This window comes from Lissotriton vulgaris, unplaced genomic scaffold, assembly GCF_964263255.1.
Source record: "Lissotriton vulgaris unplaced genomic scaffold, aLisVul1.2 SCAFFOLD_353, whole genome shotgun sequence".
NCBI lineage: Eukaryota > Metazoa > Chordata > Amphibia > Caudata > Salamandridae > Lissotriton > Lissotriton vulgaris.
In genome coordinates this window covers 1,428,090-1,500,178 of record NW_028244383.1, presented here as the reverse complement: position 1 = coordinate 1,500,178, position 72,089 = coordinate 1,428,090, and positions in this window count along the sequence as shown.

The window sequence follows — 72,089 nt, the reverse complement described above, 5'->3', positions numbered from 1 at the left end:
CACCTTGATCAAGGGTCCAGAGATTTCTTCTCAGGGGCGATGACCAATGATGCACCTACTCACCTTGATCAAGAGTCCAGAGATTCCTTCTCAGGGGTGATGACCAATGATGCAACTGCTGACCTTGATCAAGTCTCCAGAGGTTCTTCTCAAGGGCATTGATCAATGATGCCCCTGCTTACCTTCATCAAGGGCCCTGAGGTTCCTTCTCAAGGGCATTGACCAGTGATGTTCCTACTCACCTTGATCAAGGGTCCAGAGATTCCTTCTCAGGGGCGATGACCAATGATGCTCCTGCTCACCTTGGGCCCATTGGCTACATCTTCACTCCCAAGTTGCTGCATCTCCATCTCTGTCTTTCCTGGTCACCCTGAAGTCCTGTGAGGCTTCTTCACATCCTTGAGTAGTAAGAAACCCCACACCAAACCTCAGGCATCAGTGGCTGTACAGATCCAAGGCTTTCCTCGATCTGCATTGGGTTCTCACACAGACGTCTCTATGTGTGTGATGTCTTTGGATCTAATAAGCTCGGTATTTATTGACTCTTATACTATTGGAAGAGAACAAGCTTGTCATGCTGCAGGTAATCACTTCGACAGCAGCCTTTATGTTCATTTTCTATATATTTGTGCCCTTTCTCTCTTTTTCACGTGAGCACACATTGAACACTCCTTCCCCCTCCCGCTGGGGTTTTTCTCTATCTCCCTTTTCTTCCCTCTCTTATTTCACCTGCACCCTCTCTTCCTCAGCATTGCATCCATTGGATTTTCTATGTTTCTGCGTCTGTACATCTATCATTCCACGTTTTTGTTCCCTTTTTTGAGTCCTCATGATTGTTTGCATTCTATAAGCCCCTCTGTCTATTTTGCTTCCCTCCATTATCATTCTCCCTCACACTTTGCTCCTTCTCTTGTTTACCATCGCTTTTCTTGTCTCTTTCTCTCTCCCCTCGTCTCAGTTGGTTTGATGTTCCTTATTCTGACCACCCCAAGCTACTTTCCTCTCTCTCTTAATCTGTAAATTCCCTCCTCTTTCACTCCTCTGTCTGCCCCATATGCAGTTCTGGAAGGACCTCAAGCCCTGGCTCGTCGGATGAACTCAGCACTCAGTCTGATCCTCGGCGCCCCCCCACCCCCCACTCCCACGGCGCCTAGAGACCCTCACGGGTGAGTACCTACACTTTACAAACCCTGATTGATTGATTGATTGACTGATGCTCTATCCTTCATTGTTTTTCCATCTCCCCTGTCCTTTTCCCCACTCTTTGCCTTTTACTTTAGTTCTTTTTCGTGTCTTGAAGGTTCTCCCTTGCTTCAGACATGTTTCGTCATGCCAGTCCCCCTCTTTTCCTCTAGCCCTTCACCCTAATGATATATTTTGTTGCTGCGTCAGTCACTCCCTGTTGTAGCAAACCTTGACATTTGCAGATGATGAGTCTCTGTGGAGAATAAATAGGGCTCTATCCCTGTAAGTGGTTTCAATTTTGCACAGGTTCAAAGGTTATTGGGGGAAGTGGGTGGGCCTTGTGACACCTGTAGTAGAGGACAGAGAAAAAGTCTGATACTCCTTGAACGAGGAGCGCATTGGCTATGACGCAGACTCTGATACACGTAGGGCTCAGTTTATCACTCTGTACCTCAACAGCACATTCAGCACGTCCTGCTCTAATTTCATCTGGATGAAAGGCTTGGCTGAGCTGGAACAAGGGCACCAGAACAGCAGCTCTCACCCCCAGGACATATCGGACTGCATGTGCCAACTGAGGGCAGGGTGTGGCTTCAGGGCGTTGATTTTATCATTCCATGCTACACAGTGGGGGAGCAACCCCAGTAAACGGCCTATCCCTGCTGACGAGGGGTGATACCCCGAAACACGTGTCCAGGTATGGCGAAGACAGCGAAGATAGCAGAAGATCGAAAGATGATGCATCACGAACACTTTACTACATTGACCAGAGTCCTTAGGGGCGACACCGCTGGTGTGTGAGTAGAGTGTGACCCCACCCCCATTTGTAACTTTAAAGCTCCCTTGAGCAGCGGGCTGATGAGCCTGGGATCTTGCACCTACGCGCCAGAGTGGTACTATACCTGGCAGATATTGGCAGCCATCGGCAACCCCAATACCCGGCCTATCCCTGCTGACGAGGGGTGATACCCCGAAACACGTGTCCAGGGATGGCAAAGACAGCGAAGATAGCAGAAGATTGAAAGATGATGCATCACAAACACTTTACTACAATAACCAGAGTCCTTAGGGGAGACACCGCCGGTTTGTGAGTAGTGTGTGACCCCACCCCCATTTGTAACTTTAAAGCTCCCTTGAGCAGCGAGCTGACGAGCCTGGGATCCCGCACCTACGCACCTGCGTGGTACTAGACCTGGTAAATATTGGCAGCCATCGGCAACCCCAGTACACGGCCTATCCCTGCTGACGAGGGGTGATACCCCGAAACACGTGTCCAGGGATGGCGAAGACAGCGAAGATAGCAGTGTATACTATTTTCCTCTTGTGGTGATGTTTATTAATTTTCTTGACATTTGTGTGTTAATTTCTACATTTTTTCATACATGACCACTTACAGCCACTCTGCTTTTTTGGTCCTGTACAGCTGCGCCTGACGTTATAAACTCCGGCATTCACCTTTGTTTTTAACGACTCTTTCAACCACGGTACACGAACACCCATACATCTCAGACTCCGGGCAGTCTGTTTTCCACCCCCTTCCATCACATGACCGTACACGTCACACGACGTTCACGTAAAGATCTGAACGGAACTTCCGCATTCCATCCCGCCGACGCACATGGAGGGCGACATTGTTTCCAGTGCTCCGCACTGATATCGGTAAGCTACCCAATTTTAGTTTAAATTACAGCCGGTACCCTTCGGGTTCCTATTGTTAGAATCTATCTAACAGCCCTTTGCCAATTTCACTATCTCCCCACCCGGGTGAGAACTTTCCCATACACCAGGTGCCTGATGGTTCTAAGAATTTAGACGGGTTTCTTTGCTTACGTGTTCCTATTTGTCGAAACTCATCCCTTCCACTCGTTATTACTCACCTTCTACCGAACGGACCACAGTTAGTACCCAGACAATCTCACGGTCTCAGACATTTCAGCTCTTTTACTTAAACACACAGACACCCGCTCTTTGTGTTGTTTGACTTTCATTCACACCCGATAACAATTAGGGGTTAAATGTGTACTTTATTCATTTATTTAAACCGGGTGAATTTCAGATTTCATATGCCATTAACTAGATTCATGCTTAAGAGATAATTTTTGGATTTTTGAAATGTATTGATCTGCATTATGCATACTAGGTGGCGTATTAATATATGTGTATCATTTTTCTTTTTGTCAACAGTAAAATTAAATCCCCTGATGAAGGGCCCCGCGCCCGAAATGCATTGGGAATTCATGGGGAATCTTTTGAATCAATAAGAAATGAAGATTGATGTATTAATTTCATCATGTGAATACAACATTTTGAATGAAGATAAAATTTGATTCGCAATAAAATAACTTCAAACGTACAATCTACCTCGCTGGAAATTTTCTTTTCTGTGTGCATCCGGTGTCGCTACCCACGTTTGGGATAGCGCAAATCAGCATTGAAGACAGCGAAGACAGCAGAAGATTGAAAGATGATGCATCGCAAACACTTTACTACAATAACCAGAGTCCTTAGGGGAGACACCGCCGGTTTGTGAGTAGTGTGTGACCCCACCCCCATTTGTAACTTTAAAGCTCCCTTGAGCAGCGAGCTGACGAGCCTGGGATCCCGCACCTACGCACCTGCGTGGTACTAGACCTGGTAAATATTGGCAGCCATCGGCAACCCCAGTACACGGCCTATCCCTGCTGACGAGGGGTGATACCCCGAAACACGTGTCCAGGGATGGCGAAGACAGCGAAGATAGCAGTGTATACTATTTTCCTCTTGTGGTGATGTTTATTAATTTTCTTGACATTTGTGTGTTAATTTCTACATTTTTTCATACATGACCACTTACAGCCACTCTGCTTTTTTGGTCCTGTACAGCTGCGCCTGACGTTATAAACTCCGGCATTCACCTTTGTTTTTAACGACTCTTTCAACCACGGTACACGAACACCCATACATCTCAGACTCCGGGCAGTCTGTTTTCCACCCCCTTCCATCACATGACCGTACACGTCACACGACGTTCACGTAAAGATCTGAACGGAACTTCCGCATTCCATCCCGCCGACGCACATGGAGGGCGACATTGTTTCCAGTGCTCCGCACTGATATCGGTAAGCTACCCAATTTTAGTTTAAATTACAGCCGGTACCCTTCGGGTTCCTATTGTTAGAATCTATCTAACAGCCCTTTGCCAATTTCACTATCTCCCCACCCGGGTGAGAACTTTCCCATACACCAGGTGCCTGATGGTTCTAAGAATTTAGACGGGTTTCTTTGCTTACGTGTTCCTATTTGTCGAAACTCATCCCTTCCACTCGTTATTACTCACCTTCTACCGAACGGACCACAGTTAGTACCCAGACAATCTCACGGTCTCAGACATTTCAGCTCTTTTACTTAAACACACAGACACCCGCTCTTTGTGTTGTTTGACTTTCATTCACACCCGATAACAATTAGGGGTTAAATGTGTACTTTATTCATTTATTTAAACCGGGTGAATTTCAGATTTCATATGCCATTAACTAGATTCATGCTTAAGAGATAATTTTTGGATTTTTGAAATGTATTGATCTGCATTATGCATACTAGGTGGCGTATTAATATATGTGTATCATTTTTCTTTTTGTCAACAGTAAAATTAAATCCCCTGATGAAGGGCCCCGCGCCCGAAATGCATTGGGAATTCATGGGGAATCTTTTGAATCAATAAGAAATGAAGATTGATGTATTAATTTCATCATGTGAATACAACATTTTGAATGAAGATAAAATTTGATTCGCAATAAAATAACTTCAAACGTACAATCTACCTCGCTGGAAATTTTCTTTTCTGTGTGCATCCGGTGTCGCTACCCACGTTTGGGATAGCGCAAATCAGCATTGAAGACAGCGAAGACAGCAGAAGATCGAAAGATGATGCATCGCAAACACTTTACTACATTGACCAGAGTCCTTAGGGGCGACACCGCCAGTGTGTGAGTAGTGTGCGACCCCACCCCCATTTGTAATTTTAAAGCTCCCTTGAGCAGCGGGCTGACGACCCTGGGATCTCGCACCTACACGCCTGAGTGGTACTATAACTGACAGATATTTGCTGCCATCGGCAAACCCAGTACACGGCCTATCCCTGCTGACGAGGGGTGATACCCGGAAACACGTGTCCAGGGATGGCGAAGACAGCGAAGATAGCAGAAGTTCGAAAGATGATGCATCACGAACACTTTACTACAATAACCAGAGTCCTTAGGAGCGACACAGCCGGTGTGTGAGTAGTGTGCCACCCCACCCCCATTTGTAAAACTTAATGTATTCACCGATATTAACCAAATTGTTTGAAATGAATCAAAATCTTTGCCCACCCGCAATTTACATTAAAAGTATTTTCTTGAAGATTAAACCTGACCCTCTGCACCAATTTCCTGATTTACCTCAAAGCAAACAAGCAATGGCAAAGCCAATAGGCCTCATCTTTGGGTCCACTGGGTCTAGCCATGCTGTATAACATCCTGGATGTCGAGCAGTATGGTTTAAAAAAAAAAAAACACTATATTACACGATTCTACTACAGCCGGCCAAAATAAAATGAAGAGGAGGAATTTCATATGAATTCATGGAATGCTCCCTTTTCGGCACTCCATATCTTATACGCAGAGCTCTGCCTTTGGTGGATACTGGCCCCTGTCACCCCTGCCCCTGTCACCCCTGTCACCCTTGTCCCTGTCACCCCTGTCACCCTTGTACCTGTCACCTCTGCCCCTGTCACCCTTGTCCCTGTCCCTCTGTCACCCCTGTCACCCTTGTCCCTGTCCCCCTTGTTGCCCCTTTCACCCATGTTCCTGTCCCCCTGCCCCTGTCACTCTTGCCCCTGTCCCTGCCCCCCCTTTCCCTGTCACCTCTGCCCCTGTCACCCCTGTCCCTGTCACCCCTGTCCCTGTCACCCCTGCTCTGTCACCATTGCCCCTGTCACCTCTGTCACACTTGTCCCTGTCACCCCTGCCACCCTTGTACCTGTCACCCCTGCCCCTGTCACCCCTGCCCCTGTCACCCTTGTCCCTGTCACCCCTGTCACCCTTGTACATGTCATCCCTGCCCCTGTCACACTTGTCCCTGTCCCCCCTACCCCTGTCACCTTTCTCCCTGTCACCCCTGTCCCTGTCATCTCTGCCCCTGTCACCCCTGCCCCTGTCACCCCTGTCCCTGTCACCCCTGTTCCTGTCACCCCTGCCCCTGTCACCCCTGCCCCTGTCCCTGTCACACCTGCTCCTGTCTCCCCTGCCCCTGTCCCCCCTGCCCCTGTCCCCCCTGTCCCTGTCACCCCTGTCCCGGTTGCCCCTGTCACCCCTGTCCCTGTCACCACAGAGATTGGCTGAAGTCTGGCCGCTGGTTCCGTGAGGATTCATGTGGTAATCTGTGACAGTGTGCCGACTCAGGGTCACGTCATGTTGTTTCATCCAGACTTTCATCAACTGAGGTGGGTAAAATGTGTGTCATGATGATGATAATAGATCATTCATCATTAGTCTATAGCGCTGCGAAGACGCTTCTGTAGCAGAATGCGCTATATCCAAGCTGCTATTGTTAAACTTTGTTGTGGCATAAACTTGCAGCGCACCTGTCACAAGACAAGATGTTAAACACTATAAAAAGCTCAGATACTTGATATTGTGAATCTACAAGAGAGAAATAGCATTTATTCCTGTATAAAATGCACCGTTGCCTGCCTGCCAGAGGGTGGCAATGGTGAATCAGAGGGTGGCAGTGATGAACCAGAGGGTGGCAGTGGTGAACCAGAGGGTGCTGTGATGAACCAGAGGGTGGCAGTGATGAACCAGAGGGTGACGGTGATGAACCAGAGGGTGGCAGTGGTGAACCAGAGGGTGCTGTGATGAACCAGAGGGTGGCAGTGATGAACCAGAGGGTGACAGTGATGAACCAGAGGGTGACAGTGGTAAACCAGAGGGTGGCAGTGATGAACCAGAGGGTGGCGCTGCTAAACTGCCCGGGAGCCCTGTGGGTGTGAGCCCCCACGCTGCTGAGCTGCCCAGGGGTTTTGAGCCCACACGCTACTGAACTGCCCCCGGCCCAGTGGGTGTGAGCCCCCGTGCTGCTGAACTGCCCTGAAGCCCTCTCAGTGTGAAAATCATTCATGCTCAATTGCCTGTGAGCCCTCTGGGTGTGAGCACACATTGTGCTAAGTGCCCCCCTTCCCCCAGTACATATATACCCGTACCGCACAGCACCATTATGCTCTTGCACCATGAAATCTGGTGCCTGGATGCTCCTGATCGGTGTAGGTGGTACCACCATCTCGTGCAGTCAAAATGTAAAGTCATAACTTGCTACACGGCACCTATAAACACGTGTCCCCCCTGGCACCTGTATGCGCATGTACCAGGCGTGGAGCACCCGCATGCCACTGCACCCTACTGCCCAGCGCCAGCATATGCCTGTACGGGGCAATTTAGTATGAGATGGTACATTTTCCAGCAGCAGCAGCTGCATGCCCCTGAACCCACTGAGCAGGATCAGAATGGCTTCGTACCAACACGCGCAGCAGAACTATCTTGGACATCTGAAGGATTCTGGGGTTTTGTGCCAAACGTATTTTTGCATCCATGAGTTTCCCGAGTGCCATCCCCATGTAGCTCCTGTGACCAGGAGGCTGCTTTCTCCTCATCTGCTGCTCTGCTCGGTCTCTGACCCTTTATAAACAAGATGCATTTGGACTCGCATAGAAGCCCCGCCCATTTGGCCCTGTCCACCACACACTAGCGGTATGAAACGTCTTCCCTCCTTTCCGTACTATAATGGCCAGCTCACTCAAGGGACCTCGGCGCCTTTTGGAGTGCTGGCAAAGTTACAGGCATATCTTGTCACATATTTGTGCAAATGGCACAGAAATCCGCGAGTTCGGGGGAAAATTTGCGAACTCGCTGATTTTTTGGGCCATTTCTCACAAATTCGCGTACCGCGAATTTGCAAATTTCGCCCATACTTAGTTGGCACAGAGAAAAAGTGAAATCAACAGTCTACTCTGGAGTTCTGGACTTTTTGGTTCCGTCCAGAGGTGTCAGGGTACAACACCCAAAGACCCCGGAGTCCCACCTGCCTTGGTGCACAAATGAACAGAAACACGGGCTTCTCGATGGTGGCGTCAAAGACCAAAGGTTTATTACTGCAGGGACACAGAAGTCATAGATACTACACACGGGCAGTAACCAGGAGCCTGTTCCATTTGTACATTGAGGGTTGCTCCTTATATACTAAAAATTGTGCTCTAGGCAAATATTTCACATGTCGGTACATTCCCAAACCTTTGTGTCTCTAAACAATAAATATTTGGCGTACGCAGGAACTGTCGATAATATCTGATACCAAACATCACGAAGAGGGGTTCCCACCAGTCCATCACAATCCCTTGTCAATATTGTATTCAAGAGCCGGACCGCCTCATCGTAAAGTTCGTTACCTCCCCCTAATAAAGGCCCAGAAGGAAAGGAGCAGAGCCAGGTGCAGAAGATAGAAAAGCGGGATAAGAGATGTTTGTGGGTTGTAAATGGGCAAGGCTACCGGCTTCGGCCGCCTAATCATGATCAGGTACAATGGACACGAAGACCAGTTTGGCAGGACTGGCCTCGGGCAGAGGAGGCAGCCTTTGTCGAGTCATGCAGCTACAGCGTGATTTGGTTTAAGGTGCACGTGTCATGTACGAGGTGAATCTCCGGCTAAAGCTACGTGTCCTTAATCAAAGTGGAGTGAATGAAGTGATCAGAGGCTATTGCATATGTGAGGGCAAGGAAACACAAAATGGCGGCCATGATCTAAGATGGATGCCGTGGGTAGATCAGAAATGTGTCAGTGGAAGGAGTGCTCTTGCTCGTAGCGTAGCGAAAACACTAGGATATACTAAATGGATCATTTGCGGTTCACTGATACCAATTTTATGTATTTCCGACAAACTTGAAAACACGGGTTCAAGTCGTCACGGAACCGTCACGGAACCTCAGACCCTCCTTTTGCCCTTACATAGGCAATTACTCAATCTATGTCTGAATCTAGTTCTATGCTCATCAGGTCAGTGACATGCTGTTGTATCATCATCCTTTCTCGTGTCTTTTTTCCAAACGCAGGTGGTTTTCTGAGACAAGTTGCAGCACAAAGACTACACAGAGCAGGACCACACTGGATAATCAGACAACATGAGAATAGGAATACTAAGATGACACCAATGACCATTAGAACCTTCCATCCCCACGCTGAGATCAGAGTCCAAACCCACTCCATGAAGGACCAGTTTCCCTTGTCTACATGTATGGAGTCCGAAATCTTGTGCAACTTAGAGATCGCCTCGTAAACTGTTGGAGCATTATTAGGAATAAAGACACAGCAGCTCGATTGGATCATTCTGCATACCCCACCTCGATCTGCAAGTATAACATCTAGAACCATACGGTTCTGCAATGTCATGAGTCTATCCGCCTGAAGCTCAGCTGTCAGATTGCTAAGGGCACCAGCAGTTTCGGTAATAGTAGATTCAACTACCCGTGTTAGCTGACGTATGTTTCTACTATTGGCCATAGGCCCCCAGAACGGAAGGAAGCCTTTGAAGAAGTCTCCAGCTTCCTGACCAGCGGTATCTTCCTTGCTGAAAACACCTCTAGCTACTCTTGTTCTGTGGTAATCCGGTGAAGCAGTGTATGTCGGAGGCAACAATCGAGCAATATAACATGATCCTGAGAAGTCGGCAGGCAACCATGTATAAGCTCTGTCTCGACAAATGAAGTAGGTACCCCTAGCAGTGAGGAAGGCAGGGGAAGAGTTAGCCGGAAACACATAAGTCTCTACGCACTCACTCCTCCCTAGCTGAGCTCTCGGATTTCTCCCATTACCTTGCAAACAGACCTGACCTCGGTGAGGTACGACCCAGATTGGAGTTGAGCTTTTACCCTTGCTTTCTCCTAAACTAAGGCGATACTCTGAAGTATTCCAACTTAAATATACTCGCAATTCGTCTCTAGGGTAAGATGGAGTATTATTGACGTCCTTGACCATGTCAATAATTCCCTGGACTAAGGCTTTGTTGGCAGAGTTATATTTAGTGGAACGTGGTGGACGTGGAGGATAGGTTTCAAGGGCATAAGCAAAGATGGTTTGGAAGGCCTGAAATGATCCATTATAGCTGTAAGGCAAAACCAAATAGGGAATACCTTTATCCATAGTGTGAGGTATCAAGCCACACACCCAGCAGTTTGTAGTGTTAACTACCAGTTGGTGTTGGTGCAAGAGCTGTACAAAAGTGTTGTTGGTGAATTCTGAGCGTCGGGCTTGCTCATGTTCTGGAAATGAGTGAAAAGAGTGTATAGAAGAAACAGTAGAAATAGCTGGATCAAGGGGAGGCACTGTAGAAACTGGCACAAAAATCAAATTTATGCTAAAGACAATTCCACCCACCAATGTTGCTAAAACAATCAAAAATGTAACGGCACATTGCATCAAGAAACATTTGCTGTGAAGAATTCTATTAAGTCTGTTTCTGCGAACGTAAATCACATTTTCTCGTTGCAGCGCAGGAAGTTCCATCTTCTACAATCCGCTCGCGACCACTGATGATGTGTACGTAGATGAAAATGCCTCTGTCAGCCCTGGGAGTTCCCAGAACTAACAGAAAGATCGACCTTGTGTCAGACCCCTGCAAATTCAAACTAGGCACACAGCCACGACCCTACGGCTACCCAGACGGCAAGGCAATTTTTAAAAACAATAAACAATAGCAAACTTCCTGGCTGAAAAGCAAAAGTTCAATATATATATGTATATATCAAAATCACAATATGCAGTTGCCTGCTTTATTAGTCCTTTTTATGGCTTCTAAGGTTGTATCTTTTCTTTGCTGGTACTGTTTGATCGGAAAATAGTGTATCACTAGCAGCTGTTGCAGAGTTTAAGTTCGCAGATAGCAAAGTTTCTTCTGATGCTGGAGACAAATGTTCAGTGTTCAAAGCAGTCTTTTCAGGAGGAGAGTCACGTTTCAAAGTGTCAGTAATCAAATCGGCATCGCTGAAAGGGACAAATTTCGGAGTTATTTCAGATTCGGAGGCACCAATTCCCTTCTTCACCCAGTCGTCGTAGGGCAGCGGCAGTGGAACACGCTTTACGTGAGAAGCGTGGATCCAGTGCTTGCGACCAGCAACACGTACAGCTGTCCTCGTCGCCAGCAGGACCTGGAAGGGGCCGATGTAGCGAGGCTGAAGATTCTTTGTCCTCGCAAAATTTCTGACCACCACGTGGTCGCCGGGTTTCAGCTGATGCCCTGGACTCTCCGGAGGTTTTGGCAAAGCATCAAAGACCTGTTGATGAATAAGACTTAATTTAGCAGTCAAGTCGTAAAGGTAGTCTATTAACATAGGATATTCAATGGAGCAAAACTTTTTAGGCCTTGGCACACCCCAGATATTTGCTGGGCGGCCAAACACAATCTCATATGGAGAAAGCCCTATTCTAGAATGCACTGTTGCTCTCGTTGATAACAAAGCCAAAGGAAGTGCTTCTGGCCAAGCCAAACCTGTGGATGCTTGTATTTTGGCTATTTTAAGCTTGAGGGTGCCATTGTAACCCTCGACTAAACCAGCAGACTGGGGATGGTTTGCACTATGGAATTTTTGTTTCAATCCTAGACCAGCACACACACTCTGCATAACTTTCCCTATAAACTCACTTCCGTTATCTGACCATACAATCCGTGGCATTCCGTACCTAGGGAAAAATTCTTTTAGAAGAATTTTGGCAGTAGATAGAGCAGTGTTGTCCTTTAGTGGGTATGCTTCTATCCACCTGGAAAAAGCACAAACTACCACCAGGACGTATTTTAAATTGTTGCAGCGTTCCATGTGAATGAAGTCTAACTGAATCACTTCAAAGGGACAGGAAGGAGGAGCAAAATGACCAGCTGGAGTTGGAGTTCCCTTGCCAGGATTATGCATCAAGCACACCATACAATTTTTCACCACTCTCTCTGCACATTTACTGATTCCCTCATTCTTCCAGACCGGAGCCAACATCTTACATATCCCTTTAGAACTTATGTGCGCCACTCCATGCGCCATCGTCACTACTGCAAGCACATACGCATCAGGCAACATCCAACGCTGCTGTTCTGTCAAATCGATCCAACATCCATTCGAGTCCAATTTGCCCGTACTTTCTCTCCATACACGTTTCTCTTCCTCAGTCGCTTCTTTCTGAATCTCTTTCACACTTTCCATAGTGTCCTCACACATTCCAGACTCAGCAATCCATCTTGCAGACGTAGCAACATACATTCTACTCATCGTGTCTCTAGCTGTTTGTTTAGCGGTTTCATCAGCAAAGGCATTTCCCCGACCAACATCATCCGTGATTGCTTTATGAGCACTGCACTTCACAATCGCAACTTCAGTCGGTAAGGTTAGAGATTCCAACAAGTCGTTAACTAGCTGACCATGTTGAATCTTAGTCCCATGGGACGTAATGAAACCCCTTTCTCTCCACAACCGGCCAAAACTATGGGCCACGCCAAATGCGTACTGACTATCTGTAAACACATTCACTCTCTTTCCCTCAGCTAAAACACACGCTCTCGTAAGAGCTATTAATTCTGCAGCTTGGGCAGAATTCTGACTCACTCTTGCAGTCTCCACAATCGTCTTCAAAGTCGTTACCGCGTAGGCAGCAGTCACATCACCATTCTCCAATTTAAAACATGACCCGTCCACATACAGCGTACCATCCGGGTCGGATAGGGGAGTATCCCTCAAGTCGATGCGACCTTTTGTCTCTTCCTCCGTTTTGAAATAGCAGTCATGTGGCTCAGAATCACTCGACTCTTGATCAGTCGGCAACAATGTTGCTGGATTCAATACATTGCATCTTTTGATCTGAATATGACTCGCTAATAACGTCAGCTCGTAACCAGATAATCTCGCACTAGTAAGGTGTTGTGTCTTCGTTCGGTTCATGAGTGTATCCACTGCATGAGGAACCATGACCACTAGCATATTGTTCATCACCAAACCAGCAGATTGTCGAATGGAAGCTGCAGCTGCCGCTGTAGCCCTCAAACAACTAGGCAACGCTCTAGCTACCGGATCTAATGTTGATGAGAAATACGCACAAGGGCGTTGTTTATCACCAAACTTCTGTGTCAGAACACTCAACGCGCAACCTTCTCTTTCGTGAACGTAGAGCGTGAATGGCTTGCTATAATCAGGTGTACCCAATACAGGAGCTGAACACAGTGCTTTTCGTAATTCAGTAAAACTCTCTTGACATTCATCAGACCATGGCACCGGACTCGGAACATTTTTCCCAGTCAAGGCTACCAATGGTTTCGCTAAAAGTGAAAAATTTGGAATCCACTGCCTACAGTAGGAGGTAATACCTAGAAAGGCACGTACTTCTCTCTGTGTGCGTGGAACACTCATCTGCGTAATTGCTTTTATTCTTTCTGGGGTCAACTTCCTTCCCTCCTTTGATAAGAGGTGACCTAGGTAGGTTACTTCTTGGCAACAATATTGCATTTTGGAAGGGGACACCTTATGATTCAAATTAGACAAATGATGCAATAGTGAAATTGTAGCTGCTTTGCAAGTTTCCTTGTCATCGGCAGCCACTAAAAGATCGTCTACGTACTGTACTAGGGCAGAACCTGGAGGAAGGACAAAAGAATCTAGCTGACTTTTTAAAGCTTGACTGTAAATGGATGGACTTTCACAATAGCCTTGTGGAGCGCGTTTAAATCTGAAACTGCGACCTCCTAAACAGAAGCCGAAAATATCCCTACTTTCTTCAGCTATCGGAATGCTGAAAAAGGCATTCTTAAGGTCTATAACTGAGAACCACGTAGCTGTGGCAGGAATCAATGTTAACAAGGCAGTAATGTCTGGCACTACAGGAAACTGCGGAATTACAATCTTATTAACTTCTCTAAGGTCTATGACAAACCTATAAACTGGAGGCTTTGTAGGATCAGTTCGTTTCAAGATCGGCAATACAGGACTGTTACAGACATTTCCTCGCGTTTCTTCAACCACACCTTTCTTAATCAAATCTTGCACAATCAGTAAAAGTGCACGTTCTCCTTCACTCGAGATTTTATATTGAGGAATTCTTGGAAATTTTACATTCGCTTTCAAAGTTACTACATACGGTGGAATTTCTAGTAGACCTACATCGTTGGGACCAGTCGCCCAAAGAGAATCAGGGAGTGAACGTAGCTCCGGCGGGAGTGCGTCCATTGACAAGTACATCGGAGAGGTGATATTTTTGCCCAGTGTAAGCTGTACTCCTTCCGGAGAACAGTACAATGTCGCATATAGTCGTTTTAACAAATCTAAACCAAGCAGATTTTCATTACAACCTGTCGTCAAAATCAGGGGTGCTTTTAATTGACACGGTCCAACAGAAATAGACAAAGGACCAGATATCGGGTTGTACACAGGGGCGCCTGAAAAACCTACGGAAACATTTGTTGAGCCAGACAAAGGTGCGCCAGGGAGTTTCGCATGCATGATAGAACTTTTCGCGGCACCAGTATCCAACAGAAACGGTTCGACTACACCTGATGTTGCTACTGCGACATAAGGCCCACTCTGATCCACTGGAACTGATACTACTCCCTCTCTCTGTCCATGGCTGTCCTAGTACCCATTTTGTTGAAAACCCTCATCTACTTCACAATAGTCTTCAACAAGATATTGTTGAGATCTATTTTGCTGAACAGATTGTCCATTTCGTTGATCAAAGTGATTGGAGGGACGATCATTCGTTTGTGGAGGCATAGCACCTCGTCCTCGTCCTCTAGAATTCTGCACAAAACCACCACGACCTCTCTGAGCTGCTGCTGCATTATTTTGCGCTAAGATCGGACATTCATTTTTATAGTGACCCTCTTTCTTGCAGTACGCGCACTGATTCCATTGATATTGAGGCCTTGATGTACTATAATCTGTCCTTTGATATGAGTTTTGCTGCGTATTAGTCTGATTCGTACGAGGCGGATACGCCTGCTGCAAAAGAACTTTAGTTTTTAAATCTTTCGTTTTCTTCTCTGATTTCTCCTTTTCCTCTTTATCCCTATTTTCGTAGTACTGTGCAGTCGCAAGTATTTGCGCTGTCGTAGATACAGCCCACGCACTTTCTGAGTCTTTCAATTTATTGCATAATTCAGGTAACAAATTATGCACAAATTTATCGACAAAGAGTCTTTGTCCCCCTTCTGTGCTCATATCCTGACCACTATGATCTACAAAAGTCTCTTCGAATCTCGTGAAGAAGTCCGAGACGCTTTCGTCTTTCTTCTGTCTACACGCTGACAACTTGTCCCAATTAACACGCAATGCTGGCATCAGAGTCTTCATTAGATCAATTATTCTACCTGGCAGATTAGCAATTAGAGGTTCGGGTTTCGCACCACCTATTTGTTGAGCATCTGCTGCAGTGATAGCTGCCCAATCACCACCTAAAGCTACTTGATGATCCTCTCTACGAATTTTGGCCCACACTGGTTGCGGAACTACATTACCAAACAACATATCAATGTTGGCTAAGTTCATTATACAAGCCTCAACTGTCTGTGTTAATTCCTTGTAATATCCGGCTGGATTCTTACGTGGATCTGGCAAGGCCTGTTTCACTGCTAACACTTCTGCTCGCTTCCATGGAATATGTATCCATACTCTTTGGAACTGTGCTGGAGCAGCCGCAATTCCTGCATTATCATCACGTTGTATTGCTTCGCGCCAAATTGGAGGAACCTCCCTCATAGGATATTGGCGACTTGGCTTCACTTTACCTTTTTCTAAATCTCTCGGTGAACGAAGAGATGGATCACTCCTAAAACTTAAAATGAGTTCCACCGCTTGCTTTATATTCTCACCCACTATCATACCAGCAGCAAACTCTTTTTGAACCTTAATTAAATCTTCCAAATCTGATTCGACATCGTCTTCTTCTATCTCTTCACGTAACAACGAGCACATCTCATCAAAGACGTACCGTTGCGTTGGCTCTCCCCATTGCATAAATGTCTCTAACACATCTCTCGTACTATATCTTCTACCCTTCGAAATCCATCTGAGAGCCGTGGAGTCTAAAACTCCCCGTTCCTCAGTACTTGGAAGCTGACTCCGTCTCTGAACAGAGTCAGGAGTAGGAGTCTTAATCAAGGTTTTATATATAGGAGACAGCATATTAGTAACAGAATCAGTGATTCTTCGACGAACAGAAAGTGGAGTTAGTACACTCGCAGACATAGAGAATGCAGTAGAGGTAGGAATAGATGACGAAACAGTAGGAGTATCGAGGAAAATAGTTTGAGGAACAGTAGGTACAGAGATAGGTATAGGAGCTGGCAGTGTGGGAAGAGGAGGAGCTGTAGGAACATTTACATTCACCACAGGAAGTATAGGAACTTGATTCTGAGGAACAGGAGCAGGAACACCAGGTTGTCCAGCAACCGGCAATTGAACATTCGGGATGAGTGGAGCCGTAGCACCTTGTGCATACGGTGGAGGTGACCGTAACAGATAAGATAGCAGAGGATCGTTTTCGGAATCCTCCAGTATCTTAGCCATTTTCGATGGCAAGGCAGGATAGCACTTGTCAATCGCTAAGTTATGCTCTCTAATGGCTACATCTATGGCCTTCTCACACTCGTTAGCCTGCAACTGTTTAGTCGCTTGCTCTAGAGTTAATTCTTCTTGTTCTTTTTGCTCTTTCTTCAACCTTTTCATTTCTCTCTGTTTGGATTCTTTCCGCCAATAACGAAAAGAGTCAAACATTGCCGGCCGGGCTTTCTTCCTAAACAATTTCGCTTCTAAGTTGTCGAGAATCTCTTGTTCAAAACTACCATGCAGTGGCCAACTAAGGACACCATCCTTCTTACAATAACGGACCCATATCTCATTATAAGTTATAGGACCCACACCATACTTACAGTATAAATCATATAGGGGAGTCCCAATCGGAGGAACCAGACAAGAGTCCTCTAATTGTGAGTCACTGTTGCAACTAAAACAAGACAACATTTTCCGACTTACCATTTTCAGTCCGGAACACAAAACAAACAAACACGAAACAAATTTGTGCACTTGAACCAAGAACTTAGGCCTACCAAAAACGAACTGATGTATCGATACCCAAAACTAAACCAAATAGATTATCGTAATTAGATCAACCAATGATAATCTGACAAAACCAATCCAAACCAAGAACCGATCAAGGATTTTTAACAATCCTCACAAAAGTAACCAGCTAGCTATTACTAAATACTTAACTGAGTCACTGAAGACGTCACCAAGGAGAAACCCGTCACGTTTCGCCGTACTAAGGACTGCACCACTTCGGGTCCAAGACAGGGCGACGGTCAAGGCAACGGCCCACTGCAGCCGTCCTGAACGGGAACCCTCGTGGAAGAGAACTTCAGGGCCACTTTTGCGATATGCCGGGATCGATGAAGTGGGGCGCCTCCCTCAGGAATCTTCACACGAAGCTTCTCGAACTCTTCAGGCTTTTGGACCGGTACCGAATGACGTCGCCCCACGTTGGGCGCCAATTGGAGTTCTGGACTTTTTGGTTCCGTCCAGAGGTGTCAGGGTACAACACCCAAAGACCCCGGAGTCCCACCTGCCTTGGTGCACAAATGAACAGAAACACGGGCTTCTCGATGGTGGCGTCAAAGACCAAAGGTTTATTACTGCAGGGACACAGAAGTCATAGATACTACACACGGGCAGTAACCAGGAGCCTGTTCCATTTGTACATTGAGGGTTGCTCCTTATATACTAAAAATTGTGCTCTAGGCAAATATTTCACATGTCGGTACATTCCCAAACCTTTGTGTCTCTAAACAATAAATATTTGGCGTACGCAGGAACTGTCGATAATATCTGATACCAAACATCACGAAGAGGGGTTCCCACCAGTCCATCACAATCCCTTGTCAATATTGTATTCAAGAGCCGGACCGCCTCATCGTAAAGTTCGTTACCTCCCCCTAATAAAGGCCCAGAAGGAAAGGAGCAGAGCCAGGTGCAGAAGATAGAAAAGCGGGATAAGAGATGTTTGTGGGTTGTAAATGGGCAAGGCTACCGGCTTCGGCCGCCTAATCATGATCAGGTACAATGGACACGAAGACCAGTTTGGCAGGACTGGCCTCGGGCAGAGGAGGCAGCCTTTGTCGAGTCATGCAGCTACAGCGTGATTTGGTTTAAGGTGCACGTGTCATGTACGAGGTGAATCTCCGGCTAAAGCTACGTGTCCTTAATCAAAGTGGAGTGAATGAAGTGATCAGAGGCTATTGCATATGTGAGGGCAAGGAAACACAAAATGGCGGCCATGATCTAAGATGGATGCCGTGGGTAGATCAGAAATGTGTCAGTGGAAGGAGTGCTCTTGCTCGTAGCGTAGCGAAAACACTAGGATATACTAAATGGATCATTTGCGGTTCACTGATACCAATTTTATGTATTTCCGACAAACTTGAAAACACGGGTTCAAGTCGTCACGGAACCGTCACGGAACCTCAACTCGGTCAAATGCCTTTTCGGCATCTAACGCTAAAACACTGCAGGTGTGTTCCTCCTTTCAACCTTTTCCAACAAACCGACGACTTGTCCCAGATTGTCATGAGCCTGCCTCCCCTTGATAAAACCTGATTGATCAGAGTGTGCCAGATCCAGCATGACTTTATATAGCCGGTTATCCCTAGAGAATAAAGTCTTATTGAATCCTTTAAAACCTTTAGCTTCCCTCCTAAGCTATAAATCAATGCCCCCTCCACATCCCGAATAGTACCTATATAATCTTTTTTCTGCTTCACCCCCAATTGTCTGGCCAAATGAAAGCCCATCGTGTTTCCCCTCTCATTTGCATTTTGTTTGAGGCATAGCAGTGTGAGTTCTGCTCTATTGGAATATACAGCTGTAACCTTTCCCCTAAGTGCTGTCATCTTGCTTAGAAGAAGTGTGGATGATTCCCTTTGGGCTAGTTTAGCTTAGAGCAGCTTGTCCTCTAGTGATATTTATTCTTTGTTTTTTTCCTTCATGAGAGTAGTTATCAGTGAAATTGCTCTCCCACCCATGCAGCTCCACCATCAATGGAGGCCGTCCTGAGCTCCTACACTCTTGAGTGTTGGTGTTCAAGGTCATCCTCCACCTGCAGGCTATACCTGTGCCTCATTCCTGGTGGTCCAGTGGACCTCTCATCCCTTCTTTCACTCTGTTTATTCTGCCTCCTTCATTCTTTATCCTATTTACACTCACCTTAGTTTTTCACACTTCTACTCTCTTCCTATAACTTTTCATATTCTTTTTCAGGTTTTGCACTGCTATTGCTCCTTTTTCTGGGTACCTCTCAGCCGTTTCCCCCCCTGCTGCTGCCCCTGTGGTCCCTCCCCCAGCACAACCAGCCCAAAAAAGTTACCCCTCCCTGCTCTTGCCTCTCAGCGATCCAGCCTTCCATGACCCCTACTTAATGATGGTCGCACGCAGCTGAAGCGCCAAAGGCGCACCCGAAGCCCTGGAACTTCACACCTCAACGCTACAACTCAGCAGCACTCTACTCACTCAACCACGGCCGCAACAACAAATGCAAGCTAGCATCACTGGCGAACACCCATGGACTCTTCAGCTGTCAGTGCTGCCGCCACTCCTGAGCACCGCCAAGACTACAGATCCAGCACAACCCGCTGCAAGAACACACCTGCACCAAATATCCTGGAATGCATCCTCCTCAATGTCAGATCCGTCCATAAACACGCCACCAAAATCTGGGACCTTCTCAACAGCACCACCATGGACGTCAAATTCTTTACTGAAACCTGGACCAACACCACCTCGGGACATGACATTGCCATCACCGTTAACCAAGGATATAAGATCACCTGGAAGGAACCCACCCCCTGTCCTTGGGGGGATCGCCTTTGTCCACAAATCCACCCTTCAGCTGAGCACACATACCTGAAGGAACACCTAAAATTCAAGATAAAGGCCAGCCCCAACACCTCCCTCCAGGGCACCCTCAACTAATAATCGAACAAACCATTCACCAACTCCATCACTTACAATATCACCCTGCAGGCCATCGCATCCACCAACTACACCTTGCTAGGAGACCTCAACTTCCACTTGGACAACCAAAAAGACACCAACACAACATCCCTCCTGGACAAACTCCACCAGATAGGACTCTGCCAGATCATGACTGAACCCATGCAGTCAGCAGGACACACCCTTGACCCCATCTTTACAACAGGAAACACCATCACTTTCAGCCACACTACCAAACTCCTGTGGCTAGACCTTCGCTGCATCCACTTTACCTTCAGAACACCCACCATCCACAGAACCCAGCACCTGCTCCCACAAAGAAATTGGACCTAAACCACCGACGACCATCTCACCTCTTCACTCGGCAACTCCACCCCAACCATCCTGGATGATGATTACCCCAAAACCACAGCCCGAACCCTGCACAGATGGATCTCCGACTGTGCCAACACCATAGCCCCCTCAAGAAGAACAACAAAAATGCCAGGAAAGCCAGCTTGTTTACCACTGAACTCAGAGATTCCGGGCTCAAATGTGCCGCCACCTCGAAAAGACCTGGAGGAACTCCAAATCTACAGAAACCCACAATAATTTCAGAGAAACAACCAACGCCCACCACCAACTCATCAGAAATACAAGAAGTACAAGAAGAAAGCCATCAAAGACAGAATCTCAACGCATGTGCACAACAGCAAAGTACTCTTCAGCATCTTAAAGGAGTTCACCCAACCCATTAGTGAGTCTACAGACATCCCTTCCTCACAAGACCTCTGTGATAAACTCAGCACCTTCTACCACCACATATTCAAGAACATCTACGACAATTTTGACGAAAACAGCCAACATACAGAACCCTTACCAACTACGGCCTACACCTTGAAGCCAACGATTGACAGCTGGGAAAGCCCTCACCACCGAAGACACATGGAAGAAGATGAAGTCAATAATCTCCTGAGCCCCCACAGACCCCTGCACCCACCACATCTTCAACGGAGCCACCAACACCATCGCACCCATGCTTCGCTGCTCCCTCGCAAACACCTCCTTCCCCTATGACTGGGAACACGCTGACATCAACCCCCTCCTTATGAAGCCCTCCGTGTATCCCACCGACCTCAAGACCCATCTCCCTGCTCCCGTTTCCAGTGAAGGTCAATAAAGCCATCAACAGCCATCTCGCCATATCATTGAAGATCCTCATCTCCTCCCAATCAGGTTTCAGAGAGAACCACCGCACAGAAACTGCCTTCCTCTCCGCAAAGATGACATCCAGTCACTCCTGCACATAGAAGAGACAGTAGCCCTCATCCTCTCCCACCTATCAGTGCCCTTTGATGCAGTTTCTCACCGCACCCTAACACACAGACTTCACAAAGCAGGGATCTGGGACAAGGCCCTCAACTAGATCCGCTCATTCCTCTCCGGTGGAACACAGCAGGTCTGACTCCCTCCCTTCCTCTTGGACTCTCCACCAACCACCTGCGGAGTCCCCCAAAGATCCTCCCTCAGCCCCATGCTGTTCAAGGTGTACATGGCTCCGCTCACCCCCATAGTCAGAACCCACGGACTTAACATTGTTTCATACGCACACAATACCCAACTCATCCTCTCCCTATTTAACAAACTCAACGCAGCCAAGCACAACTTACAAGAAGCCATGGAATCAGTTACCAAATGGATGAAGAGCAGCTATATACAACTCAATACGAACAAAACAGCAGTCCTCATCATGGGTCCACACCCCGACACCTGGAACGACGCTTGGTGGCCCGCTGCACTCGGAAGCCCGTCCACCCTCACATACCACACATGCAACCTCAGAATCATCCTGGACCCGGAACTCAAAATGGTTTGCCAGATCAAAAGAAATACTGTCACTCACACCCTCGTCACCAGCAGACTTGACTCCAGCAACTCACACTACAGCGGAATCAATAAAAACCTCACCCGCAAGCGACAAAACACCCAGAACGATGCTGCCACACTAATCCTCAACTTGCCATGACACTGCCACATCTCCCAGCACCTGCTCACACTCCACTGGCTCCCCATCGAGGCAAGAATCACCTTCAATATTATTCCCCATGCACACAAAGCCCTCCACAACACCGGACTAGCACACCTGAACAGCCAACCTAAATCCCACGCACCCCAAAGGGCCCTACGATCAGTTCAGCTCTCCTATGCCTTGGCCCCCGCATCAGGAAGTCCAGATCAGGAGGCCGCTTCTTCTCCTTCCTCGCCGCCCGAGCCTGGAACGCACTCCCGCTCAATCTCAGACAGACAACATCACTCCCAATCTTCACGATGAAACACAAAACATGGCACTTCGATAGACCTCCTCCTTGATGACCAGGATCCTGCACCTCCCCTCCACCCCAGAACATTGAGACCCTTACAGGTGAGTAGTCGCACTTAACAAACCCATGATTGATTTATTGATTGAAAGGCATCCCATTATAATGCATTATTACTGTCTTGGGGTGGTTGGTTTGAAAATACTCCGTAATTGTTGTTCTAAGGTCATCTTGAAATGTACAATCATGTATCAAGGAACTCGGAAAAAATCATCTGTGGAAAGGGGACGTCGTACCAGGCCAATCTCATGGGATTTCAAGCATGCATAATGATAACTGGAAATTGGGTGGACCTTAGTGATTGTTATGGTTGACTGCAAGGCTTGGCTTACAAAGATATGGTCTATTCTGAAAATACATTTCATTTGTATGAAGAACACAGTGAAAGCTGTAATGGTGAGACTGAATGTGTGCAAAGCCTCCACCAGCCCCATCTGTGTTAATTCCTGCTTCACCTGATGAGAGAAGGTACCAGTGTGTACCCTCTGGGGGTGGGTACTATTCAGAGATGGATCCCAAATTAGATCAAAGTCTCCCAAAGCAATAATTTCACCTACTGCAAATTCTGCCAGTTGATTAAGAAAGGAGAGGAGGAACGCTTTCTGAGTTGAGTTTGGAGTATACATTGTGGCAATAGTACATTTATGTCTATGAGGGATCCCTTTAACCATTAGCATCCTCCCTTCCTTGTCAGATTTAAACTCCAGAGTTTGAAAGTTAAAAGAAGAGTGAAATAACAGGGCTACCCCATTGCGTTCAGAAATTGCAGATGATCTGTAATCAATTGATAGGATCTATGTCGTAGTCTATGCTCCTCAGTGCATTATACATAGGTTTTCTCTAGGGCCACTATCCTGAACCAGTGATCCACAATATATTTTCAGAATTTGCATCTTTTGTGCATGTAATCGAGGTCCTTGAGATCCCTAGTACCTAGTGTAACCGCCATGAGATAATTTAACTGTCAGCCCCACCATGTACTCTGAACCTTCCCTGCTCAGGATTACATTACCCCGCAAATCCCCAGGAACCCTCAAAATCAACTCTCCCATGGCCATCAGGACCCACCCCCCCCCCACAAATCTCTCCCCTGGTCCCTCTCATTACCTCTGAACATGCAGTCAGAAACTTAGGAGTTGTAGCCTCTCAACCTTCAATACACTTATCTGCTGAAACATAAATCTGGGGATTGTGGTCCAGTTCCGTAGACGCCCTGTACACACTGCATATCCGCATCTCAGAAGCTTTTGAGGGCAGGCTCTAAATAGGGCAAATAGGAGTGCAACACATACATCTTGAGTAGCCTCTACTGGTGAAAGTGGTCCGCACACTTTAGTACCTCAGAGAGGTCACCTAGATCAAAACCAATGTCCAGGCCAGGCACCAAAAACAGTTCCATGTTGATTCTGTGAACCTCTCCTTTTGTCCATGTTCCAGATACCTCCTCGGCATAGGAGGACTATACAGCAGGCATACCTTGCCTCATTTCCCAGGTCAGTATCCCGTACACTGGTGTTGCCATTGGCACCCCACCATGGAACGGGTTAAATCTGCTGACCTCTTTCTGTGCATCAGTTCCTCCTTGACAGGCAAATACATCTATCTCCAAAAACTCTGCTTCTCCTTCCAGCTCTGTGAAATGGAATAATTTATTTTTAAAATCGAAAATGGCAAATTGATATGTCCACCTATATCTGACATGTTAGTGGAGAAGTGTGGCTCAATGATTAGAGCCTGTTGTGAGAGGTGAACCTGCACACCTATTATTTTTCAGTTTTATCAAAGTAATCTGAAATATTCAAGTTTAGCGTGCACACCAGTGATAAGGGAGCATGCCCTGCTCCCTAAGGCGTAACAACAATGTAAATATGAGCCCAAGGAGAATGATTAGAGCGGCAGACCCTGATGCAGAGGTCTAGCCTGGGTCCAGGGTTCAATTCCCCGCCTCGGTGGGTCTTGGGCTAAAAAAATCCATGGACCTGATAATTCTCACCTCAGTGCCTATTCCAATCATAGAGTCCCACTCTGCAACTCTGGGCAATAGCTTGCTTAATCTCCACAACGGCCCCCACAACACTAAGGATGCCTGACCTTCACCCTTGGGTGCCCAGGTATGGACGCCTCACAGGGAAAGCCAGGATGGGTTCCTCAGCGGTATTCGTACAAGCGCCTTGAGACCCTTGCGGGTGAGTAGTGCGCTATAAAAGTATCAATTTACATTTACATGTTATTTCCTGAGGTTGTCAGTGACCATTTTACGATTCTGAAGCCACCTCCTGAAACAGTGTGCAGGAAGCACACTGGTACTTGTTTGCGGGCCTGCAGGAGGATCTTCGCCTTTACCTTGAAGGAGTTCAACTTGACCAGTATATCTCTAGCACAGGTTTTTCTCCTGATCTCTGTGTTCCCACTCTATGAGTTCTCTTCAACCACACCTCAGGATGGTGGTCACCATGATATTTGAGAACATGCCTACTATAAATGCTTCTAGATTTGGCCCTTCCATCCAATCTGCCGAGCCTTGCATGCCAATATTATCTCATCTGGAGTAATTCTTCAAATTCTCACTCTTGAGGTTTGCATTTTGCAGCTAGGAGCATAAATGTTCGGTATCTGTATACAATAGAGTTATACCTTGTTCGAGTTTGAGTCTTTTCATTTCAAGATCTAGAGCTCTTGCCCCTACTAAGTTCACTTAAGTCTGAAGGGATGACAATCAAGCCTTTGTTACTTCTCATGGTGTCTAATGATGAGGTGAGATCAGACTTTAGCTCTTGCCTAAGCTCATTTTTAAAGTCTTTGAGTGATGCCAGAAGGGGAAACAACCTTCACATTGCGGATTTTACACGGTGATACATTCAAAATGTGGTTGTTGCAACGACTGCGTTGTTACAACGCAATGCCATTACAATGCAGGTTGTTACAACGATGTGCGCTATCCCAGCTGATGACGGCTGATAGCCAGAAACTGGTCCTAGGATGCTTGATTCTGGTCCAGGGAAGACATGGCTTGGATGTTCGGACTGGACTGTTCCCATGAGGCACAGGGTCAAGACTGATTTGCATATGGCCATGTCTGAACTCGGGTGGCGTGGTGAGCAAAATAATGAGGTATTAAACATAGATCTGTGACTGGGGGTGAATGTTTTGCCAATGTGCTACATTCCGTCCATCACCATGTGTGTTTTGCTGAAGGAACTATAAATTGTCTGGATTTTCTCATGGAAATATCTGGCTAGGTCTTCACAGAGAGTGGATGAAGGGGTTACCGAGCTCTTTAATGCCTGAGGTTTGACAAAACCTTGCACGAGGTTGAAAATCTCTTTAGTCGAGTTATTGGAGGATTTAATATGTTCTGCAATATCATCCCTAGTAGCATGATGTTTGAGTTGCTTAAATTTCTTTAGCTCTATTTTATATGTATTTTTTGCTGCAATCTCGTAGTGTTTTCTCCATGTACACTCATGTTTTTTACATGCACTTTTGCATGTCTGAAGTTCTGTGGAGAACCAGGGGGCAGAAGGTTTCCTACTAGCACGCTTTACTTGTGTTTTAGGGATAAGATTATCCAGTGCTGATGTAACCCAATAGAGAGACTGGAATTATCCTGGCTAGGGTTGCCTGTTAACTCAGGAGGGGTCTCATTCTAATGATTCTACTTCAAGTTTTTTCCAGTTCCTTCTGGTCTCATAGGTGAGGTCCCCCTGTTTAGGGCTGAAGATATGCGTCAAATTGAAAGGTATGAGTCAATGGTCTGCCCAGATTAGCTGAAGGGGTACTTTGACCTCTAGAGATCAATCATTAGTAAAGATTAGATCCAATATGTGTCCAGCCTTATGTGTGGGTAAGGTACCTTTTTGTATTAGGTTTAACCCTTCAAGAGTATCTATCATTTTGGAGGCAAGGGGGCACTTTTCATTGTCCATATGGACATTGAAGTCCCCAAGTATTGTAAGTTTGGCATTTTTCAGAGAGAGATCTGCAATATTATCATATAAATCAGGAAGGTGAATTGCCGGACACTCTGGTGGTCTATACACTAATATTTCAGTGAAGGATGAAGTGGGTGAGAATTTAATACAATACAGAAGGGCCTCAATCGACCCCACAAGCTCTAATTTTTTTGGAGTGATTGTCCAGTCCTCCCTTAGTATTATTGTGATTCCTCCTTCCAATCTATATTTTCTCTGTTAAGTGTCACTATCCTATATCCCTGTGGGATTGCCATGGATATATTTGATCTCTGCCCCTGTCACCCCTGCCCCTGTCACCCCTGTCCCTGTCACCCCTGTTCCTGTCACCCCTGCCCCTGTCACCCCTGCCCCTGTCCCTGTCACACCTGCTCCTGTCTCCCCTGCCCCTGTCCCCCCTGCCCCTGTCCCCCCTGTCCCTGTCACCCCTGTCCCGGTTGCCCCTGTCACCCCTGTCCCTGTCACCACAGAGATTGGCTGAAGTCTGGCCGCTGGTTCCGTGAGGATTCATGTGGTAATCTGTGACAGTGTGCCGACTCAGGGTCACGTCATGTTGTTTCATCCAGACTTTCATCAACTGAGGTGGGTAAAATGTGTGTCATGATGATGATAATAGATCATTCATCATTAGTCTATAGCGCTGCGAAGACGCTTCTGTAGCAGAATGCGCTATATCCAAGCTGCTATTGTTAAACTTTGTTGTGGCATAAACTTGCAGCGCACCTGTCACAAGACAAGATGTTAAACACTATAAAAAGCTCAGATACTTGATATTGTGAATCTACAAGAGAGAAATAGCATTTATTCCTGTATAAAATGCACCGTTGCCTGCCTGCCAGAGGGTGGCAATGGTGAATCAGAGGGTGGCAGTGATGAACCAGAGGGTGGCAGTGGTGAACCAGAGGGTGCTGTGATGAACCAGAGGGTGGCAGTGATGAACCAGAGGGTGACGGTGATGAACCAGAGGGTGGCAGTGGTGAACCAGAGGGTGCTGTGATGAACCAGAGGGTGGCAGTGATGAACCAGAGGGTGACAGTGATGAACCAGAGGGTGACAGTGGTAAACCAGAGGGTGGCAGTGATGAACCAGAGGGTGGCGCTGCTAAACTGCCCGGGAGCCCTGTGGGTGTGAGCCCCCACGCTGCTGAGCTGCCCAGGGGTTTTGAGCCCACACGCTACTGAACTGCCCCCGGCCCAGTGGGTGTGAGCCCCCGTGCTGCTGAACTGCCCTGAAGCCCTCTCAGTGTGAAAATCATTCATGCTCAATTGCCTGTGAGCCCTCTGGGTGTGAGCACACATTGTGCTAAGTGCCCCCCTTCCCCCAGTACATATATACCCGTACCGCACAGCACCATTATGCTCTTGCACCATGAAATCTGGTGCCTGGATGCTCCTGATCGGTGTAGGTGGTACCACCATCTCGTGCAGTCAAAATGTAAAGTCATAACTTGCTACACGGCACCTATAAACACGTGTCCCCCCTGGCACCTGTATGCGCATGTACCAGGCGTGGAGCACCCGCATGCCACTGCACCCTACTGCCCAGCGCCAGCATATGCCTGTACGGGGCAATTTAGTATGAGATGGTACATTTTCCAGCAGCAGCAGCTGCATGCCCCTAAACCCACTGAGCAGGATCAGAATGGCTTCGTACCAACACGCGCAGCAGAACTATCTTGGACATCTGAAGGATTCTGGGGTTTTGTGCCAAACGTATTTTTGCATCCATGAGTTTCCCGAGTGCCATCCCCATGTAGCTCCTGTGACCAGGAGGCTGCTTTCTCCTCATCTGCTGCTCTGCTCGGTCTCTGACCCTTTATAAACAAGATGCATTTGGACTCGCATAGAAGCCCCGCCCATTTGGCCCTGTCCACCACACACTAGCGGTATGAAACGTCTTCCCTCCTTTCCGTACTATAATGGCCAGCTCACTCAAGGGACCTCGGCGCCTTTTGGAGTGCTGGCAAAGTTACAGGCATATGTTGTCACATATTTGTGCAAATGGCACAGAAATCCGCGAGTTCGGGGGAAAATTTGCGAACTCGCTGATTTTTTGGGCCATTTCTCACAAATTCGCGTACCGCGAATTTGCAAATTTCGCCCATACTTAGTTGGCACAGAGAAAAAGTGAAATCAACAGTCTACTCGGTCAAATGCCTTTTCGGCATCTAACGCTAAAACACTGCAGGTGTGTTCCTCCTTTCAACCTTTTCCAACAAACCGACGACTTGTCCCAGATTGTCATGAGCCTGCCTCCCCTTGATAAAACCTGATTGACCAGAGTGTGCCAGATCCAGCATGACTTTATATAGCCGGTTATCCCTAGAGAATAAAGTCTTATTGAATCCTTTAAAACCTTTAGCTTCCCTCCTAAGCTATAAATCAATGCCCCCTCCACATCCCGAATAGTACCTATATAATCTTTTTTCTGCTTCACCCCCAATTGTCTGGCCAAATGAAAGCCCATCGTGTTTCCCCTCTCATTTGCATTTTGTTTGAGGCATAGCAGTGTGAGTTCTGCTCTATTGGAATATACAGCTGTAACCTTTCCCCTAAGTGCTGTCATCTTGCTTAGAAGAAGTGTGGATGATTCCCTTTGGGCTAGTTTAGCTTAGAGCAGCTTGTCCTCTAGTGATATTTATTCTTTGTTTTTTTCCTTCATGAGAGTAGTTATCAGTGAAATTGCTCTCCCACCCATGCAGCTCCACCATCAATGGAGGCCGTCCTGAGCTCCTACACTCTTGAGTGTTGGTGTTCAAGGTCATCCTCCACCTGCAGGCTATACCTGTGCCTCATTCCTGGTGGTCCAGTGGACCTCTCATCCCTTCTTTCACTCTGTTTATTCTGCCTCCTTCATTCTTTATCCTATTTACACTCACCTTAGTTTTTCACACTTCTACTCTCTTCCTATAACTTTTCATATTCTTTTTCAGGTTTTGCACTGCTATTGCTCCTTTTTCTGGGTACCTCTCAGCCGTTTCCCCCCCTGCTGCTGCCCCTGTGGTCCCTCCCCCAGCACAACCAGCCCAAAAAAGTTACCCCTCCCTGCTCTTGCCTCTCAGCGATCCAGCCTTCCATGACCCCTACTTAATGATGGTCGCACGCAGCTGAAGCGCCAAAGGCGCACCCGAAGCCCTGGAACTTCACACCTCAACGCTACAACTCAGCAGCACTCTACTCACTCAACCACGGCCGCAACAACAAATGCAAGCTAGCATCACTGGCGAACACCCATGGACTCTTCAGCTGTCAGTGCTGCCGCCACTCCTGAGCACCGCCAAGACTACAGATCCAGCACAACCCGCTGCAAGAACACACCTGCACCAAATATCCTGGAATGCATCCTCCTCAATGTCAGATCCGTCCATAAACACGCCACCAAAATCTGGGACCTTCTCAACAGCACCACCATGGACGTCAAATTCTTTACTGAAACCTGGACCAACACCACCTCGGGACATGACATTGCCATCACCGTTAACCAAGGATATAAGATCACCTGGAAGGAACCCACCCCCTGTCCTTGGGGGGATCGCCTTTGTCCACAAATCCACCCTTCAGCTGAGCACACATACCTGAAGGAACACCTAAAATTCAAGATAAAGGCCAGCCCCAACACCTCCCTCCAGGGCACCCTCAACTAATAATCGAACAAACCATTCACCAACTCCATCACTTACAACATCACCCTGCAGGCCATCGCATCCACCAACTACACCTTGCTAGGAGACCTCAACTTCCACTTGGACAACCAAAAAGACACCAACACAACATCCCTCCTGGACAAACTCCACCAGATAGGACTCTGCCAGATCATGACTGAACCCATGCAGTCAGCAGGACACACCCTTGACCCCATCTTTACAACAGGAAACACCATCACTTTCAGCCACACTACCAAACTCCTGTGGCTAGACCATCGCTGCATCCACTTTACCTTCAGAACACCCACCATCCACAGAACCCAGCACCTGCTCCCACAAAGAAATTGGACCTAAACCACCGACGACCATCTCACCTCTTCACTCGGCAACTCCACCCCAACCATCCTGGATGATGATTACCCCAAAACCACAGCCCGAACCCTGCACAGATGGATCTCCGACTGTGCCAACACCATAGCCCCCTCAAGAAGAACAACAAAAATGCCAGGAAAGCCAGCTTGTTTACCACTGAACTCAGAGATTCCGGGCTCAAATGTGCCGCCACCTCGAAAAGACCTGGAGGAACTCCAAATCTACAGAAACCCACAATAATTTCAGAGAAACAACCAACGCCCACCACCAACTCATCAGAAATACAAGAAGTACAAGAAGAAAGCCATCAAAGACAGAATCTCAACGCATGTGCACAACAGCAAAGTACTCTTCAGCATCTTAAAGGAGTTCACCCAACCCATTAGTGAGTCTACAGACATCCCTTCCTCACAAGACCTCTGTGATAAACTCAGCACCTTCTACCACCACATATTCAAGAACATCTACGACAATTTTGACGAAAACAGCCAACATACAGAACCCTTACCAACTACGGCCTACACCTTGAAGCCAACGATTGACAGCTGGGAAAGCCCTCACCACCGAAGACACATGGAAGAAGATGAAGTCAATAATCTCCTGAGCCCCCACAGACCCCTGCACCCACCACATCTTCAACGGAGCCACCAACACCATCGCACCCATGCTTCGCTGCTCCCTCGCAAACACCTCCTTCCCCTATGACTGGGAACACGCTGACATCAACCCCCTCCTTATGAAGCCCTCCGTGTATCCCACCGACCTCAAGACCCATCTCCCTGCTCCCGTTTCCAGTGAAGGTCAATAAAGCCATCAACAGCCATCTCGCCATATCATTGAAGATCCTCATCTCCTCCCAATCAGGTTTCAGAGAGAACCACCGCACAGAAACTGCCTTCCTCTCCGCAAAGATGACATCCAGTCACTCCTGCACATAGAAGAGACAGTAGCCCTCATCCTCTCCCACCTATCAGTGCCCTTTGATGCAGTTTCTCACCGCACCCTAACACACAGACTTCACAAAGCAGGGATCTGGGACAAGGCCCTCAACTAGATCCGCTCATTCCTCTCCGGTGGAACACAGCAGGTCTGACTCCCTCCCTTCCTCTTGGACTCTCCACCAACCACCTGCGGAGTCCCCCAAAGATCCTCCCTCAGCCCCATGCTGTTCAAGGTGTACATGGCTCCGCTCACCCCCATAGTCAGAACCCACGGACTTAACATTGTTTCATACGCACACAATACCCAACTCATCCTCTCCCTATTTAACAAACTCAACGCAGCCAAGCACAACTTACAAGAAGCCATGGAATCAGTTACCAAATGGATGAAGAGCAGCTATATACAACTCAATACGAACAAAACAGCAGTCCTCATCATGGGTCCACACCCCGACACCTGGAACGACGCTTGGTGGCCCGCTGCACTCGGAAGCCCGTCCACCCTCACATACCACACATGCAACCTCAGAATCATCCTGGACCCGGAACTCAAAATGGTTTGCCAGATCAAAAGAAATACTGTCACTCACACCCTCGTCACCAGCAGACTTGACTCCAGCCACTCACACTACAGCGGAATCAATAAAAACCTCACCCGCAAGCGACAAAACACCCAGAACGATGCTGCCACACTAATCCTCAACTTGCCATGACACTGCCACATCTCCCAGCACCTGCTCACACTCCACTGGCTCCCCATCGAGGCAAGAATCACCTTCAATATTATTCCCCATGCACACAAAGCCCTCCACAACACCGGACTAGCACACCTGAACAGCCAACCTAAATCCCACGCACCCCAAAGGGCCCTACGATCAGTTCAGCTCTCCTATGCCTTGGCCCCCGCATCAGGAAGTCCAGATCAGGAGGCCGCTTCTTCTCCTTCCTCGCCGCCCGAGCCTGGAACGCACTCCCGCTCAATCTCAGACAGACAACATCACTCCCAATCTTCACGATGAAACACAAAACATGGCACTTCGATAGACCTCCTCCTTGATGACCAGGATCCTGCACCTCCCCTCCACCCCAGAACATTGAGACCCTTACAGGTGAGTAGTCGCACTTAACAAACCCATGATTGATTTATTGATTGAAAGGCATCCCATTATATTGCATTATTACTGTCTTGGGGTGGTTGGTTTGAAAATACTCCGTAATTGTTGTTCTAAGGTCATCTTGAAATGTACAATCATGTATCAAGGAACTCGGAAAAAATCATCTGTGGAAAGGGGACGTCGTACCAGGCCAATCTCATGGGATTTCAAGCATGCATAATGAGAACTGGAAATTGGGTGGACCTTAGTGGTTGTTATGGTTGACTGCAAGGCTTGGCTTACAAAGATATGGTCTATTCTGAAAATACATTTCATTTGTATGAAGAACACAGTGAAAGCTGTAATGGTGAGACTGAATGTGTGCAAAGCCTCCACCAGCCCCATCTGTGTTAATTCCTGCTTCACCTGATGGGAGAAGGTACCAGTGTGTACCCTCTGGGGGTGGGTACTATTCAGAGATGGATCCCAAATTAGATCAAAGTCTCCCAAAGCAATAATTTCACCTACTGCAAATTCTGCCAGTTGATTAAGAAAGGAGAGGAGGAACGCTTTCTGAGTTGAGTTTGGAGTATACATTGTGGCAATAGTACATTTATGTCTATGAGGGATCCCTTTAACCATTAGCATCCTCCCTTCCTTGTCAGATTTAAACTCCAGAGTTTGAAAGTTAAAAGAAGAGTGAAATAACAGGGCTACCCCATTGCGTTCAGAAATTGCAGATGATCTGTAATCAATTGATAGGATCTATGTCGTAGTCTATGCTCCTCAGTGCATTATACATAGGTTTTCTCTAGGGCCACTATCCTGAACCAGTGATCCACAATATATTTTCAGAATTTGCATCTTTTGTGCATGTAATCGAGGTCCTTGAGACCCCTAGTACCTAGTGTAACCGCCATGAGATAATTTAACTGTCAGCCCCACCATGTACTCTGAACCTTCCCTGCTCAGGATTACATTACCCTGCAAATCCCCAGGAACCCTCAAAATCAACTCTCCCATGGCCATCAGGAACCACCCCCCCCCCCACAAATCTCTCCCCTGGTCCCTCTCATTACCTCTGAACATGCAGTCAGAAACTTAGGAGTTGTAGCCTCTCAACCTTCAATACACTTATCTGCTGAAACATAAATCTGGGGATTGTGGTCCAGTTCCGTAGACGCCCTGTACACACTGCATATCCGCATCTCAGAAGCTTTTGAGGGCAGGCTCTAAATAGGGCAAATAGGAGTGCAACACATACATCTTGAGTAGCCTCCACTGGTGAAAGTGGTCCGCACACTTTAGTACCTCAGAGAGGTCACCTAGATCAAAACCAATGTCCAGGCCAGGCACCAAAAACAGTTCCATGTTGATTCTGTGAACCTCTCCTTTTGTCCATGTTCCAGATACCTCCTCGGCATAGGAGGACTATACAGCAGGCATACCTTGCCTCATTTCCCAGGTCAGTATCCCTTACACTGGTGTTGCCATTGGCACCCCACCATGGAACGGGTTAAATCTGCTGACCTCTTTCTGTGCATCAGTTCCTCCTTGACAGGCAAATACATCTATCTCCAAAAACTCTGCTTCTCCTTCCAGCTCTGTGAAATGGAATAATTTATTTTTAAAATCGAAAATGGCAAATTGATATGTCCACCTATATCTGACATGTTAGTGGAGAAGTGTGGCTCAATGATTAGAGCCTGTTGTGAGAGGTGAACCTGCACACCTATTATTTTTCAGTTTTATCAAAGTAATCTGAAATATTCAAGTTTAGCGTGCACACCAGTGATAAGGGAGCATGCCCTGCTCCCTAAGGCGTAACAACAATGTAAATATGAGCCCAAGGAGAATGATTAGAGCGGCAGACCCTGATGCAGAGGTCTAGCCTGGGTCCAGGGTTCAATTCCCCGCCTCGGTGGGTCTTGGGCTCAAAAATTCCATGGACCTGATAATTCTCACCTCAGTGCCTATTCCAATCATAGAGTCCCACTCTGCAACTCTGGGCAATAGCTTGCTTAATCTCCACAACGGCCCCCACAACACTAAGGATGCCTGACCTTCACCCTTGGGGTGCCTAGGTATGGACGCCTCACAGGGAAAGCCAGGATGGGTTCCTCAGCGGTATTCGTACAAGCGCCTTGAGACCCTTGCGGGTGAGTAGTGCGCTATAAAAGTATCAATTTACATTTACATGTTATTTCCTGAGGTTGTCAGTGACCATTTTACGATTCTGAAGCCACCTCCTGAAACAGTGTGCAGGAAGCACACTGGTACTTGTTTGCGGGCCTGCAGGAGGATCTTCGCCTTTACCTTGAAGGAGTTCAACTTGACCAGTATATCTCTAGCACAGGTTTTTCTCCTGATCTCTGTGTTCCCACTCTATGAGTTCTCTTCAACCACACCTCAGGATGGTGGTCACCATGATATTTGAGAACATGCCTACTATAAATGCTTCTAGATTTGGCCCTTCCATCCAATCTGCCGAGCCTTGCATGCCAATATTATCTCATCTGGAGTAATTCTTCAAATTCTCACTCTTGAGGTTTGCATTTTGCAGCTAGGAGCATAAATGTTCGGTATCTGTATACAATAGAGTTATACCTTGTTCGAGTTTGAGTCTTTTCATTTCAAGATCTAGAGCTCTTGCCCCTACTAAGTTCACTTAAGTCTGAAGGGATGACAATCAAGCCTTTGTTACTTCTCATGGTGTCTAATGATGAGGTGAGATCAGACTTTAGCTCTTGCCTAAGCTCATTTTTAAAGTCTTTGAGTGATGCCAGAAGGGGAAACAACCTTCACATTGCGGATTTTACACGGTGATACATTCAAAATGTGGTTGTTGCAACGACTGCGTTGTTACAACGCAATGCCATTACAATGCAGGTTGTTACAACGATGTGCGCTATCCCAGCTGATGACGGCTGATAGCCAGAAACTGGTCCTAGGATGCTTGATTCTGGTCCAGGGAAGACATGGCTTGGATGTTCGGACTGGACTGTTCCCATGAGGCACAGGGTCAAGACTGATTTGCATATGGCCATGTCTGAACTCGGGTGGCGTGGTGAGCAAAATAATGAGGTATTAAACATAGATCTGTGACTGGGGGTGAATGTTTTGCCAATGTGCTACATTCCGTCCATCACCATGTGTGTTTTGCTGAAGGAACTATAAATTGTCTGGATTTTCTCATGGAAATATCTGGCTAGGTCTTCACAGAGAGTGGATGAAGGGGTTACCGAGCTCTTTAATGCCTGAGGTTTGACAAAACCTTGCACGAGGTTGAAAATCTCTTTAGTCGAGTTATTGGAGGATTTAATATGTTCTGCAATATCATCCCTAGTAGCATGATGTTTGAGTTGCTTAAATTTCTTTAGCTCTATTTTATATGTATTTTTTGCTGCAATCTCGTAGTGTTTTCTCCATGTACACTCATGTTTTTTACATGCACTTTTGCATGTCTGAAGTTCTGTGGAGAACCAGGGGGCAGAAGGTTTCCTACTAGCACGCTTTACTTGTGTTTTAGGGATAAGATTATCCAGTGCTGATGTAACCCAATAGAGAGACTGGAATTATCCTGGCTAGGGTTGCCTGTTAACTCAGGAGGGGTCTCATTCTAATGATTCTACTTCAAGTTTTTTCCAGTTCCTTCTGGTCTCATAGGTGAGGTCCCCCTGTTTAGGGCTGAAGATATGCGTCAAATTGAAAGGTATGAGTCAATGGTCTGCCCAGATTAGCTGAAGGGGTACTTTGACCTCTAGAGATCAATCATTAGTAAAGATTAGATCCAATATGTGTCCAGCCTTATGTGTGGGTAAGGTACCTTTTTGTATTAGGTTTAACCCTTCAAGAGTATCTATCATTTTGGAGGCAAGGGGGCACTTTTCATTGTCCATATGGACATTGAAGTCCCCAAGTATTGTAAGTTTGGCATTTTTCAGAGAGAGATCTGCAATATTATCATATAAATCAGGAAGGTGAATTGCCGGACACTCTGGTGGTCTATACACTAATATTTCAGTGAAGGATGAAGTGGGTGAGAATTTAATACAATACAGAAGGGCCTCAATCGACCCCACAAGCTCTAATTTTTTTGGAGTGATTGTCCAGTCCTCCCTTAGTATTATTGTGATTCCTCCTTCCAATCTATATTTTCTCTGTTAAGTGTCACTATCCTATATCCCTGTGGGATTGCCATGGATATATTTGGGTTGTTATTGTCCCTCAACAAGTTCTTTGTTAGGAACAATATATCCCAGTGCTCGGTGACAAGGGTAAGCCACATATCTTCTGTGTGTTTGGGGAGAGATCTACTGTTCACTATACAGGCTTTGTTGGTGCACTCTAGATCAGCTGCAATTCCCTTACTGCTTGCTGTGTCAAACTTGAAGGAGCAGAATTTGCAATCCTCCAGGGAATCAGCACCAAGCTCAAGGTGAGACGAATTATCACATCTTTTTGGCATCAATGTTTTTAGTTGTTCAGTAGACTAAGCTATTCTGGGACGGGGGCAGAATCAGAATGGGCAGCATAACTGGCACTGGTCAAGTTCCCGGTGCAGAATGGTGCAGATGGGCTTGCCTTAGATGCACCAGAGGTGCGCACGATGCTCGCGTCCACTGCGCGTTCACTCTGAAATTGATTTATATGACCTGTGCGTCGAGAACAACTAGCCCTCTCACCTCCCGGACGCAGGTGTTACAGGAAGTGAGGAGATGTAGATAGCCTTGTGAATCACCCTCTGTACAATCGGCACTTGCTGTGACGGACCGGGGTGCGGGTAGAAAGAGGTGAGTAGAGCAAATACAATCCCCAGTACAGAAGTAGTCTTAAAAACAGAATTCCCTTTTTATAAATGGCGCAATTTAAAGCTAAACATACGCTATGAGCGGCGCTTTAGCAGTCCCTACCACTGCTGAGTCAGCATAAGTGAATGCTGTTTTTATGGACTGTGCGTCGAGAACAGCTAGCCCACTCACCTGCCGGAAGCAGGTGTTACAGGCAGTGAGGAAATGTAGAGAGCCCTGTGAAACTTAACCCAGGAGCTGACTTACTTTACACATCGGTGGGGCCCATAGCACCGTGAGTCACACATTCACACAACACACGGCTCCTAGGATCAGTGAAAACAAGAAGGCAAGCTGCTGGACAGCGGAGCGCCCTATTAACGTAAATCCAAATTTTCTACATTATGTATATATGCATATTTACATGATTTCTCCTTTTCTAGATTTTTAGGAAATAACATCAAGGTACCCCACTGTTTTGGTCGATGGACAAGCTAGTAGAAGTTAGTTGATGGAAATTAAGACCAGCTCATTTACAAACTTCCCATTAATCTTTATTTTCTACCTTGTCATGGCTTTTATTTAAACAAATACATAACTCATATACTTTTATAGAAAACATTTATCTGGATTTTTGGTCAGAAAAGAAATAGCATTTTTTAAATAAACATTTTCACATTTATTAGTACATTCAAGAAATAGAAATTTAGAAATGATATTACCAGACTTCCATAGACGATGACAGGATTTAAACGAAACAGGTTCTGAAGCTGACTGTCTTTCTAACCTCCTCGATGTCTACTTCCCATCAGGACTCGGCAATCAATTCTTTGCCCCATCAACATTTAAAGTCCAAAAATAATTCAAAGTATTTTCGCACCAAAACTCGTTCAGTCCAACAGCATGTTGTGGTGCGCAATAAAGTTCGGGAACCAACAACATTTTCACTCTTTCATACATGCTCTTTTATACCCTTTTTCCCTAACTATCTAACTCAAATTTGAAACTTTTAGGGTCCATACTCAATTCTCATTGGTCCATTAGACGAGTGGTGAAGATCACCTCATGTCCTCTTTGTCCAAGCCTGCAATGTCATCTTCGCATATTCCCACACGGACTAAATTGTCCTTTTTGAAATCTGTCATCTTGTCCTTGTATCTTTTATACATCATGAAGTTACAGCACCCAATTTTCCCAGGCTCTTAAATTCAAGCCATACTTCTCGAAGTCTCACAATAACAGCCATTTTTGAACTAGGCTGCATGGCCCTCAATGGGAACTGATATGAAAACAAACAAAACAGACCTTAGATTTAGAATTTTAGCCCTTCTGTGTACCTCCTGCCATTCTAATTTTCCCTATTAGAGGTTACCAAACCAAAGCGGCACATATGCGTCATTTACTTACCAATTTTATTTGTTTTCCCACACAATTACTCGATAAAAGCACAAATACATACTTTTATTTATTTTTAAAATATTACTGCACTATATTAGTATGACTTCTTCACGTTATTAGTACATTCGTTTTTGCAAATTAGCAAGTTAGTTTTCCCTTGTGTACCTTTTTCTGTGTATGCTTTTGTGTTGATTAATTATCATGCTCTACATGGTTAATACATGTTATGGTTTCGAGAGATTGAGTTTACAAGGGGTACACACAAATTGTTGTCTTTCTGCTGCTCCTTCAGGGGCATTGACCAAAGATGCTCCTGCTCACATTGATCAAATGTCCAGAGGATCCTTCTCAGGGACATTGACCAATGATGTTCCTGCTCATCTTCATAAAGTGTCCAGAGGATCCTTCCCAGGGGCATTGACCAATGATGCCTCCGCTCACATTGATCCAGTGCTCATAGGTTTCTTCTCAGGGGTGTTGACCAATGATGCTCCTGCTTATCTTGAGCATCTGCCCTAAGGTTACTTCTCAGGGGCTTTGACCAATTATGTTCCTGCTCACCGTGATCAAGTGTTCTGAAGTTCCTTCTCATGGCCACTTCTCAATGCTGCTCCTGCTCAGCTTGATCGAGTGCCCAGAGGTTCCTTCTCAGGGCCATTGCTCAATGCTGCTCCTGCTCAGCTTGATCGAGTGTCCAGAGGTTCCTTCCCAGGGCCATTGCTCAATGCAGCTCCTGCTCAGCTTGATCAAGTGCCCAGAGGTCTCTTCTCAGGGATGTTGACCAATGATGCTCCTGCTCAACTTGATCGAGTGCCCACAGATTCCTTCTCAGGGGCGATGACCAATGATGCAACTGCTGACCTTGATCAAGTCTCCAGAGGTTCTTCTCAAGGGCATTGATCAATGATGCCCCTGCTTACCTTCATCAAGGGCCCTGAGGTTCCTTCTCAAGGGCATTGACCAGTGATGTTCCTGCTCACCTTGATCAAGGGTCCACAGATTCCTTCTGAGGGGCGATGACCAATGATGCAACTGCTGACCTTGATCAAGTCTCCAGAGGTTTCTTCTCAGGGATGTTGACCAATGATGCTCCTGCTCAGCTTGATCGAGTGCCCAGAGATTCCTTCTCGGGGTGATGACCAATGATGCAACTGCTGACCTTGATCAAGTCTCCAGAGGTTCTTCTCAAGGGCATTGATCAATGATGCCCCTGCTTACCTTCATCAAGGGCCCTGAGGTTCCTTCTCAAGGGCATTGACCAGTGATGTTCCTGTTCACCTTGATCAAGGGTCCAGAGATTTCTTCTCAGGGGCGATGACCAATGATGCACCTACTCACCTTGATCAAGAGTCCAGAGATTCCTTCTCAGGGGTGATGACCAATGATGCAACTGCTGACCTTGATCAAGTCTCCAGAGGTTCTTCTCAAGGGCATTGATCAATGATGCCCCTGCTTACCTTCATCAAGGGCCCTGAGGTTCCTTCTCAAGGGCATTGACCAGTGATGTTCCTACTCACCTTGATCAAGGGTCCAGAGATTCCTTCTCAGGGGCGATGACCAATGATGCTCCTGCTCACCTTGGGCCCATTGGCTACATCTTCACTCCCAAGTTGCTGCATCTCCATCTCTGTCTTTCCTGGTCACCCTGAAGTCCTGTGAGGCTTCTTCACATCCTTGAGTAGTAAGAAACCCCACACCAAACCTCAGGCATCAGTGGCTGTACAGATCCAAGGCTTTCCTCGATCTGCATTGGGTTCTCACACAGACGTCTCTATGTGTGTGATGTCTTTGGATCTAATAAGCTCGGTATTTATTGACTCTTATACTATTGGAAGAGAACAAGCTTGTCATGCTGCAGGTAATCACTTCGACAGCAGCCTTTATGTTCATTTTCTATATATTTGTGCCCTTTCTCTCTTTTTCACGTGAGCACACATTGAACACTCCTTCCCCCTCCCGCTGGGGTTTTTCTCTATCTCCCTTTTCTTCCCTCTCTTATTTCACCTGCACCCTCTCTTCCTCAGCATTGCATCCATTGGATTTTCTATGTTTCTGCGTCTGTACATCTATCATTCCACGTTTTTGTTCCCTTTTTTGAGTCCTCATGATTGTTTGCATTCTATAAGCCCCTCTGTCTATTTTGCTTCCCTCCGTTATCATTCTCCCTCACACTTTGCTCCTTCTCTTGTTTACCATTGCTTTTCTTGTCTCTTTCTCTCTCCCCTCGTCTCAGTTGGTTTGATGTTCCTTATTCTGACCACCCCAAGCTACTTTTCTCTCTCTCTTAATCTGTAAATTCCCTCCTCTTTCACTCCTCTGTCTGCCCCATATGCAGTTCTGGAAGGACCTCAAGCCCTGGCTCGTCGGATGAACTCAGCACTCAGTCTGATCCTCGGCGCCCCCCCACCCCCACTCCCACGGCGCCTAGAGACCCTCACGGGTGAGTACCTACACTTTACAAACCCTGATTGATTGATTGATTGACTGATGCTCTATCCTTCATTGTTTTTCCATCTCCCCTGTCCTTTTCCCCACTCTTTGCCTTTTACTTTAGTTCTTTTTCGTGTCTTGAAGGTTCTCCCTTGCTTCAGACATGTTTCGTCATGCCAGTCCCCCTCTTTTCCTCTAGCCCTTCACCCTAATGATATATTTTGTTGCTGCGTCAGTCACTCCCTGTTGTAGCAAACCTTGACATTTGCAGATGATGAGTCTCTGTGGAGAATAAATAGGGCTCTATCCCTGTAAGTGGTTTCAATTTTGCACAGGTTCAAAGGTTATTGGGGGAAGTGGGTGGGCCTTGTGACACCTGTAGTAGAGGACAGAGAAAAAGTCTGATACTCCTTGAACGAGGAGCGCATTGGCTATGACGCAGACTCTGACACACGTAGGGCTCAGTTTATCACTCTGTACCTCAACAGCACATTCAGCACGTCCTGCTCTAATTTCATCTGGATGAAAGGCTTGGCTGAGCTGGAACAAGGGCACCAGAACAGCAGCTCTCACCCCCAGGACATATCGGACTGCATGTGCCAACTGAGGGCAGGGTGTGGCTTCAGGGCGTTGATTTTATCATTCCATGCTACACAGTGGGGGAGCAACCCCAGTAAACGGCCTATCCCTGCTGACGAGGGGTGATACCCCGAAACACGTGTCCAGGTATGGCGAAGACAGCGAAGATAGCAGAAGATCGAAAGATGATGCATCACGAACACTTTACTACATTGACCAGAGTCCTTAGGGGCGACACCGCTGGTGTGTGAGTAGAGTGTGACCCCACCCCCATTTGTAACTTTAAAGCTCCCTTGAGCAGCGGGCTGATGAGCCTGGGATCTTGCACCTACGCGCCAGAGTGGTACTATACCTGGCAGATATTGGCAGCCATCGGCAACCCCAATACCCGGCCTATCCCTGCTGACGAGGGGTGATACCCCGAAACACGTGTCCAGGGATGGCAAAGACAGCGAAGATAGCAGAAGATTGAAAGATGATGCATCACAAACACTTTACTACAATAACCAGAGTCCTTAGGGGAGACACCGCCGGTTTGTGAGTAGTGTGTGACCCCACCCCCATTTGTAACTTTAAAGCTCCCTTGAGCAGCGAGCTGACGAGCCTGGGATCCCGCACCTACGCGCCTGCGTGGTACTAGACCTGGTAAATATTGGCAGCCATCGGCAACCCCAGTACACGGCCTATCCCTGCTGACGAGGGGTGATACCCCGAAACACGTGTCCAGGGATGGCGAAGACAGCGAAGATAGCAGTGTATACTATTTTCCTCTTGTGGTGATGTTTATTAATTTTCTTGACATTTGTGTGTTAATTTCTACATTTTTTCATACATGACCACTTACAGCCACTCTGCTTTTTTGGTCCTGTACAGCTGCGCCTGACGTTATAAACTCCGGCATTCACCTTTGTTTTTAACGACTCTTTCAACCACGGTACACGAACACCCATACATCTCAGACTCCGGGCAGTCTGTTTTCCACCCCCTTCCATCACATGACCGTACACGTCACACGACGTTCACGTAAAGATCTGAACGGAACTTCCGCATTCCATCCCGCCGACGCACATGGAGGGCGACATTGTTTCCAGTGCTCCGCACTGATATCGGTAAGCTACCCAATTTTAGTTTAAATTACAGCCGGTACCCTTCGGGTTCCTATTGTTAGAATCTATCTAACAGCCCTTTGCCAATTTCACTATCTCCCCACCCGGGTGAGAACTTTCCCATACACCAGGTGCCTGATGGTTCTAAGAATTTAGACGGGTTTCTTTGCTTACGTGTTCCTATTTGTCGAAACTCATCCCTTCCACTCGTTATTACTCACCTTCTACCGAACGGACCACAGTTAGTACCCAGACAATCTCACGGTCTCAGACATTTCAGCTCTTTTACTTAAACACACAGACACCCGCTCTTTGTGTTGTTTGACTTTCATTCACACCCGATAACAATTAGGGGTTAAATGTGTACTTTATTCATTTATTTAAACCGGGTGAATTTCAGATTTCATATGCCATTAACTAGATTCATGCTTAAGAGATAATTTTTGGATTTTTGAAATGTATTGATCTGCATTATGCATACTAGGTGGCGAATTAATATATGTGTATCATTTTTCTTTTTGTCAACAGTAAAATTAAATCCCCTGATGAAGGGCCCCGCGCCCGAAATGCATTGGGAATTCATGGGGAATCTTTTGAATCAATAAGAAATGAAGATTGATGTATTAATTTCATCATGTGAATACAACATTTTGAATGAAGATAAAATTTGATTCGCAATAAAATAACTTCAAACGTACAATCTACCTCGCTGGAAATTTTCTTTTCTGTGTGCATCCGGTGTCGCTACCAACGTTTGGGATAGCGCAAATCAGCATTGAAGACAGCAAAGACAGCAGAAGATCGAAAGATGATGCATCGCAAACACTTTACTACATTGACCAGAGTCCTTAGGGGCGACACCGCCAGTGTGTGAGTAGTGTGCGACCCCACCCCCATTTGTAATTTTAAAGCTCCCTTGAGCAGCGGGCTGACGACCCTGGGATCTCGCACCTACACGCCTGAGTGGTACTATAACTGACAGATATGTGCTGCCATCGGCAAACCCAGTACACGGCCTATCCCTGCTGACGAGGGGTGATACCCGGAAACACGTGTCCAGGGATGGCGAAGACAGCGAAGATAGCAGAAGTTCGAAAGATGATGCATCACGAACACTTTACTACAATAACCAGAGTCCTTAGGAGCGACACAGCCGGTGTGTGAGTAGTGTGCCACCCCACCCCCATTTGTAAAACTTAATGTATTCACCGATATTAACCAAATTGTTTGAAATGAATCAAAATCTTTGCCCACCCGCAATTTACATTAAAAGTATTTTCTTGAAGATTAAACCTGACCCTCTGCACCAATTTCCTGATTTACCTCAAAGCAAACAAGCAATGGCAAAGCCAATAGGCCTCATCTTTGGGTCCACTGGGTCTAGCCATGCTGTATAACATCCTGGATGTCGAGCAGTATGGTTTAAAAAAAAAAAAACACTATATTACACGATTCTACTACAGCCGGCCAAAATAAAATGAAGAGGAGGAATTTCATATGAATTCATGGAATGCTCCCTTTTCAGCTCTCCATATCTTATACGCAGAGCTCTGCCTTTGGTGGATACTGGCCCCTGTCACCCCTGCCCCTGTCACCCCTGTCACCCTTGTCCCTGTCACCCCTGTCACCCTTGTACCTGTCACCTCTGCCCCTGTCACCCTTGTCCCTGTCCCTCTGTCACCCCTGTCACCCTTGTCCCTGTCCCCCTTGTTGCCCCTTTCACCCATGTTCCTGTCCCCCTGCCCCTGTCACTCTTGCCCCTGTCCCTGCCCCCCCTTTCCCTGTCACCTCTGCCCCTGTCACCCCTGTCCCTGTCACCCCTGTCCCTGTCACCCCTGCTCTGTCACCATTGCCCCTGTCACCTCTGTCACACTTGTCCCTGTCACCCCTGCCACCCTTGTACCTGTCACCCCTGCCCCTGTCACCCCTGCCCCTGTCACCCTTGTCCCTGTCACCCCTGTCACCCTTGTACATGTCATCCCTGCCCCTGTCACACTTGTCCCTGTCCCCCCTACCCCTGTCACCTTTCTCCCTGTCACCCCTGTCCCTGTCATCTCTGTCCCTGTCACCCCTGCCCCTGTCACCCCTGTCCCTGTCACCCCTGTTCCTGTCACCCCTGCCCCTGTCACCCCTGCCCCTGTCCCTGTCACACCTGCTCCTGTCTCCCCTGCCCCTGTCCCCCCTGCCCCTGTCCCCCCTGTCCCTGTCACCCCTGTCCCGGTTGCCCCTGTCACCCCTGTCCCTGTCACCACAGAGATTGGCTGAAGTCTGGCCGCTGGTTCCGTGAGGATTCATGTGGTAATCTGTGACAGTGTGCCGACTCAGGGTCACGTCATGTTGTTTCATCCAGACTTTCATCAACTGAGGTGGGTAAAATGTGTGTCATGATGATGATAATAGATCATTCATCATTAGTCTATAGCGCTGCAAAGACGCTTCTGTAGCAGAATGCGCTATATCCAAGCTGCTATTGTTAAACTTTGTTGTGGCATAAACTTGCAGCGCACCTGTCACAAGACAAGATGTTAAACACTATAAAAAGCTCAGATACTTGATATTGTGAATCTACAAGAGAGAAATAGCATTTATTCCTGTATAAAATGCACCGTTGCCTGCTGGGTATCGTCAATACGTCCTGCTCAGCACAAGAGAAGGTTTACTATTCCTTTCCCTTTCCCTGTCTCTGTCACTACTCAATTTAAATTGAATGTATTTTCTTGAAAATTAAACCCGACCCTCTCCACCAATTTCCTGATTTGCCTCAAAGAAAACAAGCAATGGCAAAGCCAATAGGCCTCGCCTTTAGGTCCAGTGGGTCTAGCCATGCTGTATAACACCCTGGATGTTGAGCAGTACGGTTTTAAAAAAACACTATATTATACGATTCTACTACAGCCGGCCAAAATAAAATGAAGATGAGGAATTTCATATGAATTCATAGAATGCTCCCTTTTCAGCTCTCCATATCTTATACGCAGAGCTCTGCCTTTGGTGGATACCGGCCCCTGTCATCCCTGCCCCTGTCACCCTTATCCCTGTCACCTCTGCCACTGTCACCCCTGTCACCCCTATCACTCCTGTCCCTGTCTCCCCTGTCTCCCCTGTCACCCCTGCCCATGTCAATCTTGTCCCTGGCCCTGTCCCCCCTGTCCCTGTCCACCGTGTCCCAATCACCTTGCCCCTGTCACCCCTGCCCCTGTCACCCTTGTCCCTGTCACCCCTGTTGCCCTTGTACCTGTCAGCCCTGCCCCTGTCACCATTGCCCCTGTCAACTCTGTCACACTTGTCCGTGTCACCCCCGTCACCCTTGTACCTGTTACCCCGGCCCCTGTCACCCCTGCCCCTGTCACCCTTGTCCCTGTCACCCCTGTCACCCTTGTACATGTCACCCCTGCCCCTGTCACACTTGTCCCTGTCCCCCCTTCCCCTGTACCCCCTGTCACCTTTGTCCCTGTCACCGCTGCCCCTGTCACCCCTGGCCCTGTCCCTGTCACCCCTGCTCCTGGCTCCCCTGCCCCTGTCCCCCCTGACCCTGTCCCCCCTGTCCCTGTCACCCCGGCCCCTGTCACCCCTGCCCCTGCCCCTGTCCCCCTGTCCCTGTCTCCCCTGCCCCTGTCCCCCCTGTCCCTGTCACCCCTGTCCCTGTCACCGCAGAGATCGGCTGAAGTCTGGCCGCTGGTTCCGTGAGGATTCATGTGGTGATCTGTGACAGTGTGCCGCCTCAGGGTCACGTCATGTTGTTTCATCTATACTTTCATCAACTGAGGTGGGTAAAATGAGTGTCATGATGATGATAATAGTAACATCCATAATTAGTCTATAGCGCCGCGATGACGCTTCTGTAGCAGAACGCTCTATATGCAAGCTGCTATTATTAGACCTTGTTGTGGCATAAACCTGCATCCACCTGTCACAAGACAAGATGTTAAACACTATACAAAGCTCAGATACTTGATATTGTGAATCTACAAGAGAGAAACAAGCATTTATTCCTGTTAAAAAAGCAATACGTCCTGCTCAGCACAAGAGAAGGTTTACTATTCCTTTCCCTTTCCCTGTCTCTGTCACTACTCAACTCAACTGCCAGTTGCGACTTTAAATAATATGGGACCGCGTTACCAAACTCGCTGCTCCTTCTTGTAAAGACCTTGGACAGATGAACAGTAAGTCCAGTGAAAAAACGAGACCAGCTGTTTCAGCGATATTTACAGCCAGCCTAAACCAGCTGGGCTGACAAGTCCCATGGGTGTAAATGGCTGTATGGCAGCTCTGTACCGCAACAAGGTACCGACGGACAGAGCGGGACCTCCTTCCCTGAGCCGGTGCCAGGTCCAGGTGAGGTTTGTTATCCTACTTTTGAGGATATTCCCTGTAATACCTGACATCGCTACCCAGGATTACTGGTGTTGAATTATTCATCTTTATCTTTTTCTTTACATGTGGAATCACTGAAATTCATGTAGCAGCAGCAATAGCTTCAACTACAATCTTAAAGTCCTGAAGACAGCCAATGATGCAGAGTATTGATCGCATGGCTGAAACATGTCGACCTGATTTTTGAGTAGTTTCAAATCTATGCTACTCATTGCACTGCTTTTTGATCCTGCCAGTGAGGGCAAGCCAATAAAAATAGTTTTTTGCATCTTCCTAAGGCAGTTTTATAGTCACTATTTGTTTTTTCTTTGTTGCGCTGCACTCTCACTACACCTTAATGCTCACACATGGGATTTTAGCATCTCAGACCAATCAGCAAACCTCTTTGAAAACATCCCTGAGCTACTTCCTCACAGTGATGAAGTTGTAGCCCCAAGTAGGAGTGGGATTTCCTACTGGGAGGAGGAACCCATATGATGAAGCATGTCACCTTTTGGTGAGTGAGGGTTCTCGTCTTTAAGGGATAATTTCCACCCTTATTTTTGATTTGATCTAAAAAATTGAGAGAGTCCGTATGTTAATCACACTTCTATCCTGATACATGACTTATGTGCAAGAGTTTAGACCCAAGGTTAAGTTGTGTTACTGTATTTTTATCAAAACCCATAAATGGTATACATCAGTCAATAAATCAATCAGTTTTTGTTAAACTCGACCACTCCCCCGTGAGGGTCTCAAGGCGCTTGGGGGCGGGGGGGGAGGGTTGATATGTGTGTGCTATTCAAGAATGAAAAGACTGAGCATGAATGACTCGCCTCTTTGCTTCTGTGCACCCACTCATGGAGAGACACAGGAGGTCTGGGACTTTCCCTCAAGTAAGAGTGCTCAAGACCTCACATCCATGCCAACATTTGAGAAACGGAAGAATTGGAAAAGAAATCTAGGGAATGTCCTTTCCCAATTGATATATATTGAAGCAGACCCAATTCCAAAGATTGCTAAAATAACCCATTTTGGTTTAAAACATCTGGCTTCTTCAGTCTGAATCGGGAGTATGGAGTGTATGGCATCATGAGTGGCAATAAAGTGGATAATAGGAAAGCTTCTGGTTCCATCAATTAGAAGCCGGGGATGTGGGTAGGAAGCCGCGCAAGAGCAGAGTGCAAAGGGGGCAGGAAGATGATGGGTGCCTGAATCAGCGGAGAGTGCAGGCAGCAGAAGGACATTAATAAAGCACTCCATAAGCACTTGGTCCATGCTTCTTTTAAGGGACAAATCCACAAAGGGAAAGTGAAAAAGGCACGCACTGACCAAGGAGAAGCAAGGAATTGAGCGTGATGGTACAACCAAACCAAAAGATCTCACCAGCGACAGTGTATGCGCTGTCTTATGCAAGAACTAAATAGACATAAAATTCAAAAATTATGTTTAAACAGAGTAGTTTAGTGCATTTAAAACCTGTAACGTCTGGCTTCACATGGAAAACCAGCCATAAACCAAATGAGAAAAGATGGTGCCTGCAATGTGTTAAACTTTCATAAGTATATCTTGTAATGATGTTGCATTCTGGGACTTGTAGTTTCTTTTTCTCATTCTACCTAAGGGATGTTACAAATTCCAGCAGGGACACCGTGGAAGGCAATAATCAGGGACTGGTAAACATGTGCCATGACATGGAGCAACTTAGGGACTAACAAGGCCCTGTCCATATATTTTGCGGTCCACACTCACCATGCATGTAAGCAAAGTTCAACAATGACCATTGTTGTGGTCTTTATATTGGATAGGAGTTCCTTTCGAGGCCACTGCTTGTTATGTGGGCTCTGTGCATTCCTCTAGGCTGTCAGTGAATCTCCTGGCATCTGATTGGATACGGTCCACCCTGGCAGGGTCTGCATCCTTCACACTAAAGGTCCTGCTGATGCCTGAAGCAGAAACATTGGGCAGGAATCCAGACTTAAGGCAATGCTTAGTGATAAAAAGAATGCACAACTAGCATTGATTCCACAGTGTGTCAATTTTTCAGGGCTGGCTCCCAGAGGTAATTCAGTGGGGCAGTGAGGCAGGGCGGGGCTGGGTTGGGGATAGTGCAGTCCGACAAATTACAGCAAAGGTGAACATAAATAAATGATAAAATAACTGCCATAGTATGTCAGACTGCACTACGCCCCACCCAGCACTCTGGAGAACCGGGCCTTATGGGCCTGGCGGCGCAGGGCACGCCTTAAATCCCGAGTTCACCTGCCTTGTCAAACAGAGACACGAGACACTCTGTTGAGCACGGAAAACCAGGTTATTAGCTGCAGCCAAGCACAGTTATCCCAGAAGTTACACGCAAGGTGGGTTCTGAGGAGAATGCCACTTCAATCCGTGGCGCACATTTTTTATAGGAAACACATTTACAGAGTTTACTCATACAAAACGAACCAATAAGAAAAGTTGGAAAACAAGCTATCAGGTATCTCAAATACGCCCCTCTCTCAGACCCCGTGTGTTACCCCTCCCAACAAATTAATCAGTGCTAGTACCAACAATCCAATTTGCAGGTGGCAGGACATATTTGTGTGCCTCAAAGGATAGTTGTGTAACAAGAGAATACAAGGAGGGAATAGCTAAGGCCCGTCAGATAAGATAATGTAGGTAAAGAATAGGAGAAGGCAAATAGTCAGTCGAGACGGGGATCAATCAACCCAGACATGGATTAAAAAACTCGGCCAGACCCTGACACCGGTTTCGTAAACAAGGGCAAAGGAGTTACTCTTTAACAGAAGAGACATGCAGCAGCTGAGAAAAGCAAAAACACTCAGTTCTCCGTGCTGCCTGAGTGAGTGCAACACAAAATGGCGGCTGGACACAAAATGGCGGCTGAATATGGGACGAAGTCAGAAATAGAAGAACCTCAGACCCTCGTTTTGCCATTACTTGAGTCGATTTCAATGGCCATGAGGTCATTGAGCTGTTGCTGCAACATCATTCTAATATTCTCTGTTTTCTGTGACACAGGCTTTGGGACACACGTAGTGGCACAAAGACCACAGATGGCAGGTCCACACTGTACACGGAGACAATACGAGAAAATGATGGCCAAGACCATTCCAAGGAAGGTTAGTATCTTCCATCCCCATGTGGACAGTAGTCCCCAAAAACCATTACATCACAGACCAATCTCCTGTGTCCTGATGTATAGACTCGGAGATGATATGCAACTTGGATATGGCTTGGTATACCTTAGGGGCATTATCAGGAATGTAAATGCAGCAACTAGACCCGATCAATTTACAGACTCCTTCACGATCTGCAAGGACAATGTCTAGAACCATTCGGTTCTGCAAAGTCATAAGGCGATCCGCCTAAAGTTTGGCTGTTAAATTACTCAAGGCTCCAGAAGTTACATTTATGGTAGCCTCAACAACACGAACTAGTTGTCTGATGTCTCTGCTATTGGCCATTGGGCCCCAAAAAGGAAGCAACCCTTTAAAAATGTCAACTCCTTCTTGTCCTGCTGTGTCTTTCGAATCAATAACTCCCCTGCCATATCTTTTTCTATGATGACCTGAAGGACCAGTATATGTTGGAGGAAGAAGAAAAGCCACATAGCAAGTTCCTGAAAAGTAGGTAGGAACCCACTTATAGGCCCTATCATTGCAGATAAAATATGTGCCTTGTGATGGCACTAACGGTGAGGAAATCTGAGGTGAATAGACATAAGTATGGAAACAGACACTCTTCTCCTGTTGATTTTTTAACATTCTGACCATTAATCTGTGGACAGAAAGTACCTCGATGAGGTACAGTCCAAATTGGTGGGGATCTCCGGCGCCTAGCCTTTTCTGTAAGGCTAGTAACATAATGGGTTACATTCCAGCCATCATAAGCTCTTTTCTCATCCATGGGAATCTTACTAATCTCAGCTATTCTAGCCACGGCCACTATTCCCTTTATCAAACCAAATGGACTAACAGGGGGAAACCGTAGTTGGTTCTGATAAACATTAGAGAACATAGCCAAATAGGCCCAAGCGGATCCTTCATAGGAAAAAGGAAGGACTAAATATGGCATCCCTCTTTCTGTATTATGGGGCATGAGCCCACAGACCCAACAATCAGTGGTGTTCATTAACAGTTGATGCTGATGCAATAACTGAATAAATTAATTATTAAAGTATTCTGTTCTCCTAATCTGCTCATGTTCTGGGAGTGTATGAAACCGATGTGGGGAGGCAGTAGTAAGGAAAGATAAGGAAACAGAAGTTGGAACAGGTGCTTGCTGCATAGTACAACCCAAATTACACACGCTAATAAAATACATGAACATATTAAAATACATAAGGTTATGCCACATGGACTAACCAATAATTTCTTACATTTACTTTTCATCTTTACATTCTGATCATTGATTTCCACTTTAGTATCCATACTCTAAAGCGTTGCTCACGGCAATCTCCCTAGATCACTTAGCTGTGATTATTAGCCGTCCTATGACACTGCAAGACCTGCAGACCTAGTGTCACTACTCAGGTCACAGCTTAAGACTCCTACCGTGACCCTGCAACTTGATGGATAGTGGAAAAAAAAGAAATGTCTCTCAAAAAAACGTAATCAGAAAAATAGGAAAAAGAAAAATTCAATTGTCATATATTAATCTGGGTCCTAAATTGTACCGAGTCTTATTAGGGATCATTTGCTCCTTAAACAAAGTTTCTGGATTTACTGTGTTCAATCGCAGATGTGATGGTACAGCTTCTTGCAACACGTCTTCGTCTTCTTTCTCAGAGTCTGCTTGATCTATGCGTGCACTACTAAAAGGTACAAATCGAGGGACCCTTTCGCCTTCACTGTCACTCATGCCCTTACGAACCCACTGATCAAAAGGTAGAGGCAAAGGTACCCTCTTACAGTGCACGCCATGGACCCAGTTTTTTTTCCCAACGACCTTTACTGCTGTACGTGTTGCTAACGAGACTTGCCGAGGCGGGCCCCAACGAGGTTTCAGATTCTTTTTCCGCTGGAAATTCTTCAGACAGACCCAGTCACCGGGTTGGATGGAGTGACCTGGATCCGCAGAGGCCTCGGGCAGAGCGTTTTGAACCTGTTGATGAAGAACAGGTAATTTAGTGGTGTGGTCATGCAAGTAGTCAATCAACATTGGGTATTGGATGTCAGAATACTTTTTAGGTCGAGGGACTCCCCAGACATTGGCTGGGCGCCCAAAAATGACTTCATATGGGCTAAGTCCTAAACGAGAATGCACAGTAGTTCTCGTGCATAAAAGTGCCAAAGGCAAAGCGTCAGGCCAAGCAAGACCCGTGCTGGCTTGAATCTTTGCCAATTTAAGCTTGAGAGTGCCATTATAGCACTCTACCAAACCTGATGACTGAGGGTGGTTTGCTGCATGGAATTTTTGCCTAATACCAAGACCTGTACACACTTTCTGCATGATTTGGCCTACGAATTCACTCCCATTGTCACTCCAAACAATGCGCGGCAAACCAAACCTCGGGAATAACTCCTTCAAAAGGACTTTAGCAGTAGATAAAGCAGTATTGTCCTTTAGGGGGTAGGCCTCTATCTATCTAGAAAAGGCACACACCACCACCAGAACATACTTAAGGTTATTACAATGATCCATATGAATGTAGTCGATTTGTAATACCTCGAAAGGGTACGTAGGGGGAGCAAAATGACCTGCTGGAGTTGGGGTTCCCTTTCCTGGATTATACATTAAACAAACGATGAAATGCTTCACCACATTTTCCGCACATTTAGGAATTCCTTCATTCTGCCATACTGGAGCCAGAAGTTTACATATGCCTTTTACACTAATGTGGGCTGGACCATTGCCATAGTAACAACAGGTAGTACATAGGCGTCTGGTAACAGCCAACGCTAATGCTCTGACAATTCCGTCCAACACCCTGTCACATCCAACATTGCCGTACTTTCTCTCCGTTTACTCAATTCCTTCTCAGTAGCCTCTTCTTGAATCGTTCTCACACTTTCTATCGTGTCCTCACACATTCCTCCCTCTCTGACCCATCTTGCAGGGCCCACAACACCCATGCGACTTGTAGCATCTCTTGCCGTTTCTTTTGCTCCCTCATCTGCAAAGGCATTCCTGCGACCCACATCATCAGTAATCTTCTTATGAGCACTACACTTGACTATTGCTATCTGGGTAGGCAAAGCAAGTGATTCGAGAAGGTCAGTCACCAACTGACCATGCTTTATCTTAGTCCCATGGGAAGTAAAGAATCCTCTTTTTTCCCACAAGCGACCGAAGCTATGAGCCACACCAAAGGCGCATTGGCTATCAGTGTAAACATTCACTCTCTTTCACTTAGCCAACACACATGCTCTTGTCAGGGCAATTAGTTCAGCTGCTTGGGCTGAATTCTGTGCAATGCGAGCTGTCTCCACTACCATATACAAGGTGGTAACAGCATTAGCTGCAGTCGTCTCGCCATTTAGAAGTTTGAAACAAGACCCATCCACCCATAGGATCCCAACCTGGTCCACAAGTGAGAAAACAATCATGCTGTTCTTGAAAGCCTTTCTCGTACGGAATGGGCAACAATGTTGCTGGATTCAAAGTATTACACCACTTGAAGTGTATATTTATTTATGTATTTATTTATTTATTTATTTATTTATTTTCTTGTATAGCGCAGGAATCGACCCCCTAGATGGTATCTCCGCGCTTATGCCAAGGCTATATTACCCAATCTTGCGCAGGGAGGTGTGCTATGATTACATGGATGGGAAGAGATGGGTTTTAAGAGATTTCTTAAAGCTCTGGAAGTTGGTGCCCTGTCTCAGAATAAAGGGGAGCGAGTTCCATAGCATGGGACCCTTGTAGGACAGAGCTCAACCTCCCTGTCTTGCTTTCCTTACACGTGGTACCTGAAGGAGCATTTGGTTGCTGGAGCGTAGAACACGTTCAGGCCTATAGGGGATAAATATTTCTGTCAGGTATTTTGGTCCAGAGCCAGAGAGACATTTAAAAATTGTACAGCAAATCTTAAACTTGATACGTTGTCGGACTGGAAGCCAGTGGAGAGTATCAAGGAGGGGATGAGAGTGGGATCTGGCCGGGGCATTAAGGACCAGTCTTGCTGCGGTGTCCTAGACCACTTGTAATCTACTGAGTTGTTCCTCATTGGCAGAGATGTAAAGGCCATTGCAGTAGTCTAACCTACTTATTACAAGGGTCTGAACTAGGGTCTTTCTATATTGATCAGGCAGGAATGGAAAGATTTGTCTTAAGAGTCCGATAGTGTGGAAACAAGACCCGGTCACCTGATTAAAATGCTCTCTTAGTAGCAAGGCCTGGTCTAGACGTACTCCTAGATTCCTTGCTATCTGCTTAGGGCAAGGAGCAGGTCCCAGGCCTAAAGGCCACCAATCTGGTGACCACAGAAGAGGTGCCTCCCCGAACAACATGACCTCAGTTTTGCCTACGTTGCATTGGAGGCAATTAGAGGTCATCCAGTCTGCCACTGCTCTCATGCCCTTAGCGAAGGATTTCCTAACTGAGGGCGTGAGAGTTTGAAACGGGAACAGAAGCTGGGTGTCGTCAGCGTATGATACCGGGGTGAACCCATACGCTCTCAAGATGTCCTCCAAGGGGGATACGTACACATTGAAGAGTGTAGGGCTTAGGCATGAGCCTTGTGGCACCCCCCTGGTAAGTTCCCTAGAGGTGGAACGTAGGGAGCTAACATGACACTTTGAGTGCGATTGGAGAGAAAACTCTCCAGCCATGACAGAGCCTGACCTCCTATCCCCACCTTCCGCAGACGACCAAGGAGAATGCCATGTGACACTGTGTCAAATGCAGCGGAAATGTCTAACACCACCAGAATCATAGAGCCCCCACTGTCCAGTGCCATCCTGATGTCATTGGTCACGGAAAGGAGGGCAGATTCGGTGCTGTGATTAGGTCTAAACCCAGATTGGGAATAGTCCAGACCTCCCGCTGTCTTGATGTATTTAGACAGGTGGGTGTTTACATGCCTCTCGGTCGTCTTGCTGAGGTATGGCAAAAGAGAGATGGGGCGGAGGTTAGAAAGGTCTGTCCAGGGTAGCGTTGTGTTCTTGCGAATAGGGTTCACCACGGCTTTCTTCCACTCTAAGGGCACTTTTCCCTCCTTAAGTGAGAGATTCATTACCGATAGCATCTCTGATCTGAGCAATATCCTCAGGAGGCAACCGTTTTGGCAGGAATAAAATCATCAGGAGATCCTGTTTTAATGTGGCTAATTAGAGGGGTGAAATCAGAGTCATTCATTTCGGGAAACCCTCCTTAGCGAGCTGTCATCATTAACACCTTGGCTGCTAGAGGTTTTCCCCCCCGGTGCTGCATTTGCAGATTTAACATTGTTCATGACGAGCTCAGCTCGTCATCAGCACAGCTAAACTGTGCATCATGACGAGCTGAGCTCGTCATGAGCATCGAAGGGGTTAATAAATGATTGAGACAGAGTATCAGTTATGATATAAGTACTAGGTCTGGAGGATTTTATTTTTCCATATATCATTTCAATTTTGTTCTCAAAGAATATAGAGATGTTATCGCAGAGAGGTTGGGAGAAGTCATCTGGGCTCTCACAAGCTCCCGGTTTAACAAAATTTTGTAGAATTTTATATAATTCTTTCGAGGAGTTACCTGCTTCAGCTATTTGCATGGTAAAACAGTTCCTTCTGGCTAATCTGATGTGTTTGTAGTAATTGGATTGAGCCTCTAAGTATGTTTTCTTGCTTTCCTCTGTCCGGGTTTTTCTCCATGCTTTCTCCAGCTTTCTAAACCCTCGTTTCTCTATCCTAAGCTGTTCTGAATACCAGACCTCTTGTTTGGAGGTGGAGTGTTGTTTATGGAGTTTAAGGGGGGGCCAGGTAATTAATTGCCTCTGCTAGGGAGTTATTAAACTTGAGCAATGCAGATTCCACATCGTCTATTTCTGAAAACACCGGTTTCTTCCATACTGTCTGTAGATCCTCCATTGTTACTTTATGCCATTGGCGACACCAAATGGCTGGGAGAGGTAATCTATGGGGGGGTATGTTCATATCTAATAGGAAGAATTTGACTAGGAAGTGATCAGACCAATATATGGCTAGCCAAGAGCGTCAGCTCCTATCCAGACAAGCGAGCACTCGTGAGCTGTTGTGTTTTATTTAGTGCAAATGGTCTAAACAATGTTCGGAAAAAAAACGCTATTGAATGCTGGTTAAAAATCCTAAATCCTGATATTATTTATTTACAAGAGACCCATCATAGAGACCAGGCCGATGCAGATACATTTTTCAAGAACTGGGCCAGCCATACGATATCCTCTTCAGCTGGTTGACACAGAGAGGAGTATGTATACTGATAGGAAAACATTTAGGTTTTATCCTGGCAGGCACAGCCACAGATCCCAGAGGCAGATGGGCAGTTGCCCATGGTAAATTACATAATGTAAATGTAATCTTTGCTACATTATATGCTCCCATTTTAGACGACTTTCAGCCAATCGTACAGTTAAAAAACACTATAACCGGCCTTCCCGGGATAATTGAATGGGGAGGTGATTTTAATCTTTTGCAAAATACTGTCTTGGACGCGCCTAAAAAAGATCGCCGCCAGAATAAACCCCAATCTGTCTTGGCGATCCAAAGTTGCAAATTAGACCTTGATATCATGGATCACTGGCGAGTTAACAATCCATTCAAAAGAGAATATTCATGTTTCTCGGCAAAGTATAATTCCGCCTCAAGATTGGATTTTTCTTTAACCTCCCATGACTTAAATCTATGTCATTATGTCCATCTACCAAATGCTTTTACAGACCATGTGGCAGTCTCCATGGAGTTAATTTTGGGACTCCAAGACATAAGCACTATAAAACAATGTTTTTTTAACAAAACTAACCTTTTAGATCCTCAATGGTGCACATAAATTGAAGAATTAATTGAGGAGTTCTTTACACGCAATAGAGGTACAGCCCCTTTAAACACGATTTGGGATGCATTTAAGGCCACTCTACGGGGGTTTATCACATCTAAAGATATACCAAAACATGAAGCAAGAAAAGAGGAGAAGAGCAGACTGCAAACAGATCTTATAGAGGCAAACCAAGTACACTACAGGGCTAGAACAATACATTATAGTAAAAAACTATCTTAGGCTAAGAGTAGGATGAGGGAGTTTTATTATGTCCTGGGCGAAACCCATTTTAATTGCTACGCCTAGAGGATGTACAAGGATAGCGAGTATACAGGGAAGCTCCTGGCGTGGCAAACAAAAGAAAAACAGGCTCGCAACAGAATTGACCAACTAACTGACCCAATCACTAAAATACAAGCTAAGACCACAGCCTTAATTGGTGAATGGTTCCTGAAACATTATGAGGGAATCTACCAAACAACAGAAGAGACCTCAACTGATTCAATAGGGGAGTTTTTATCTCAACTAACAATTCCCAAATTAAACGCTGAAGAGAAGGAATGTCTCATCGAGACATTCTCAGAGTCGGCGTTAGATGAGGTAATCAGCTCCCTCCCTAACAGAAAGGCCAATGGCGACAATAGTCTTACAATTGAATTTTTTTTTAAATTTGAAGGAACTCTACGCAAAGAATTTTTAACTTAAGTAAATGATTTACTTCAAGGTGGATGCTCCCCGGATTCTTTGCGCTCCGCTGTGGTTGTTAGTATTTTAAAAAAGGGAAAGGATAGTGAGAATATAAACTCGTATCGACCAATAAGTCTACTAAACACAGACTATAAAATATTTACTAAGCTTTTAGCAAATCAATTGAATAAAATAGTGGGAAGTATGGTAAACACTGATCAGTGCGATTTTATTACAGGTAGGCAGCTCCACACAAATACAAAGTTTGTATTAGAGGCACTAGATTTGTTTAAAACTAATAAAGTGAAGGCCCAAATGTGGTTCCTAGATGCTGAGAAAGCCTTCGATCTAGTGTCCTGGGACTGCCTATTTGCTATTTTGCACAGTTTTAATTTCCCAAATGTTTTTTCTCTCTTTTAAAACAACTATATTTGAACTCAAGGGCACAGATTATCATCAATAATTCAAACGTCGGTACATGTAAGGTCTGTAGAGGCACCTGACAAGGCTGTCCATCATCGCCAATATTATTCGCATTATTTATTGAACCTGTAGCGATCGCATTTAGAAATATACAAATTAATACAGTCCTGGTACCTGGCATGTCTAATATAAAATTATACGCTGATGATATTGCCCTGTTCTTAGACTCTAACCCCCTAAGTCAAGCGAAAATTTAAAAAATATTTTCCCACTTTCAAAAATTAGGGGGGCTATAAAATTAACGTTTACAAGACGGAAATTATTTGATTAAACTGCTGCGTAGACACTTTAATACCAGAATTTAGGCAAATTTATAACCCCACGCTGAAGAGATATCTGGGTATATTTATTTCAGACAATCTAGACGAGTTGTTCTCATTTAACTATCCAATGTTGCTAAAAAAGGTTGAGTCCCTTTTAGAACGCTGGAACCTTCTACCCTTGTCTATAATGGGCCGAGCAGCACTGATACGCATGTCGATCCTACCTCTTTTTAATTTCTTATTTAATGCAGCACCCTGTGTTATTCAGGTTTCCTTTTTAAAACAAATAGATTCCCTAATATCTTCATTCCTTTGGGCAAAAAAGTCTCCTAGACTTGCACTTAGCCCTTTATATCTTCCATTTGCACAAGGAGGATTATCCCTCCCAAACATAAGGGAATACTATTTTGCATCTTTTACACACCATTGTTCTAGGTTTTTCTTTTTAGTCACGAATGAGGCAGACAATTTTTTTATGAAGAGGAAGCTAACAGAGGTAAAGATTTTCGATCCAATTAGAGTTACTAAAGATCCCAGTTCCTGAAATCCCATTCCATTCCTAGGATAAGTAACACAACTGATTTAAACAACCTCAACCTAGGTGAAGAGGGTTGCATGGACAGAAAATCAATAAACCTATGGAATGAAAACGGTTTTGAAAAAATAGATGACTTCCTGGCCGGTAACAGGTGGAAGACATGGGATCAAATTGCTAGCCAGGTGAGCCATTCTCATTACGTTCTGAAATGGTCCTTTTTTATGTTGATTCCAATACTCAGAGAGCTGGATAAAGGAAATCTCTATTTTAAGGAAAATATCTCTACAGCACTGAATAATAAATCTAAAAAAATATGAGTATCTGGATAAAAATATTAAAAGAGAACAAGAAACAGGAATCCTCGAGTAAGATTGTTGAGAGGTGGAAAAAAAAGGAGGATATGGAAATCAATCAACAAATTTGGGATAAAATAAATAAATGTAATAAAACAATTTTCTGCGGCGCTAATTTTAAGCGCATGCAATTTTATAATAAATTGTTGATCTACAGAACTCCCTCTTCTCTCCACAATATCTTTCCCCTAGTTGCCGATAAATGCTTCCGATGTGAGGAAAAAGGGACCTGGAAACATATTATCTGGGAATGTTCTAAAATCCAACTGCTATGGAGGGAAATTGAAAAATATCTCTGCTCTGAGCTTAAAACTCTTATAATATTCGATGATCTAGTCCCGGTTATTGGCTGCTCAGCGACCAACACCAAATATGACGAATTTCTTTTCATAGCTTCTCTAATAGCTAAATCACTCATACTGCAGTGCTGGAAAACCAATCATGTTCCGACCTTTCAGGCATGGAAGGCTAAATTAATACGAACACATGGTAGGGAAAGAAAATATGGGCTCAGATCAGGGGCGCTCAAAAAATATGAAAAGTTCTGGAGTGTTTTTGAACTGTAAAAGATACCTTCATAATCTCTAGTCTGCCTATATGCATTTTTAAGCACTTCTGCACTTTATAATTACTTTTTGCACTTTATAATCATGTCATGGACACTCGATTATTGATTATTTATGTATAACCATATGAAATGTATTGTACTAAAGTTTTTTACAAAAGTATTCTGTAATGCTGATCTTGTTTTCAAGAACTCTCAATAAAAAATAATTTAAAAAAAAGGTGTTGTGTTTTCGTTCTATTCAAAAGAGTATCCACTGCATGTGGTACCATACCAACAAGAGTGTTATGTAATACCAATCCAGCAGATTGGCGAATGGAGATCGCTGCTGCTGCTGTAGATCTGAGACAACTAGGCAATGCCTCTGCTACCGGATCCAACGTAGCCGAAAAATAGGCACATGGCCGTTGTTTGTCTCCAAATTGTTGCGTTAAAGCTGACAACGCGCACCCCTCTCTTTAATGAACGTAGAGTGTAAAAGGTTTACTGTAATCTGGAGTACCTAACATAGGGGCAGAACACAAGGCAGTACGTAAGTCAGAAAAACTCTTTTTACATTAATCAGTCCAAAGAAGAGGTTGTGGTGTATCTTTCAACGTGAGTGCCAACAGAGGTTTAGCCAACAACAAAAAAATTCGGAATCCACTGTCTACAATAGGAGGTAATGCCCAGAAAGGCACGCACCTCCTTTTGTGTGGATGGTACAGACAGTTGCCCAATTGCTTGAATTCGTTCTGGGGTCAATCGTCTTCCCTCCTTTGACAAGAGATGACCTAAGGAACCTCCTGCCTTTGGACACCAGATTAGAGGGTAATGAGACCTCTTTTAGGAAGAAAGTGAAAACTTGCCTCTTTAATCTGTGATAGGTTCCTCTCTCCATAATTCTCACTCTCTCCACAGCGCGGGGACACGCCGGGAGGCGTCACCAGGCGCTTTACAAGCTCCTTTAAACTAAACTAAACTAAACTAAGTAGGTAACCTCTTGGCGGCAATATTGCAATTTAGAGGGGGACACCTTGTGATGCAAGTCAGACAAATGACGTAATAGTGAAACAGTCACATCCTTACAAACATCCTCTGAATCAGCAGCAAATAACACATCATCCTCATACTGAATCAGAGTGGCACCTGGAGGCAAAATGAAAGCAACAAGCTGAGATTTCAAAGCCTGACTGTAAATGGAGGGACTCTCACAATAGCCTTGAAGTGTACGCTTGAACCGGAAACTTCGACCTCCAAGAGAGAAGCCAAAAATATCCCTACTTTCCTCAGCAATATGAATGCTAAAGAAAGCATTTTTGAGGTCAATAACCGAGAACCATGCCGCTGAAACGGGTATCATAGTAAGCAAGGCAGTGATATCTGGGACAACAGGAAACTGGGGGACAACAATCTTGTTGACCTCCTGAAGATCAATCACAAAGCGATATACAGGAGGCTGAGAAGGATCAATGCGTTTAAGAACAGGTAGGACAGGACTGTTGCAATCATTACCTCTCGTCTCTTCAACCACACCCTTCTGGACCAGATCATAGATAATAGCCAACAAGGCTCGCTCACCATCATTGGAAATCTTATGCTGAGGAATGCGTGGTAATTTAACATCAGGCATAATAGTAACCACGTAAGGTGGAATCTGGAGCAGACCAACGTTATTCGGACCCGTAGCCCAAAGTGTAGCAGGAAGAGACTGCAATTCAGGTGGGAATCGATCTTTAGATAAATACATAGGAGAAACCAATTTCTCACCGAAGGTAAGATGCACACCAGGGGGGGGAAATACAACGTTGCATGAAGACCTTTCAACAAGTCCAAACCCAACAAGTTCTCTCCGCAGCCAGTCGTTAGAATAAGCGAAGCTTCCAAATCGTAGGGACCAATTGAAAGAGGCAAATGACAAGAAACTGGGTTAGCAACTGGGGCGCCAGAAAATCCTACAGAAACGTTCGTTAAGCCAGACAAAGGTGCCCCAGGGGGTTTGGAATGAATGATAGAACTTCTCATTGCACCAATATCGAAAATAAATTGCTCTGCAACACCCAATGCAACAACTTCAACATAAGGCCCATTCTGATCCACTGGAACTGATGCGACTCCCTTACTTTGTCCAGAAGAAGAAACAGCCCATGAACTTTCGGAGTCTTTCAATTTATGCGATAATTCAGGAAGTGAATTAAATACAAATTTGTCCACAAATAATTGCTGTCCACCTTCAGTACTCATATCCTGACCACTGTGATCGATAAACGTCTCCTCAAAATGAGAAAGAAATCGGAGACACTCTCATCTTTCTTCTGCTTACACGCAGCTAACTTATCCCAGTTAACGCGTAAGGCAGGCATCACAGTCTTCATTAAAGCAATGATTCTACCAGGAAATTGTGTAATCAAATCATCTGGCTTGGCACCACCCACTTGTGCTGCATCCGCGGCAGCTATAGCTGCCCAATTACCACCTGAAGCTTGGTTGTGGTCCTCCCTACGAATCCGAGCCCACAAAGCTTGTGGCACTACATTTCCCATCAGCATGTCAATATCGGCCAAATTCATGATACACACATCAACAGTCTGGGACAGCTCCTTATAATACCCTGCAGGATTTTTAAGAGGGTCTGGTAGAGACTGTTTGAGTGCCAAAACTTCAGATTTTTCCAGGGGACGTGTACTCATATACGCTGGAAATGAGCAGGGATAGTCTGAACAGCACCCGCTTGCAGGACCTCTTCTTTGCATACTGGAGGAACTTCTCTCATAGGGTAATTTTTCGTTTTCTGTCTAACTGCAGAATCAGGTTCAAGAATAGTCTGAGAAGAATATAAAGACCTGAAAGTAACAAGTGTCTTTACAGCGTCCTCAACTTCGGAATCCACAATAAGTCCTTTATCAAACTTATCCTGTATATCTAACAGACCCTGAGGAGTAAAATCCAACTCCATATCCTACCATCCTTTGGCAAGAGCATCACACATGACATTGAAAACATATCTCTGCGTGGGCGCATTCCACCGGACAAAGGTATTCAGAATATCAGGTACACTATACAGTGGACCACTCATGATCCATTTGTGAGCAAGAGAGTCCAATGCGACTTTTTCGGCAGAATCTGGAATTTGACTACGGGATTGCCTTCGAGAAAAAGCAGGAGTCCTATTAAAAGACCCCAAAAGAGGGTAGAAAAGACCAGAAACAGTATTCACCAACCGATTACGAGTCGGGAAAGAAGCAGACTGTAAAACTGGAGACGCGGTATTAAGCAAAGGAAGAGGAGGACTAGCCGTCACAAGAGGGACCGAAAGTGAAGGGGACTGAGGTACAGTAGTTGGGGGCAAAGGAGGTGCAGGTTGTAATGCAGGAGGAGGCAATTGCGGAGGAGCCGGACCAGCTGGCTGAACAACAGGTTGCTGGACAGGCAGCAACAATACATTTGTATTAGCTCCTGGTACATAAGGCGGAGGAAACCTCTACAAATGGGACATTAAGGGATCTTCATCAAGATCCTTATTCTGTGGAGAAGTAGGCAACAGAAGGTAGCATCTATCTATTGCCATACGATGTTGTCTGTCTAAGACTTCAATCACTAGATCACTCTCGTTATCATTAAACTGCTGGACAGCCTGTATGATCGTCATATCCCTTGCTTTTCTATCTCTTTTTGCCTGCTGAATTTCTCTCTGTTTGGCTTCTTTACGCCAAAGGCGGAAAGAGTCAAACATTGCCGGCCGGGCTTTTCTCTTGAACTAAATTGCTTCCAAATTATCTAATATATCAGGCTCAAAGCTACCATTTAGTGGCCACTGTAAAAACACCATCTTTCTTCGTGTATCGGATCCAATCCTCATTAAAGACAATGGGGCCAATACCATGTTTAGAATAGAGCTCATAAGTGGGAGTTCCAACCGGAGGGATCGGACATGAGTCCTCGAGCCGGGAATCCCTATTACAACCAAAACAACAAAACTTCCTAAATCCACTAATGCCAGGCATCTTAAGTTCACTGGTCCGTTTATCAACTTCAAGGAGTGAAAACAAAGAACACAGTACAAATGTACTCACCCCTTGGCTTCGGCTTTTGCAATGGTCTAATAACAAAATTCAAAAACAAAACAAAGAAGTGGGCGCTACATACGAATACTTAACTGAATGGTCTTCTCACGTCAAGAGAGGTCCGTCTAACGTCTCGCGATACCAGTCATCACCAGAGGGTCCAAGGCAGGGCGGCAGTCAGGGCAGCAGTCGTCAGCAGCCGTCGGAAAGGAGTAGCCACGCTGCAAAAGACCTTCGGTCCACTTCGACATATTATTATTATTATTATTATTGCATTTATTGAGCGCACAGCTACCCGGAGGTTTCCCGGCGCTTGCCTTGGGAACCCGTCCTGGCTTTTTCCCTGTGAGATAGCCCATACAGGGCATCCCCAAGGTGAAAGCCAGGCATCCCGCCACAGGGGGGCCGTTGTGGAGATTAAGCAAGCTTAATGCCCAGAGTTGCAGAGTGAGAACCCATGATTAGAGCAGGCACTGAAGCGAGAATTATCGAGTCCGTGGACATTTGAGCTCAAGACCCTGCCGTGTCGGGAATTGAACCCTGGTCCCGGGTCTGACCTCAGCTTCCGGGTCTGCCTGCTCTACACCGTGAGCCACACTTCTCCACATACAGGGGTCGCTTGAAGTGGCTCGCGAATCGTTGTCGAACAGAGACACAAGACTCTCTGTTGAGCTTGGAAAACCAGGTTTATTAGCTGCAGCCAAGCACAGTCATCCCAGAAGTTACACGCAAGGTGGGTTCTGAGGAGACTGCCACTTCAATCCGTTGCGCACAATCTTTTATAGGAAAAACATTTACAGAGTTTACTCCCTACACATACAAAACAAACCAACAAGAAAAGTTGGAAAACAAGCTATCAGTTATCTCAAATACGCCCCTCTCTCCGACCCCGTATGTTACCCCTCCCAACAAATTAATCGGTGCTAGTACTAACAATCCAATTTGCAGGTGGCAGGACGTATTTGTGTGCCTCAAAGGAAAGTTGTCTAAGAAGAGAATACAAGGAGAGAATAGTGAAGGCCAGTCGGATAAGATAATTTAGGGAAAGTATAGGAGAAGGCAAATAGTCAGTCGAGACGGGGATCAATCAACTCAGGAATGGATTAACGCACTCGGCCAGACCCTGACATCGGTTTCCTAAACAAGGGCAAAGGAGTTACTCTGTAACAGAAGAGACACACCGCAGCAGGGAAAAGCAAAAACACTCTGTTCGCCGTGCTGCCTGAGTGAGGGCAGCACAAAATGGCGGCTGGACACAAAATGGCAGCTGAATACGGGACAAAGTCAGAAATCGAAGAATTGTAAACATATAAGGTGATTTGGAGCAGCCACGGAACTCTGCTCCAATGAGACTCAGTCCTGGCAGCCTCTGAAAATATTTTGGATGTAAATCCCCGTCTTACAAAATGCGACCCGGCCTTGGTGTTGCATCTACAAACATTTTCAGAGCCACCACTGCCCAGCAGTGTGTGTGTGGGAACATGTGAGAGATGAAAAGTAAAAGCAACTAGTGTTTGAGTTTGCAAGTGGGAGAATGTTAGTGGTAAATGTATGTTAAATTAAATGGGTTTCAGAGTGTATAAAAAGGGCATTAAAGTGTGTGAGTATATGACTAAGAGAATGTAAGTGGTCATGTATGTGAAATTGAATGTGTTTCAGAGTGTATGAAAAGGGTGTTTAAGTGTGTGAGTATATGCCTGAGAGAATGTAAGTGGTCATGTGTGTGAATTTGAATGTGTTTCGGAGTGTATGAAAAGGATGTTCAAGTGTGTGAGTATATGACTGAGAAAATATAAGTGGTCGTGTGTGTGAAATTGAATGTGTTTCAGAGTTATGAAAAGGGTGTTTTAGTGTGTGAGTATATGACTGAGAAAATGTAAGTGGTCATGTGTGTAAAATTGAATGTGTTTCAGAGTGTATGAAAAGGATCTTTTAGTGTGTGAGTACATGACTGAGAGAATGTAAGTGGTCGTGGGTATGAAATTGAATGTGTTTTAGAGTGTATGAAAAGGGTGTTCAAGTGTGTGAGTATATGACTGAGAGAATGTAAGTGGTTATTGTGTTTGTAAAATCGAATGTGTTTCAGAGTTATGAAAAGGGTGTTTAAGTGTGTGAGTATATGACTGAGAGAATGTAAGTGGTCGTGTGTGCGAAATTGAATGTGTTTTGGAGTGTGTGAAAAGAGTGTTCGAGTGTGTGATTATATGACTGAGAGAATGTAAGTGGTCATGCGTTTGAAATTGAATGTGTTTTGGAGTGTATGAAAATGATGTTCAAGTGTTTGAGTATATGACTGAGAGAATGTAAGTGGTCATGTGTATGAAATTGAATGTGTTTCAGAGTGTATGAAAATGATGTTTTAGTGTGTGAGTATATGAATGAGAGAATGCAAGTGGTCATGTGTGTAAAATTGAATGTGTTTCAGAGTGTATGAAACAAACATTTTAGTGTGTGAGTATATAACTGAGAGAATGTAAGTGGTTTTGTGTGTGAAATTGAATGTGTTTCAGAGTTATGAAAAGGGTGTTTAAGTGTGTGAGTATATGACTGAGAGAATGTAAGTGGTCATGTGTGTGAAATTGAATGTGTTTCAGAGTATATGAAAAGGATGTTTTAGTGTGTGAGTATATGACTGGGGGGAATGTAAATGGTCATGTGTGTGAAATTGAATGTGTTTCAGAGTATATGAAAAGGGTGTTTAAGTGTGTGAGTATAGGACTGAGAGAATGTAGGTGGTTGGGTATGTGAAATTGAATGTGTTTCAGAGTAATGATAAGGGTGTTTAAGTGTGTGAGTATATGACTGAGAGAATGTAAGTAGTCATGTGAGTGAAATTGAATGTGTTTCAGAGTTATGAAAAGGGTGTTCAATTGTGTAAGTATATGACTATGAGAATGTAAGTGGTCATGTGTGTGAAATTGAATGTGTTTCAGAGTTATGAAAAGGGTGTTCAAGTGTGTGAGTATATGACTAAGAGAATGTAAGTGTTCACCCGTGTGAAATTGAATGTGTTTCGGAGTGTATGAAAAGGGGGTTCAAGTGTGTGATTATATGACTGAGAAAATGTAAGTGGTCATGTGTGTGAAATTGTATGAGATTCAGAGCGTATGAAAGGGATGTTCAAGGGTGTGACTATATGACTGAGAAAATGTAAGTGGTCATGTCTGTGAAATTGAATGTGTTTGGTTTAGAGTGTATGAAAAGGATGTTCAAGTGTGTGAGTATATGACTGAGAGAATGTAAGTGGTCATGTCTGTGAAATTGAACGTGTTTCAGAGTGTATGAAAAGGGTGTTCAAGTTTGTGAGTATCTGACTGAGAGAATGTGAGTAGTCATGTGTGTGAAATTTAATGTGTTTCAGAGTGTATGAAAAGGGTGTTCAAGTGTGTGAGTATATGACTGAGAGAATGTAAGTGGTCATGTGTGTGAAATTGAATGTGTTTCAGGGTTAAAAAAAAGGGTGTTCAAGTGTGTGAGTATATGACTGAGAGAATGTATGTGGTCATGCACGTGAAATTGAATGTGTTTTGGAGTGTATGAAAAGGGTGTTCAAGTGTGTGATTAAATGACTTGGAGAATGTAAGTGGTCATTTGTGTGAAATTGAATGTGTTTGTTTCAGAGAGTATGAAGAGGATGTTCAAGTGTGTGAGTATATGACTGAGAGAATGTAAGTGGTTATGTGTGTGAAATTGAATGTGTTTCAGAGTGTATGAAAAGGTTGTTCAATTGTGTGAATATATGACTGAGAAAATGTAACTGGTCATCTGTGTGAAATTGAAAGTGTTTCGGAGTATATGAAAAGGGTGTTTAAGATTGTGAGTATATGACTGAGAGATTGTAAGTGTTTGTGTGTGTGAAATTGAATGTGTTTCAGAGTGAATGAAAAGAGTGTTCAAGTGTGTGATTATATGACTGAGAGAATGTAAGTGGTCATCTGTGTGAAATTGAATGTGTTTGTTTCAGAGTGTATGAAAAAGGATGTTCAAGTGTGTGAGTATATGACTGAGGGAATGTAAGTGGTCATGTGTGTGAAATTGAATGTGTTTCGGAGTGTATTAAAGGGTGTTCAAGTGTGTGAGTATATGACTGAGAGAATGTAGGTGGTCATGTGTGTGAAATTGAATGTGTTTAAGAGTGTATGAAAAGGGTGTGTAAGTGTGTGAGGAGGTGAGTGTTATTCAGTGTGTGTGTGTGTGTGTGGATGGGGAATGTATTTAGAATGTTTTGAGAGTGGAGAACATGCATGTGTGAATTTCCAGAGGTGCAAGGTTACGCTTTGCATGCATTATGCTACCTACCCTGACAGTGAAGGTTAGAATTGGGGTATTTGCACCAGCCCTTCAGACTCCAGAACCTTCCAAGCCTTGGTGGGGGGCGGGACTCTTTATTTGCTTATTGGGGACAGTAAGCAGACTGTTGGGGATATGTTGAACATTTGTGATGCCAATGTCTTTAACAAAATGCCAGCCTTGTACACAAGTGATGCACAAAGTGCACTTTTGTGGAGACAGGCATATTTTACAAATGGCTCCTGAAAAGGTCTCCTCCAGTTTTAATATTCTGGCGACGCCGAGGGCCAAGGGCTTCAAGTATAAAGTGGACAAATTCAGAAAGACTAACGCCTGAAGTTACATATTTATTTTTTAAACTCTGCACCAAAGTATATGAGACTAAGACAAATGTGGTAGTTACTCCCTTGGGTACTTAACTGGTCACAGCAGCCTGCATTTCCAAATGGCGTCTGGTACAGATATCTCTGTGTACCCAGGTCTTCCAGGACACAGTGACTCTTTAGGGACTCTGGTGGTTATTGCATTTGCTGGAAACATATGTGTGAATGGAAATCAAACAATACAATTGCACAGAGGTTCAAAGCGCCTGCTCAAAGTCACAGCATACAACAGGCAGGCCATAGAATTGCTTTTTATGTAGTTAGCTCAGTTGATAACTGTTATTTGTTCCAGGGATCCCTGGGTTATCCTTAAGTCACAAAGTAAAAGCCCTTGTCATATAGGTTAGTGAATTAACCCTGCATCAAGGACCGCTGTCACAAGGAGCTCATTCAAAACAGAAACCTCGCGCACACGTTAGAGGCATCCCAAATTGTGCTCATACTTATTTTAAATCAACCTAAATTTAGAAAAAGAAGCCCTGGATAAACTTAGTTTCTATCAAAAATGAATTACACAAATTCATACAGCAACAGAATATGACACTAGTGATCGTAATGCAAACTACGCAGTGCTCTGATTGTGAATATATTTACAGCATACATAACAGCAGCCCCTGCCCAATTCCGAGTGGTTGTATACATTATTTCAAGAAGATCATACAAGGGTAGTGTGAGGAAGTACCCAGTCCCTTCATGATAGTTGTATAGGTCAACCAAGAGGAAGGATTTGTCAACTTTTCAACCCCGTCTGATTATTAAAGTTTCTTCAGGACATAGGGGCTCATTAAAACAGCGTGAACACTCGAGTCCGCCCTCCATCATGAAGGTGACTGGGATCACGTATTATCACGATGCGACCGCCACCATGGAGGTCGCTTCCAGGCCATTTAACATTACGGCGGGTCCTGCTGGCTGTAGCACCAGCGCAATGCTAAAAAGATATATTGTACATTTCCCTGCACTCCATGGCAGCAACAGGTGGTGCCTGCCACTCAGTGCAGGGAAATGTAGGGGTGTACCATGGGTACTCCCCAGTGACCCTCCCCCAACACAAAGGGGGACCGCAACAGACCCTCGAATCTGATCCCTGCCAGCTTTTCCATGGCAGTTTCCCAAACATGGAAAGTCTGGCTGCAGCCAGCATTGTAATTTGGATGATGGTGCCAGCTAGGGTTACGCCAACATTCCACTCATACTGACCGCTCTGCCAGGCAATCAGTATGATTGCCTGTGGTGGAACCATGGTGGGCGGTCTTTGCAACCCCCATGGAACTAGCATGATTCCCTCTGCCATCGTATTTTGGCAGGGGTGAAATTGCTTTCTGCGGGTGGTGGACCCTCCTCCATCAAAATCACCCCCATAGTTATCTAACTACCACACCTGCATTTGAAGAAGACATGAACCAGAGAAATACTGAGTCCCAGTGCTAAATCTTACTCACTTGACATCAATGCTATTCTATGCATTACTGCTCCCATCCCAGTCGCCGAGCTTAAGAACCTCGGGGTCTGGCTGGACCCTTCCCTCACGTTTGTGTGCCACACCAAACGCACGGCTGCATGCTGCTTTGGCATTCTGCGCGGGCTCCGTCCTGTGCTTAAGTTCTTCGATGCCCCTACCAGGCAACTCATGATCCAAGCTACTGTCATCTCCAGGCTGGATTATGCGAGTTCCTTGCTGGCCGGTCTGAATGTGGCAGAGATCAGGCGCTTACAGAGGATTCAGAACGCCGCAGCTAGAGCGGTGGTAGGCCTCCCAAGATTCTGTCCTACTTCCAGTACCCTGCAGTCATTGCATTGGCTTCCGGTGGCCCAGCGGATCCAGTTTAAGGTCCTCTGCGTCGCCTATAAAATTCTGAAGGGGTCCCCAGCAACGATCCTTACGGCCCTCCTGGCCAATTACATCCCAGCGCGACCTTTAAGATCTGCAGACCTTGAACTGGCGGTTGTGCCACGCTTCAAGCGGAGTAGGGCCGGCGGATGCTCATTTCGAGTGCGTGCAGCTGCTCTGTGGAACTCCTTACCCCCGGCAATTCGCGCTATGAGCGATTTGCTATCCTTTCGCCGCGCGGTGAAAACTTTTTTATTTCCTTAGTTGTTACATATGTTGTTTCTATTGTTTAGTTGTGTTGTGCAGCTGCCTTGTCGGGCGCCAGGACGCTCCTTAGCTGGAGCATCTGTGCGCCAAATAAAAACGCATAACATAACATAACATAACATAACTCACCTCCGTATTTGGGAGCGCAATCACAAATCAGGAATACATACCTTTATATCCAAGTGATCTAAGAGAACATTTGTATGCAGGCAGAGACACATGACATCGAGGAGGGGGAAGCCTTGGACTTCTCTCTCACCATCTCCCCGCCCTTGTTATTGAGGGTCACTTTAATATATCGCCCTTCTGGCCCCTCTAGCACCTTCTTAAAAGCTGTAGATCAAGCCATTGTGCCAAGAGCCTTGCAATATTCTGATTTCCTACTCTTAGAGGAGCTCAACATCCATCTGGATTGTGTGGAGGCCACTTATACAAGAGAACTGAATGACTTTAGATCTTGCCCAACAGACCCAAAGGGTTAATTCCCCATCACTTAGAGGGGGGCATACTTTGGATGTAGTCTGCTCCAACTTTTCTCTACTTGCTCAGGAACCTTATCCTGTTGCCTGGTCCGATGATTTCTTAATCTATTTTTCTTGGACCATCCATCTCCTTACCAGACTACGAGGTCACTCAAGGACAGACCTCCCCAACGCATTGAGACTGCTGCTCCTTGCAGAGTATTGACAGACACACACTCTCTCACTTCTGGGGATCTGTCAGAAGCTATATGGGGTTTCGGTAACTGGATTTCATGGGCTGTGGAATATTTTTCCCCACCCCTGGTTAACAAGAGAGCAAGAAACACCCTGTCTAAACCTTGGTTTTCCGACAAACTCAAAGAGCTAAAAAATCAAGTACAAAGCTGGAGCGCAGCTGGAGACAAGCTTAATGTCCTCTGGCCAAAATACCATTAAGGAAGTCCCAGTATAGTTATTATGCCGCCATCAAGAAGGCCAAAGGCCGTTTTTATGCAGGGCACATTGCACAATCTAAAAATAAGTCAAAAAAAATTTTGGCAATCATCCAAAGTCATTGGGGATCCCAGCGACAAATCATGGGGTCTGGTTCAGTGAGGACCTGAGATTCTCACTGCAGATAAAAAAACTGTCCGAAGTGTGCTTCGGCAAACTCAAATTACTTTAAAAC